Source organism: Brachyhypopomus gauderio, chromosome 8, assembly GCF_052324685.1.
Source record: "Brachyhypopomus gauderio isolate BG-103 chromosome 8, BGAUD_0.2, whole genome shotgun sequence".
Taxonomy (NCBI): domain Eukaryota; kingdom Metazoa; phylum Chordata; class Actinopteri; order Gymnotiformes; family Hypopomidae; genus Brachyhypopomus; species Brachyhypopomus gauderio.
Window position 1 is genome coordinate 11,121,097 of NC_135218.1, and position 72,089 is coordinate 11,193,185.

General features: G+C 41.5%; 2 protein-coding genes and 1 long non-coding RNA gene across 7 annotated transcripts in view; 1 reads left to right on the forward strand and 2 right to left on the reverse strand.

Moving 5' to 3' along the window:
• Nucleotides 1-4,473: 4,473 nt before the first annotated feature.
• On the reverse strand, nucleotides 4,474-54,189 carry rad18 (RAD18 E3 ubiquitin protein ligase). Of its 5 annotated transcripts, none has more exons than XR_013132754.1 (13): nucleotides 54,003-54,189; nucleotides 53,655-53,733; nucleotides 53,331-53,392; nucleotides 53,095-53,165; nucleotides 40,616-40,956; nucleotides 39,225-39,324; nucleotides 35,670-35,851; nucleotides 33,794-33,864; nucleotides 33,602-33,662; nucleotides 25,216-25,338; nucleotides 23,994-24,094; nucleotides 9,673-9,719; nucleotides 4,474-4,715 (listed from the first exon to the last, which is right to left on the reverse strand). XR_013132754.1 is itself a non-coding variant. In XM_077014381.1 (13 exons), the coding sequence occupies exons 1-12, from the start codon at nucleotides 54,051-54,053 to the stop codon at nucleotides 9,695-9,697; spliced, it is 1,287 nt and encodes a 428-aa protein (XP_076870496.1). In that variant the 5' UTR covers nucleotides 54,054-54,188; the 3' UTR covers nucleotides 4,474-4,715; nucleotides 9,673-9,694. The 5 variants fall into 5 exon arrangements, 3 of the variants coding, with proteins under 3 accessions (XP_076870496.1, XP_076870497.1, XP_076870498.1); XM_077014381.1 differs by having other exon boundaries at nucleotides 23,994-24,114; nucleotides 54,003-54,188; XR_013132755.1 differs by lacking the exons at nucleotides 4,474-4,715; nucleotides 9,673-9,719 and adding an exon at nucleotides 17,293-17,633.
• A 3,934-nt stretch (nucleotides 54,190-58,123) lies between these two features.
• Nucleotides 58,124-59,676, forward strand: LOC143521036 (uncharacterized). The gene is made up of 2 exons (XR_013132607.1): nucleotides 58,124-58,236; nucleotides 59,188-59,676. It is a non-coding gene; the product is annotated as an uncharacterized LOC143521036 (long non-coding RNA).
• An 8,722-nt stretch (nucleotides 59,677-68,398) lies between these two features.
• Nucleotides 68,399-72,089, reverse strand: part of srgap3 (SLIT-ROBO Rho GTPase activating protein 3) — a 71,708-nt gene continuing 68,017 nt past the window's right edge. The window contains 1 exon segment of the mRNA XM_077014384.1: nucleotides 68,399-72,089. This exon segment is cut by the window's right edge and continues 731 nt beyond it. The gene's annotated coding sequence lies outside the window, so the exon portion shown is untranslated.

Here is a 72,089-nt window from a genome sequence, read left to right on the forward strand (position 1 = left end):
TTAAGACTGACCCACCACCCAAATCATGTGTAGTCAGAACTGATGAACAGAAGAGAGTGTACCTAATCATCTACTATATAGAAATGGATTTTTGCTAAAACGAATGTCAATAGAACAACGTCTCCACAATAGCAACACCTGAATTAATAATCCCTTGGTATTGTTCTAGTAGACAGATGACCCATAAACAGATGGCCAGATTTCCAAATTCTCGGACAACACACATCCGTCACTCAGATATACACACTGAAGAAAATGCCAGGTAGCAGAGAGCAAAAGCACGTGTTGCCATATAGAGAATAACATTAGCAAAGCAATCAGTTTAGAGCTCTGGCTCTCTCTCTCTCTCTCTCTCTCTCTCTCTCTCACACACACACGTACCTGGGATATGAATGCACTGGGAATGCTCACACACTACACTCTTCCTGTCTTATACACACAGGCACAAAATCTCACAATGGTCACCCTGATCTAGCGACTGACCTTTCCTCAGCATGTCCTGGTAGACAGAACGAGACTCGCATGCATAACAGCAGACCAGAATCAGGCCCATTGCCACAGCTATTACAAATGGATCAAGCTGCTCTCTTATTAAGATGAGGCAACAAAAAGCTATCCTGCAATTATCAACCTCTTTCCTCAAAGCCAAAGGTAGTGAGTTAGAAATGCCCTCCAGGATACACTTATTATTTTCTGATCAAAGCAGCAGAACAAATGTGCAATTCTGAAAGGCAGTGCAATGAGATGTGAGGTTGGTTGCAGCTGCACAGAGTTATACAGATAGGATACACATGAGCATATGAACAGATTTCTACAGTGTGACTAACAGATGTAGTGATCAAGAAATGTTAGTTATTTATTCAAGCTTTTAAATGATGAGTCATTAATTACTGAATGTTGAATTTTTCATTTGCGTCCAATTTCACATACAGCGAAAGCACATGCCTACAAAGAGCATAGGAACATGTTCGTATACAGCACGACTGAGGCAGATGCTGACAAAGGAGAGGATCATCACCAGGAGAGGGGTCATAACCAGGAGAGGGTTCATCACCATGAGAGAATCCTAACCAGGCTGTGTTTGCTTTGGGAACTCTCAGATGTCTTGGTAAGCTGCGCACAAGTGGCATGTTTGTATGTTGGATGGAGATGATGTGTGTACATATTTCACAGGAATCAAGAGGATGAGGGCAAGCATGTGGTGGTTTGTTGTTGAAAGAGGGGACACACACACACTTCTAGTTTTTCAATCTGGTGATTTAGATAAAACGATATGTTGGCCTGAGTCAGTGTGTTGAAATGACATCTAATAGCAGTGACAAGTGACTTATAGTAAACATTATTAACTGAGATTAGATCTGAGCATGGCGTATGTAATCCAGCAGATCATACTTATGAAAGAGACAAAATGCAGCAGATAAACAAAAAGCATAAAAATGCTTTTAATGCCCTTTGTTTCACACTTGAAACACATCTTAAAACTAATGAAAAATTAACAGAATTCTAGTCACATCACCACTGATGTTTATATATTTTGTACATATAGCAGAGATGGACATGGTCAGCGACAATACTCACGTTGACACAATGCTCAATTGGTACTAATGGGCCCAAAGTGTGCCTGGAAAATATCTCAATACCTCCTTGAGGCCCATCTGCCTCAAGGTTCGATGTGTTATGCACTCAGAGATGCTCTTTTGCATGCCTCGGTTGTAACGACTGGTTATTTGAGATACTGTTGCCATTCTATCAGCTTGAACCAGTCTGGCCATTCTCCTCTGATCTTTGGTATCAACAAGGCATTTGTGCCACCAAAACTGCCACTAATTGAATATTTTGTCATTTTCTGACCATTTTCTATAAAACCTAGAAATGGTTGTATGTGAACATCCCAGTAGATGAGCAGTTTGTGAAATACTCGGGTGAGTCTGGCAACAAGAACAATGCCACATTCAAAGTCACTTAAATCACTTTTTCTTCCCCATTCTGATTCAGTTTGAACTGCAGCAGATCGTCTTGGCCATGTCTACATGCGCTGCTGCCATGTGATTGGCTGATTCGACATTTGCGTTAATGAGATGTTGGATAGGTGTGTGTCCATATACAGCAGGTATCACCAAATGGCGGACCGCGGTCCGGATCCGGACCCGAACGCCGTCCGGAGAATTCCAAGAGTGTGAAAAGCTATTTTGAAGAAACTAGAATATATCTATATCTATCTATACACACACACACACACAGAGTAAAGGTAAAGTTGTGGTATTATACGATATTTCGAATACTGCAAACTGTAAAAAGTTTCAGCCCCTTTTACTTGATCTTAAAATCGTGTAGTCTAAAGAAATAGCAACTGCATTATGGTTATAAGTACACCCATTCAAAATGCCTAAAATTACAAGTAACAATTACTTACAAAGGAAGGGATTACAAATAAATCCATAATCCAACCTTTGACACTATGCAGTGAATTAAATGTCTTTTTGGTAAGCCCTTAGTGACAAGGAACTACCGATCTACTGCTGAGTGAATGAGACAGAAGAAAGAGAATACGAAAGCATTTGAAATAATCATACTGAGAAAGTGTTCTTTGTTGCCATGACAAGCTAAGGTGTGTGTGTATCTCTGCCTCTCTCTCTCTCCCTCCCTGAGGGTTCACATGTATGCGCAACTGATTTTTGGGTCTAGTGATAAGCTCCTGCCTCAGTACCTCACGAGCCCTAAGCCCCGAAGCTGCTCAGCTCTGTCCTGCCACAGATGACAAGTGCAGGATGTTTCCAGACAGAGCGAGATGACACGTGCCCCCACCCTGTGGCCTGGTGCATGGAGACTGAAAAACAGCACGAGTTTGAGGAGGAAAGAAAAATGGCGGTAGGAGGGAAGGAGACGGGTGCAAAGGGAAAGGCGAACACAGCCCGTGTGCCTAAAAGGACAGAATCGAACCCTTAAAACCCAGCGAAAGAGGAGCAGTGAGTGAAAAGCAGGCTCCCCGTGTGCGTGAGAGGCGTAGCGGCAGGGAAGAAAGCATCGCTTTGGCACCGAGCTGTACCTTGGCAGCTTTTGACACCTGCATGCGTTCCCCAGGCGATCCGGGCTACAATGGGCCAAGTACCGTGGAAGGGTGCGAGACTTTCTGGCTCGGTGCTGCTGACTAAAGTGCCGTTTGGCTGGTTCGAACGACTGTGGCTGGTTTGACTGGTTTGTGAGTGGCGTGCTCCCATCCCTCCTCCGGGTCCCTCGCACGCAGCCCCGACTGGATTAGCGGCCGTCTGCCATACACTTCCGAACAAACACTGAATCAATCTGAACGTTGTTCGTAGCGGGAAGCACACACGCAAGACGGCAAAGGACAGACACATTCGACAGCTCAGAGACTCGACAAGATGAAGCTACTAAACAAGGAGAGAGCCAAGAGCCACAGGCTGAGCACTGGAGAACTGGATGCAGTTTTCTAGTGTCAGCATGGGTGAAGGTTGAGGGGTGATCAACGTATGAAATAATTCTCTCTTGCTGCTCCACTTTCCTAGAAAAACAGCAATGCACAACACCGAGTGCCAAGACCAAAATGGTATTCCGATTAAATGCATTTGAATGATAACATTGAGAAGTATTTTCAGGCTAACAAGCTCAAATCCGAACAATGCATCAGGTGCATGTGTTATATCGTAAAAGGCTTGGAAAGCCAATGTAATCTTCAAGGTCAAGGCTAGCTCAGTGGTTATCGCACAGCTGGGGAAATGTAAAGTTGGTTTACATTAGAAGAGAAGTCACGTATCCTTTCAAAATTCAAACCTGGTGAATGAATATCCTGCTACTATACTACAACTATATGCTACTATACCATACAGCTGTTGGGCAAATACCACACCAAGAGCGCCACCTTGTTTCTTTGCTCCAGAGTATCACCTTTCGATCTTCCCTATAGGTATGTCCAACCCTCTTTTTTCAAGCAAGGGGAAAGGAACATTTTTATGAATCATATTCTGTATAAACACCAGAACCTGTAAGCAAAAGCATCAAGACCCTCTGAAAGTCCTTAATTCTTTTTTACAGAGCTAATCCTCTAGAGCTAATATAAACCTGCTAATCTTTTACAGAGAAGTAGACCAAGATAGCATCAAGAAGAATGTGTGGACTTATTTCTAAAAGTGAACTCATTTATGACAGAGGGTTGTACATGTCAGGGCTTAATGAGGAATTTAGAAAGTCATGTGATTGAACTTCAAACCTTTTTCAAATATTTAAATCTAAATTCTCAATTTCAACTGTGTACTGGGGTGCAAAAACTGAATTACATTAGAAAGCTGAAATGATCAAGTCAGCTTTGCTTTTTTTTTTACCTAATGAAATTTGTGCATTCAGACAATTGATCAGTTGAAGTAGTCATCATATGGATGTGTGGATCTTGTCATTTTTATTGTTTCAGAAAAGTGAGAGTGTTTTCAATATTTCAGTGATAAAATAATACATAGCAGATATTTTCTACACAGACAATCTTTATTTAAAAATCCACTATTTACAAAACCCATAATGAAGCCAGACAGCATTCTGTGAAGGTATAAAAGTCCTGTTGCTCATTCACGTTTAACTGAGTCCAGGTGTTTCTCCAGTTTTTTCCACTGAGCCCAGATTTGAATGACTGCCTCTTGCTTGCAGGATCAGCGCAGACCTCTCTGAGCAGCCCACAGCACAGCGGCTGCCTCCTGGTCTAGCGGCATCTGCGGAGAGAAATTTAGAAAAATGACACGCCTCACCCAGGAGGAATCCTCAGGTCAATTGAGCGGAAGGCAAGATAAGGAAAGAGAAATGAGCAATACGTGCATGCGGAGAAATATCAAACCTCTGCTCTCAACAATGAGCTCAGTCACATGTGTACCAAAAGCTCATGGCACAATTACCATCAATTTAAAAATGGAATTATTCAGTTGGGTGATTTCATTATCCATGCATGCCCAATTGTATCCATTTCACCATGAAGAGTCTTTCAGCTTTTTCCATTGTTAGTGTGAATGTTTGGTCTCTACACAAGAAAAAAAAAAACCAAACAAAAAAAAAAAAAAACAATATTCACCATAATGATGATGAATGGCTGAGTTTCCATACAGACATCTGAACCAAAGGGACTATGGTGGATTCAAGCCTGCCATATGTGAAGGTCCTCAGAAGGAAGCTCTGTGAGGTTCAAGACTTTTTCTTTTAAACAATCAGTAAAAGTCAGATCTAATTCTACTCCCTTCATGGAGCTTGCTTGTTATATAATGCACATGACATATTACGGTGGAAACACTACATTTCACTCCTGTTAGCCCTTCTGCCCTCTGTCTGGGATTCTCCCTAGCATTTCGGGTAACTTCTCTTGGCTAGATCAGATGGCTTTCAACAGGAAAAAATAAACAAACTTCTAAATCAATTAACAAAGCTAAACTGATGCTGGGCCAATAACCCGCCCACGGGACATCCTACTGGAGGTTTCAAAAGATGACGAGCGGAAGAGCGCTGCTTTTAGGACAGAAGAACAGGAGACACGCACGAGGCGGCGGGTGAGTAGACGGTGTCCCTAGAGGACAGACATTTCATCTTGTGGCGTACACAGCACATGGGAAAGAATGGAGTCTGTAAGAGACCCACAGCACTGGGCCACATTAACACACATTAACACACCACCACACAACTGGTCTTCCTCGCATGCTTAGACGGAGAATTCCTGCAGCACACCGACAGCCAACAACGGCTTAGCAGGGTGAAAACTATATCTGTGGTATGCACTAGTACATGCTGATGACATTTCATATTCCCCCTGCTAATAATGGACACATGATTTGTGAGGATTTGGCCGAGGGTTTCTTTTACGCTGGTGCCATGGCTGCAAGCATGGGCCGCGTGACTAGGGGTTTGGGTCTCTCTTCACTTCTCCATCACTCTTTCCCACCAGTCGACTTTTGGGTTTTGATGCCGTCTGACATTTGTTGACATCTCATTTCATCAGCCCCATCTCACCTGAGATATTTAAGACCCTGTGTACCCTTGAGCAAATCTGACAGCATTTCCTCAGCTGTTTTTAATAAGATAAATGATGCGTCATGCATTAGGAAAAAAAATGAGCACTGAAGAATGCATTAGGAAAAGCACACATTCCCAAACGACAGCATCTCCACCAGACCTCTGTTTTCCAAAGACTTCAATTTCCATCAAAGAGACGTACACATTTGAAACAAGCAGAAAAAAAAAAAAACAATTCATGGCAACAATAAAACCAACATGAATCTTAATTACACCAATCGAAAAATGTTTATTTAACTACTACACATCATTCCCACATCTGTCTGGACCGGCGCACCTCGCCAGCACTCCGCACACAGCTAAGCTGTTCGGAGCTGGATCGTACCGCAGACGGGATGCCAGTCACGCAGTGCGCCAGGCCAGTAGCGTGCGGTCAGGGACCGGGGGAGCGTCTGCACGCGCCGACCCTAGGACCCCCGCAGTGAAGGGGACGTCTCCACACAATCACCTGCCCCACACGTGGACTGATGACGCACGCTTGTCATTACAAGGGCTTTAGTGCAGGGGCAGTAAGAGGGCTCAGCCCATATGTTTTCATTAGACTCAAACACTGGAGACCCGTGGAAGGCACATCCCTCAGGGGCAAAGCAGACAGAGGGACTATTAATCTCAGTCACAGCACAACGCCGGAGGACAATGAGACCATCTGAAAAGCCATTAACAATAACGCTTCTTTGTAGGCCTAGGTGATTCCTGCAGCATTATTTGCAGGGCAATTACAACACTTTAGCAAAATCTGATGATACTGATATTTTCCAGGTAAGTTCCTAATTGATATCTGATCAATTAACCTCATCGTAAACGGAGGCGGTTCGGGGAAGCTGGACGAGAAGACTTGTGGGCCAAGGACCTTTTCCTATAAAAGGGGAACAGTTGAAGACACTACAAATTGAAATGTACATGCAAGACCAGCGTTTACCCTTGGGCATGTGAAGGGCGTTTCGTAAGCCACTGAATAAATGAGTATCTTCCAAAGATATACTTAAATAAATACTTTCAAATTATACATAGATTCGATGAAACCTCATCATGAAGCCACACTTTTAACTACTGTAGTGAATGATTAAATCATCATCTATTAATTTAATAACTGCATGTGTAAAATAGTTGAATGCTTTATATAAAAAAAATAAAATAAAAATAAAAAACCCAAAAAGAGCACAAGAGTGATGTTATCTGATTTCTGATCTCAGGATCTCTCAGATTTCAGGCGTCCACACTTGCGTGCGCATCACAGCGGTCAACGCACACATGGGAACAGGGCACTCCCTCTTGCATGGAAAGACATCTCTCCCATCAAAGGCCCCTCCTCATATGCACAGGAGAACGGTGGGCTGTGTTTACACTGCACCACCAAGGAAAACACAGGTGGCGAAGTGGCGGAGGCAGTGCTGCTGTAGAGAGGGTACGTGCGTGTTGTCGGTCACACCCACGCGAGGGTACGTGCGTGTTGTCGGTCACACCCACGCGAGGGTACGTGTGTGTTGTCGGTCACACCCACGCGAGGGTACGTGTGTGTTGTCGGTCACACCCACGCGAGGGTACGTGCGTGTTGTCGGTCACACCCGCGCGAGGGTACGTGTGTGTTGTCGGTCACACCCCCGTGGACGCACTCTTACGCCCTTTCGTTCTCTCTCCTTTGCCCTAGCAGCTCCAGTGAGGGTGTTAAAGCTGTGGCTGGGGTTTGTGATGCAGGCTGAAAGTTATAGATAAGCCTTCTCCAAGAAACAACAACAACAAAACTCAATCTGGCAAAATAACACATCAGCCCTGCCCGTCAGTCATACGAAGCTCTGAAGTCTTATGGGGTAATTTAACCACAAAAAGATGCACAGTATTCCATCTTTATGGTTCAACAGACAACGATGAAGCCACTATTAGACAGATCCATTCCCCAGAAGAGGACGTGCAATGCAGCTAGGAGCTCGGTCTCCGCAGATTTGCCTCGTATCTTACTGTCAAAGACCCAATCCATGCACCATGAAAATTAAAAGAAAGCAGAGACCTACAGTTATGAGGAAGATGTAAACTTGCCATGCAAGTAATGGTGCAGTAAAGAAAAGCATCAAACATACTATTATTTCCAACACGTGAGAAAGCGGCATAGCTGTTCAGGGGCCGTGTTTCGTGTTCCGCTCCATGTGGCGGCTCTAGAGGTCCCTGACCTGAAGGTTAACAAGCTGCATCATCAATATGGCACATTAATGTTCCATGACCCTGGGAGGATGTAAAACTTGCCATAACCCAGCATGGGGAACAGCTCTGCTCCCATTGGCTGGTTTGGAGACGCATGATACGAAGTCGCATGTTGAACAAGTTGGTTCACAAGGGAAATTGGCTGAATACGACTCTCTGGAGTGAAGCTTGTGGGAAACACACAAAGCCTCACATCTGCTGTGACGAGTATGTAGTAGATTCATATCAAAACAACAAAACCAACCACCAGGAACTGTGAATGAACTCCATCTAATACTTTTGGTGACCAGGCTTCAGAAAGCCTAGGGAACAGCTGCTGTGCCTTTGTTTATATATATAAAGAATTAAGAATATTCCTGAGAGTGAAGTCTACGCAAAAAGGTTTGGCAGAGATCAGGGCCGCAGGAGTACCAGACATTTCATTCATAGATGTTGTGGCTTCGGTCTTATCTGATATGTTGACAAAAGAGCTCTGTTTTCGTTCTGGTTAGCACAGCCCTGCCGTCTCACCTCAGCCCTGCTCTCTGCTGCCCTGCTGCCGCCCAACGCCCCATTTTCATTAGAGCACACTGGACCAGAGGATCCTGGAGATGGGTCTGATGGAAATGCTTAAAAGTGAACCCACCCACATGGTCACCACTTCCAAGTTCTACATCACTGAAAACCAGCTACTCCTTCATAACATATTACTCACCTAACCACACATCTGTGGAGCACTCTCTTTCATACGCCGGTGTCCTACTCTTCCCTCGCAATGAAATTCCTCCAAGACCATTTTCTGATTTGTTGTCAAGGGCATTATTGTACCAGAGAAAAGGAAGTCATGAAATGTGATTGGAGAGAGACTGAGAGAGCATATGATGTGAATATCTACAGACCTTTTTTTTGTTTTTTATAGACATATGTCTAATTTGTACAGAACTCACTCTGAGCAGGAGGAATTGTTCCATCATGGGCATTGAGCGTCTTTCCATCCAGACAGACTGGCCACAGAAAGGTCATATTCCCTCCACATGTCCCAGTAATGCATAAACAGTGTGGTTTAACCACTGGCTAAACTCCACGTACAACTACTCTGCAGGAGGGGTTGTTTACGAGCCAAGAAACTGCTCGATATATCGCAAAGGACGTGACTTATGGAAAACAAACAAACAAAAGAGTGGCAAGTCTGAAGCATGCCTTGAGCGAGGGATCTGTGCAATCGGGAAATAAATGAACAGATTACAAACTGTGAAAGCCGACATAAGTGGGCGTGGTCCCAGCAATGCTGATGACTTCACAAGATCGCTGTTTTGGATTGGCTGTGGTCCTTTTAAATTAATTACATATAAGAGAGGTATTTTAAAAACAACTGTTAGTTTTTTACAATTTCAGCAATATTTTTAGTGTACAAGATTAAATTGAAGAAGGTTCACTTACTCAGGATGCGTCTATGAAGTCCTCAACTGAAAACATCAGAAATTGAGCTACAAAACAAAATAAAGAAAATGTTATTTAGCTTTCTGTGCGGTCTGAAGATTTTCAGCAGTTGAGATGTGTGTGAATGTTATTTGGTCTAGTCAGAACACCTAGAAGGAACAGGGGGAAAAATACAAACAAGGTGAAAAAAAGTGGCATGATGAAAAATAGGCCAAGGCGAACCTTAATCTGTCACTACTTCAAAATAAAACCGACCACGTCTCAGACATCTGTTTGTTGTCAAATGTGTTTACTATGCAGCCTTTCACTTTCCTATTTGTGTCTCAACTGTTTGTCATTTCTTTTAATGGTTCTCTCTGCCAGCAGAAGCGAGGTGTTTGCTAAAGAACCCTGAGTCATTCTCTGAGACAAAGGAAGACTGGGAATCTGCTGTAGCAGACAAAATTAGTCCCTGATAAAGCACAGCTGTGATCGTTTACCTTTAGCGGTCTCATCCATCACAAAGCTCAATGTTCAACAGATAGAGCCTACATCCATCGCTCTCATAAATAACACGTATAACATAAAACCAAATAAAAACGTGTATTGTCACCAAAATGGATATGATGTTAATGCACTTATGAATCAGAGTTGCATGTACACACTTTTAATAACACACCAGCTCTGCATCCAACACTTCCACATTTAAGGTTTATTATTCACGTTGGTTATTATTTTCAACGGATTTTAAGTAAGCAAGGTCTAAATGGGGGCTTTTTACAAATAATTTGACAAGGCATACATAACAGTGTTAAGAATGCCATTATGACTCAGTGTGTGTGTGTGTGTGTGTGTGTGTGTGTGAGAGCATGAGAGAGGGGCAGAGGGAGTGTGTGTGCTAGATGAATTGAGAAGTGCCAGGTCCTCCTTTCAGGAGCCCAAGTCTGCTGCGGAGACGCCCGTAGAATAGCGCTCCACTAATGAACAGCCCACTTAACACTAGAAGCCACCAGTTGGCCATGAACAGAGTAAGGAATCCGTGAGGTGAGAGGCAGCCAGAGTGGTGGTGCAACAGCAAAATGGAAAAGATTTTGGAGAAGAAGAAGAAGAAGAAAAAAAAAAGTCACCCTGCCACAGTCCCCTCAATACGACTCCAAGTAAAGCAGGGGATCAATAAAAAAATACAGGCAAGCACCGTAAAGGAAACACGCATCGCCTCGCACCGGAGGTACCGTAAAGGAAACACGCGTAGCCTCGCATCGGAGGGACCGTAAAGGAAACACGCGTAGCCTCGCATCGGAGGGACCGTAAAGGAAACACGCGTAGCCTCGCATCGGAGGCACCGTTAAGGAAACACGCATAGCCTCGCATCGGAGGCACCGTAAAGGAAACACGCGTAGCCTCGCATCGGAGGCACCGTAAAGGAAACACGCGTAGCCTCGCATCGGAGGCACCGTAAAGGAAACACGCGTAGCCTCGCATCGGAGGCACCGTAAAGGAAACACGCGTAGCCTCGCATCGGAGGCACCGTAAAGGAAACACGCATAGCCTCGCATCGGAGGCACCGTAAAGGAAACACGCATAGCCTCGCATCGGAGGCACCATAAAGGAAACACGCGTAGCCTCACATCGGAGGCACCATAAAGGAAACATGCATAGCCTCGCATAGGAGGCACCATAAAGGAAACACGCGTAGCCTCGCATCAGAGGCACCGTAAAGGAAACACGCATAGCCTCGCATCGGAGGCACCGTAAAGGAAACTCACACTGGAGGCACACAAGAGCACCTCGACATGTTGCATGTTTTATACGATGGAGGAACAAAGGCCAGTAGGACACAAGTCATTCTGTTGATACAAGAACACAGAAAAATGAGGCCATAGACATTCTGTTTATCTCCAGACAGGACAAGATATTCTGCACTTTTCCAGGAGTAATACAAAAGTAATCCAGTCAAAATGCAATGCTGAACTAGTTCCCAGTTCAACAATTACCAAAGCTCAAAGTAATTTACTCCTTCAACAACCTTCTTTCATTTTACATGGAGAACTGTGCCAAGGTCAGATCAAAAGGGTTGTGATACAGGCGGGCATGTGCACATGCACATATGGAAACCCTTGCAGGACACAATAATTTGTGTGTAGCAACAAATCAATATTTGGTTTTTCCCTGAAATGTTACAATGATAGTGTGACATGATTCATCTTAGTAATATCCAATCGGTATATAACAGTAAATATATAATCATTACAGCTAGCAAGTTTAATATCAAGAAGTTTTTGTGTTCTTCATAGCACTACTTTTTCACAATTTCATGTTCTGAATTAAAAATTTAAAAAATATTTTAGGCCAAACCAATCTTTGTAGTGCATTTGGTGGTTATTATGCTTGTAGTAAATGTGAAAAGTTAACATATAGAACAAAACATCTCAATCAAAAATCTGCTGTTATGTGGGGAACTTTCACACACCTAGTCAATAAAGGACAAATAAAGTTGTTTAATTGGCACAGCCAGCATAAGGGTGTGCATGAAAACACCAGGAGAGAAATGGGAGATGGAGTGAAATTCAACAGCACTGTAGGACAAACACAGCTCAGTTTCTCCCTTAAATAGTGAAAGAGAGGTGGATGATGCATTCTGCGGCAGATAAGGCCGCCGTCCATGTTTGGTTCAGGAAGCCAAGAAAAGCCGACTTACCTGGGCCACACGAGTGTCCAGAGGATTTACGGCCCATAAACATTCACCGGGCATAGTCGCAAAAGCGGACCACATTTCAAATACGCAGTGCTGGGGTCAGAGAAAAGCTACACAGGAAAGGTGTTTCAACACCGTTACAACCAGACAAATGCGGTTTGGCTGGTCCATGTTCCAACCAGTTTGAGAGGTGAATAAATAAATGCATACATACATAAAGCTAAGCACCACAATTTCTGACAACAGTGGATCATTATGGCAATTACAAGAATGATCTAAGTATATTACAATGTCTTGAAAAGTATGCAAGCTTATTCCAGACAAGGCATTAAAGGAAGAGCTATATTTTACCAGAATGAGCTACTGAAAACCATCCAATGTGAGGTTTATGTAGCACTCAAGCAGAAATTGCACGTAAATCATGAGACGTGGACCATGGCAACAGTTTGAGATCATTTAAGTGGCAGACGCCATCTATAAACAAGACATAAAGCTGGATAGATCAATTCAGGTCAAAATGATTAATACAGACTTTTTATAACCACCATCATCATGAAGCCTCTTTATAAATGTCAGACGCTTCCAGTGAGCCCTCCGCAGGTGACTGTGACTGAGAAACCAGAGTTTGAGAAAGAAACCTCAAGAGGTACTATGACTCAAAAGAGGGAAAACAATCCTCTGGTCAACACCAGACAACCCAATAACAAAAATGAAATGAAAAATGCAATGGCAACCCAGTCCATGTGCTGTAATGGTAAATGACAACTGAACTGATTTTCTGATGTGTTACAACAGTGAGATTACAAAATAAACAAACAAAAAAACTAGTAGGTTTAGTCTAACAGTAATTGGAGGCCAATAACAAGTTGATCAGCAGATTAATCCAATTAGAAATAGGCTTTAAAAAAAAAAAGCCTTAATATCAGCATAGCAGAACGCTGGCGCTGGCGGGTCTGGCAGAGCCCGTCTCATCTGCTGGGCGTCTGTTCACCTCTTCTCAGGGGCAGTGATACTCTGCCCTCATTAGCTGGTCATTCTCATCTAAGTGCTAGCAAGGTCAGGGCACTGTACACCTTGCACCATTCAGGGAACAGGAGTAATCCTCACCTACACTGCACAGACACTGCTCAAACCAAATTAGAAATGAAAGCTACTTTTCACTTTCTGACACGACACGAATTCATTTTCTACATTCACAGCATTTGGCAGAGTACCTTGTATTATTTATCAGCATGTCAGCACTTGCAGTCTCTGGAAATCAAGCCTATGACCTTGGTGTTAACACAATGCTGTACTGGGTGAACTACACAAGTGTGTGTGTGTGCGCACACACACATTTATCCTCAGAGTTTACGTAGAGGTACGTGAGTCTGCAGCCAAGTAGCAGCATTATCCACACTCCCATATCTGCGCCATTTATTGCACCTGTCATGAACGGCATTGTCTTCTGAGGGTCAGTAAGAGTGCTCAGTCTCTCCAGGTAATGTGACCTAAAACTAAATGGGGGTGGGGTTCTCTCTCTCCATGAACGCCTCTTAGATGCTTCCATACCTCCCCCCACACTGGTACCCTTTAAACTATATTAGTGGTGAAATCAGGAAGGAAAAAAAATAGTTCGTCGTAGACAGGCAATGTGGAGGATTTGTTTGTGAACACGATAATAGTCCGTTAGCCCAGAATCTTGGACACTGGCCTGGCTAGAGTCCTGCAGGGAGTTGTTTGTGCAATCTAGCGCAGGGTTCCCATCAAGTCCCAACAGGTTACATATGAGAGACTCAGGAGGACATCATTTTAGTCGGTCTGATGTTGTTTCTTCCATTGCTACTAAGGTGACATTGCAGCTGAAATGTGAGGATCTCAACCACCTAAACGCCAAACTCCCCACACCAGAGCTTTGGCCAACTAATACCTTCACCTCATCCATATTCGCTCATCCTACACATTTATTTTACATCCACTGGAGTAATAAATCAAATGCAAGTATCACAGTATATCCAAACTCTATACAATAACACAGAAACAGATGATAATGCAGCATGTGTAATGAACCTCATTCAAGGATTCTGACAGATTACTGATTAAGCACCATTCATAACCTCTCTCGCTTTCATTTTCAAGGTTTTTTTTTTTTTTTTTACTTTACACAACACTACATGTTAACTGGGTTAATCTGAATAGAACCCCATTTGCCTATTTTCCTGATCAAAAATTACCTTTTGAACTTATAATATTCTAATATTCCTTTACATGACCAGGAGCAGTAGCTAGTTAGTAGCAGGTGTTGTGCTTCAGCAGCTGTTTGCAAAACATGACTTCACTTGCACACACGAATTGACATTTTGATACTCCATGAAGCTTGATTTGTAATAAATAATCATTGACCAGTCACATTTAATCTATTTCACAATGTCTGTGAAGCAAACACTTTGGCAAATGTATTTCAAACATAAATATGATTCATTTGTTCCAGTAAAGGTATGTTTTCATATGAGATTTGAAAATAATCTAAAAATCTGACCTCATTTTCAGGTTTAGGACCATACTTATTTACACAGTACTCTAGGTCAAATATAACCTCATTAGGATGAGGGCTGAGATTTATGTGACCATTCCGATATGAAATACAGTGAGTCCCCGCTTAACGATGGGTCTGGTTAACGACGGACTGGAGTTACGACCGACTTTTTGTGAATTTTGTGCGGTGTGCGGAGGAGCAGTGGCAGCACAGTGGAGTGTTGTGTACAATAAGTTGAGGCAGCGCAGACTCCACCAAAGCCCATCTCGGCAACGCAATCGCTCTCTCACGCTGTAAGCATGCACTAAAACATTGTTCGTTTTTTTTCTATACTGTATTTACGATCAAAGCATATCTAAATCTAGGGTCACGCTTAACGACGAAAACTGCTTCACGATGGACTCACTGTATATGGGTAAAATGTTATAAGTATGTTTAGAGGCAAATTTACAAAATATGCTTTAACTGTAAAAAGGATCGCAGACCTCAGAGGGTCTACAAGACACAAAATTTTGAATTACAATGACTTCATAAAACAATTATGATTAAATGGGTAAATTCAAGTAAATTGAAGTAAATCCATATCAATTATATCATCTAGACTGAGGAAAAAACATTGTAATTACAAAATATGAGAGCAGCATGGAAAATTTTTTTTTTACATTTTATTTACATTGAATATTGCTCCAAACTAGAAGAACATTATTTTAGGTGCCATCTGATATAAAAAGTAGAGTTGTAGGGTCTCCATTTATGTAATTGCCACTATGTAGGTATTTTTAAGAGTCAAAAATGCAGTTAAGAAATGGATACAGGAGAGTGATGTGGATAATAATTAGATTGATATGTTCGTAAAATACTGTTATTTTTATATCACTATATTGGTATGTTTTTAATTTGTTGAGGAATTAATAAGAACATTGTGGTGTTATGCCATGCTTGCTATATTTCATCTCCTGCCTAATATGGATTTTGGTATTATGCAAGTTACCACTATGGAAATAAATCTTTTTTGTATTATTCCTGACTGTTTTGTTTTTTTATAATAGGCACCACATGGTATGCAGTGTGGATTTCTTTGTGGAAAATATGAAATGGTCAAATAAAAATCAACCAATCAAGCAAACAACCAGTATAATATGCAATGCTGATTCTACCTAACTGTAATGACTGCAGTCCTAATGGTCAAAGCCATGTCCCCGTAAATTTCACATTGTGTCCCTTTGAATCATGTTTGAGTGAAAATCATTATAGGGTCTAATAGGTCAATAAGATTTGCTTGAATCACCTCGTAATACATTCAGTACTTTGAAAAATGGTTGTTTTGCATCTAGTTTAACTAGATGTTGCAAGAAATTAACTATGGTTAGGTATTGGGTGCAGGGTAAGATCCTGGGAGAACAGTAGAGTAAGAAAGAGAGGGATCAGATAGTCACACCGATTAGAGGGTGCAACATGGAAATGACAGCAAAGCTGTACTTGACAGCTGGGGCTTACTGTATATTGGTGAAGTGGGATCTTTAACAGAGTGCCATTGTGAATTCAGCAGGACCTTCAGGGCATCCAGGCCAAGACTGCATGTGCCTGAAACTGCTTTAGTTACAGGTGGACCTAGTACAAGTCCAAACAAAACAGGCACTAGTTGTTCTGATCGATAAATTAGGATTTCATCACCACTGCTATAAGGACATGTACAATAAAGCCATTGCGATGAATAAGAAAAATCCAGGTGCAGGGCACGTGCGACTCCCCCCTCCCTCTCCCTAATTGCCACAATCTTTGAAACGCAAACCTACACCTGTGGTCTGAACTGAAGAGAATTGGGTATATGACTGTGCTAATCTTGACCATTCATTTTGTTACAAAAACATATTAGAAGAAACTCAACTTAAGTTTAACTTTAAGTACCCAGCCATGAAACCAGGTTCTTAACGATCAAACGATGGGCATCGCCACCCAGGCTCTCCCATGTTTTCGTGTATTATCGTGTATTATACCTCATGTGACTTACTGCATGATTTTCAGTTTGACGTCAAAACTTTATTTCATATCAGCATTAAGATGAACAGATCATTCACACTGTCAGTTTTTTTCTGGAAGGTCTCCCCATTTCTGGACAAACAAACAACTCAAGTTCTCTAAAAACATTTTCAGATGTGTGCTAAAGCAATATTCATTATCAGACACCAAGCTAGCAGCCAGCAGCACAGTAAACAATCCCCATGTTGGCTCAGTCAGACCACATGAACAGTGCTCTGGCAACATATGAAAGATCCATAAAACAAACAGTATCCAAATGTCTCATAGAACTATGAATGCAGAAGAAAACCAATCATGTAAAATCGATGTGTTGAAAACCTTCCACTTCCACTATAATGAAGAAAAAGCTAGTGATTGAAAACTGATTCTACTTTAATAAGTTTTTTTTTTTTTATTTAAAGAAATACAATGCAACCATTCAATGTTTTCAGTAGGGCGTATGGATGTGGATCAGAAACCACCATTAACCACCAAATCCAGACATGCATACTAAAAGCTTTATTCAGGTTTCAAAATTGAAACAGTGAAGAAAAAATAAAAAAAGAAGAAGAAGAATCTGTGGTCGTGCATGTTCTAATCATGCAACATTAACTGTCCATTGGGTAGGCTGGTCTAATCGCCAGTGGCCAGACTGCTTGGGTTAGTCATGACTTTACTGCCTATACTGCCTCTGCCTTGTGCTGCCTAAAACGGACTTGGGGGTATTCCACTTCAGAAAGCCACGCTGCTCATCTAGAGGAAAGAGCACACTGTGTTAGCATTTTGCTTATACATTTTAGGAGGCCTACAGAGTTACTAAAGGACTTCTCTCTAGGTTCCATGTCTTTAACTGAGGAACATGATGCCAACACATCAGTGCAGTGGAGTACCTCCTTCCAAAAAGGACCTTCTAGATATTGATATTATACAAAACATTTTAGTGAATTAAATGCTTAATTTGCATGCTGTATAGAGTTCTACAAGCAATTAAACATTATCCAGATAAAGAGTGTATGATTTCTTGGAAGACCCGTGTTCCACACACTTATACAAACACTGCAAACAAGGAACAAGAATAGTGAGGGTTTAAATACATGAGTGAACAGAATTAATCTGTTGCAGAGATATGAATGTCACTAACTACGCTAGAAGGTCTTCCACGGGGGGTTGTGCTCCACTGCACAGTGTGGCTCAGAATGATCTGGAACCAGGGCGTGTACAGAGCTACGCTTGGGTACGTCGCCGTCTGCCAGTTCTGTGTCTTAAGTCCCCTCGCTAACCGCCACACTCCAATTCATTAGCATTTACTCCTAATAGCTCAGAAAATACACCAATCTTTCTCCACTATATGCTAGAACCGCTGCTGTTTTCACTCTTTACAGCAGCGATTTTTGCCCCATTACTAATAATCAATGGAAGTGAATGCAGGATCTTTCTGTAATTTAGCTACCATAATAAAGACCTGAGCTCCTGCCGAAGGCCAAAACCGGTTCCTGCTGACTGCGCATGATTAATGGAGGCCGCATCAACGCCTGGGTTAGAGGCTCATTAAAGAGTGAATGAATATTTGTAGAATACACAAGTGTGACCTGAATAGGAGCGTCATCAAGAACAGAGCTTCCTTTCTCAGACAGTTGAACTAAAGCAACAGCTACAGACCCTGTTCTATCCTGCAACTACCACAGTCAATATGGTCATTAACTGGTTGGCATGGCACAATTGATGAACAAATAGCGAAAACAGCATGTAAGGCATCATAAATCATTGGATGTGATTGGTTATTTTAAACCCCATTTTCTCATGTGATTATTGAACAGGAAATACACTACAGTACTTTGGCCTTGACCTCTCACCCAGCTCCCCTCATTTTAAAGTTCTTTTCATTTGATGTGCTCTCCTCCCCTCAGCCACGGCAGCAGTGCAGGGCCCATGTGTTCGCCGCCACATCCTTAGTGCTGCAATGTTGGGTCTATTGTTTCTGCTGGTATACGCACCTATTGTGTTGTCCATCATTTTATTGTTGACTTGTTTGTTGTGTACAGACAAAACTGTGCTGAATACAAACACGACCAGCATTGTTGTGTGGCAATGAAGAATACTGAAATTAATTGAATAACCCCAGGACAACACAGATATACAGGTGCTGGTATACTTGTATATTATTCATTACACAGATATATTTCAAGTGTTTATTTCTTTTGATTCAATTATTATAATTGACAACTAATGAAAACCCTAAATTCAGCATCTCAGACAATTTAAATATTGTGAAAAGGTTAAATAAAGACACCTGGTGCCCTTCTCTAAACAACTAAATTAACTCAAAACACCTGCAAAGGCCTTTAAATGGTCTCTCAGTTAAGCTCTGGAGGCTACACAATCATGGGGAAGAAGGTTGACTTGACAGTTGTTCCAAAGACGACCATTGAAAAGTGTACAAGCAATAGTGATAACAGTACCCTGGAGAGGATTGTGAAACAAAACCCATTCGGAAATGTGGGGGAGATTCACAAAGACTGGACTGCAGCTTGAAATAGATCAAGTCAGTGTGTAATGAATGAGCATAATATAAAAGTTTAAGTTTTTGAATGGAATTACTGAAGTTAACTTTTTCATGGTATTCTAATTTTATGACCAGCACCTATACATTGGTCCCGTCCTCTCATGGCCAACTCAACACCACATTCATCACTTCCATTGATTTGATAATCCAAGCTCAAATCAATGATGAGCTAAAAATAGAGTATGCCTTTTACAGTTTGTCATACATAAGTATAACTGAATTAAAGCACACTAGCTAGTAATTTAGCAAGGGAAAGAGTCAAGCAAATGTTTTCAGGTTCACCTCAGCCCAACTGGCGATGTCCATAAACACAACCCTATGTTAAATAAAAGTATCAGGAGGGTGAAATGAGAGCAAAAGTGGCCGTTAACTGGTTCTCCACAGAAGTGGTAAGAACCATCAGTATTCAGCACAGTCAGGTAAGCTATCTAAGAACATTAGAAGAGTAGGGCAGTATTAGAGCTCCTGCTTCCAGAGAATTGAGATGTCATTCCAAACCTCACTAGACCTTAGTGCACCTCTGTGGAACACCCGTCCGTTCAGAGGTCGTGTGCCTCAGAATTGTTAAGTGAAAACTGGCAGAGTAAAATAAATATTTAGCACCATTAATGTAAAAGTGGAAGCAAATAAGTAAAACAAAAGTAAGAACACCAGCTTTGTGAGCTCCTGGGGGTACATTTTTCTTCAGAAAATTTGGATTTTTTGAGACAAATCCAAGACCTTCGATCCTACATCAATTATTCAAAAACATCAACCAGAGGAACAATGATAAAATATTTACTTCCAGTTAAAATGAACGCAACACATTGACATTTGCTTAATTTAAGCACTTAGTCCTAATAATTATGCATAGTATAAATAGAACATTTGCACAGTGGAGTATACTGGGCAGCAAGTCAAGCTGTCCCAAAACTGCACCCTGTTTAATCAGTGAGAAAAACTATTCTCAAGAGAAATTCCAATTTCCTAACCTTTTCTGCCAATTTGCAATTGAAATCACCTTGACCAATTACAGATCAAAATTTTTCCAACATTCCGTAAACTATGAGAAACAGGATATGCAATCTCACACAGCCAGTTTTACAGTTTTTAAACATGGAAAATTAGTTAACCACATAACAAGTGCTTATATATATATATATATATATATATATATATATATATATATATATATATATATATATATATATATATATATATATATATATATATATATATATATATATCTCCGTTTTCAGATTACTGAAACATTTATAAAAATTTGTCAATAACATTTCCAAATGCTTTTTGGAATGTCAAAACATGTGTATTATACTAATATATAAATAACTGAACATTTATTATTCATCCAAGAACAAGACATTTCCATACAGGATCCCAGTTCCTGTTGTGTCATGGTCTGTAAGCATTACTATTGGAACACACACAATGGTTTCTATCAGATTATTCATTAAATTATACTACAAATAGGGCAAAAGACCACATGAAAACAGAATAAAATAAAACATCTGATGAATAATGTAACAGCCTGTTGTAGGACATGCTCAGTGGGGTTGCAGGGTTTGCACCACCGCCACGCAGGTCTGAGCTGAATCAGGTATGATCATTCAGCGCCAGCCCTGTGTTTTCAAGGGGGCAAAGTTCACAGCCGTACATAGCAACCTCTTATAACCTTGGATCAGTGTATAAAAGAGTGACACTTGGTCAAAAAGCAAATCGTTAAAAATGACTGATTCTCACCAGAACAAAAGACTAAAGCTCGGGGAATCAGCTGAGGGGCGGTTCAGGGTGGCCCCTATGGCTTTAACAGTGAAACAGCGGGAGACTGGGCACTTGCCTTGCACCTGTAATAATGATGTGTCAGTCACATTAATAAACCTAAAATGCCGTAATGGAGCTAAAAGGAGGACAAGTAAAGCCTGGGAATGCGTGTGTCACACGGAGGAGTGCACCACTACTTAAAGATATGAGAGAGACGGAATTACATATAGAGGGGCTTGTGTGAGGAAGCACCACTGCCAGGTTTCACGGCAAACGAAAAGTCCACCTCAATAATCCACTTTATTGCTTCTGTACAAGAGCGCAGTCTGGCCATCGAACAAAACGCACTGCCACTGAATTGTGAGCAAACACAGCAGACTCTTTCAAGCACGTAGAAGTCTTGACTTTCTGTGCCTCGGTTTCTGACTAGCGTCGGTCACGTCCCGAGCCTCGTTACCATGTCGGCGTGTGCTTCCGACAATAACAAATAGCAAAGCAAAGAACTGCGTGTGGCTATAAACACTGATATATTTAAGGCTGTTAACAAGCAATGGATGCTGAACGGCAGTGTTACGTGTGCAGGCCTTTAGGCAGTGAGGTTAGCCAGTCTTCAGGGAGCAGGAACACACAGAGGAGTGTTTAACTACGTCTTCATGGCTAACTATACGACAGAGGATGAGCATGGCGTCAAAAGTTTGTTAATGATGTGTTAAAAATAGCAGCCTGGCACCTCAGCAAAGAACAAAACTGCAAGCACTAAAGAGGGAGGGAGAAAGGGAGTTGCATCTGAAAATGAGAGACGGCAGGCCGGTCCGCACTTGTTCCGGGGGAAGACCCTTATCAGTGTGACAAGTGGCAGAGCACAGAGGGCTAGGAATGCAATTAATCAGATCGCTAACACACCTGGAGAAGTTTGCACCCATGTGAATCAAACGCTGTGAATATTAAATACAGCCCGGGAGATGTGGATGTAATACCCTGCACAACAAAGACAAGTAGCAACAGTGGAAAGGCACGACATGAGGGCCACAGGGTCGTCCTCCGGGTTGGCTTAAGGCTTTCAAACGACCGCCGTATAGCCTGTGCTGCATCTCCTACAGAGAAAGGCTCACGGTGCCGTGTTCACTCTAGCACTAGAACTACCAAGCCGCCTGCTTTCGACAGTACCCCACTAGAACTACCAAGCCGCCTGCTTTCGACAGTGTCCCAACTAGACTCTTGGTCTCTTGGCAGGTGTGATAAGCCCTTCTTACCTCCAGTGTTATGTAAATGAGGTGTGTGTCAGCTGTGGGTGGTTGCTGTTGACACACCTTTCAATACACACCTTCGGCTGCCTCATGAGACTGCAACCTCTCTTGCAAGATGTTTGCTCATCTACAGGACCATATGTTTGAGATTTGATTTGTGGAAGGTTGAAATAATGTGAAATTGACACAAACATAATATTTGAATTATAGTGGCACATTGATTATTCAAAATGGCTCTGATTTTTTAACCTTATTTTAAGTAGTTAAAACTGTCAATAGGTATAGGTAAAGATATTTTTTTTTTACTGCTGCTACATTGGACATCTATATTCACCCAAACACATATACACCCATACACACATACACCCCCAAACCTTATTTTCAGTAGTTTTTAGCACTTTGAGTTGCATGAATGTATGAAAGGTGCTATAGAAATAAAGATTATTATTATTATTATTATTTATTATAAAAAGGGAAGGGCAGAAAAAAACACAGCTCAAATGACCACTGCAATGGTTCACCAACTGCTGCTACATTGGACATCCATATTCATCCAAACACAAAGACAGTCTCCCTCATTCTCCCCAAGGGGAGAACAGAGTTTTTTCTTCTCTATCTGAGTCAGTGAACACATCCAGCAGAACAATGAACTGATGGTTCACACCATCACCCCCCCCCCCCACCCACTCCCCGTCTACCTATAATGGCTGCATGTGCATAACAAAGGGTGGCCTAATGGGATGCAAATGTCCCCAGAACTGCCCCCTGGTGGAGGCCAGGTAGAAAAGTTTGGAATTAAAATGGTGGTAGTCCTAGTGCTAGACACACTTTGTTACACATTGGGAGAGATGGTCATCGAATTAATGGTCATCGAATTAGAAAAGCCACATAATGTAGAGAATGTGTGTGGTACGAGAGACAGCTGCATTTATCTGGGGTAGTGAATTCTAACTGAAAACCAATATGTGAAAAGCCCTCTTATACTTGTATGTGTCCACATAAAGGTGAAACTCCACCTAGACTAGTAATAGTCGCAGTATCTAAGATCTGTGCAATTATTAGTATGTGCAAACATGCCAAGTTGTTTATCTTCCTCGAGGCCAGCTGAGACTGTGTTAAGAACTCTCTGAGGATCTTCGTGTTTGCTGTAATGAGATTAGAGACTGTGATGAAGGACTGCTAATGCTGATGCATTTCACCTACAAGCTCCCCCGATACTAAAGAATTAAGAAGAGAAAATATTTCAAGCTGAAAAGTGAATACTCAACTCAGCGTTTACATGCTGCGTTTCGAAACATCATGAACACCTTACAAATAATTCCACTTTTAATCACCAGAAAAATAACTTGAGACAAAAGATGTGATTTTTATTTCCCTAGTATTTCTCAAAGTCTTTTACTGTGGATTTACATCTCAAGTCAAGTCACTTAACTTAATATTAGTCTCATGTCCCTCTTCCCTTAGTGCAGAATGACAGCACAGTGTCCTAGTGATATAAGCAACCCAAGGGCTAATAATTCAGATATGAAAATGGTGCAGTACCTGCTGATGGACACTTCACTGAGAGTGGGGCTTGTTGACCTTGACCCGGTCTCTGGAACTGATGACATCTCATCACTGGCTAGTGCTTTCTGTGGAGAGCCCTGGACAACAGTAGCATCAGCTGCAACAAGCACATGAAAGTAAATTTTTTAATAATAATAAAATAAAAGAATAACCTCCATCAATTTTCCATAATATAACCTTAATTAGATTTCCACCATATAATTCCATATTTGAGAGTGCCAAGGGAGCTATTCTTAATGACAAAGAAAAGATTCCAATTAAATCGTAATTACATTTTGACACGAAAGAACCGGTTTTCAAAATGCACTCATAAAAAAAAAAAATAAAAAAAAAAAAATAAAAAAAAAACCCCTTTCATGTAAAATTACCACGGCCATTTCTAAAATGTAAAAAAAAAATAAAATCCCCCAACTACAATGATCCTAAATCCTGTCTGTAAAGTGCCTATATTTGATCTCTATAACATCATGAGAATAATCAGCATGCTAATTGATGAGAGCACGGAGATAAGAGGCACTTACATTAAATAAATAAATTAAGTCACACAAACTGGCACATTTGAATATTTCAAGCAGAAAAGTTTTGGGTTTATGTCCTGATCTGCGTAAAGTGCGGCATTAGAGCTTCAGGAAGAGTGATTCCCTGCACACTCGGCTGCGTCTCTTAATTACCCAGCGCACCTGCAACTCTCTCAGCTCATCCACACCCACTTCATAATGTTACTCACCACCATTTACACATATCTGGGTGCAGGAGAAAGAATCCCCCCACCATATAATGAAAGCAAATTCATCAGGGATTTTTGTAGAAAGTTTGTACATAACGTACAGTCAATCACAGGAGTTTACTATGATTTTGTTACAGTCTACTGGTTAAAACTTGTAACTTCTCATTTCACATAAACTGCATCCAAATAAATGAAAAATCCTTTTTTCTTTTTAAATCTTATGTGTCAAGGTCAATGATGAAGTCAAAGCACACTTCAGGTGATCTAATGGAGTGATCGCTTTGTACCACCATGTCTAGACTGAGTAGGAAGTACCCTTAAAGCCCAGGTAGACATCAAACAGCAGTGCCAAGAAGACACAAAGGTAGGCATTATGTGCCACAGACCTTATTTCTGCACTGGAAATTGCTTATTGACTCTGTTTCAACCCACACCAAACAAGAACCTTTCCAGTCCACCTAGTTCAGTTACCTCGGGAACACGACACGTCCACCGATTTCTCCTGTTCCTGCGTAATCTGTGTCTTCCCAGTCTGTGCCAATCGACCTTTGACCTGAGCGATGAGGCGGGAAAATTCACTGCTGTGCTGCTTCCCTAAAAGATAAAGAAAGGTGTTCAGGGCTGCACGCATGTATAAGCCAAGCAATTACACGTGAAGCATGACCTGAATAGCTAGGCATCCTGATATTTATTAAGGACTGAGCAACAAGAATCAATGTTGTGGAGTCTCTGACCCAGGGGACTCCATACTGGTCCCGCTACTCATGGTCCACATCAGAACTGGTACAGACTGCTCATTATTTTCGATTCGTGTCTCATTATGGCAGAGGTCAGTACCCATCACCATGCCCAATTTTATCATGCCTTACATGTGTTACTTAAATGATTGAGCCATGGCTTTTTGGAGCTAGTAACTAATTTGTATACGTTTTTTGTCTCTCGTTGTGGTTTATTAACATGGACTCCGTCCACACCTCCTGCCTCTGGCTCCACTGTGCTATAGAGCCTCGCTGGTCATGACTGAGGCGAGTATGTTTGACCTGCAAGCAGAATGTCTATAAGAACAACACAAAGCCGCATACATTAATGCAGCGAGACCCTAGGGGGCGCTGTGCAGTGCAGTACTCAGATCCTGCCTGTCCTACCATCTTTGACTTACCTGGGTTACATTTAAATCAAGTCAAGGAAATAAATATCAAGCATGTATGATAAATATTACAACAAAGTACAATTAATTCAAGGTGGAAATCACAAACATCATCAGAAGCAGATGATGGTATGATTGTAATCTAGAACATAACGCAAGTCAAGCATTCTTTGTAATTAAGTTGACAATGCAGTCAGTGTTATGCACTTAGCAACAATAAGGTTGAGCTCTGGCTCAAGTATAAATAAACAAACTCCTCATGTATATGAAAAAAATAAGTATTGTGATCAAAGAATACAGATAACTTCCTCACATGTAGGGCTGGGTATCGATTCAAATTCCAAGAATCGATCCGATTCCGAAGATTAAGAATCGATTTATTTCGATTTAATCCGATTTAATCGATTCGATCCGATTCGATCCAATTCGGGGTTTAGTGTTATTAAAAATGTATTTATTTGAGCTGTTTCCTGACTATGTACAGAAGCAACATGTTAAAACTAGTATTATATCAATATTAATCAGCAAATAGTTACTGCTAGTTGGTAGTTACTCATGGCTGGAAGACTGGTGAAAAGGGTAATCATAAATCTACCTTCAAGAAAGGTAATCCAGGACAATAAACAGAGGACATCTTTGAGGTGTCTATATCTGCAACAGTGGACTCCTACTGGGACACTAACCAGTGCATTATTATTATGATTGAAATAATTAAGAAGTCACCCAAAAGCTGTTGCTACCGAATGCATTTTTATTTTAAAAGTGCTCACACTTAATAAACGGAAAGTATAAAATGTAAACGTGTATTTTTCTTTAAAGTAAGAATATAATAACAGAACTGTCACGTTACGGTCCCCGACCCCTCCCTGTTGGGCGTGTGTTAACGTTGTCTGCGTCTACTCGTCTGCGTATCTCCGCGGGTGCGTCTTGTGATAATCCTCACCTGTGGCTCGTCTCGTCATCACGTGGGGTTTGTGTGGTTTGTCCATTTAATGTGCGTTCGCGCAGCGTCCTGTGCTCGTCGTTGTTTGAGTCACACATGTTCTATGTAAACGTGTTTTATGTGCGCTGTCTGCGCTTCGGTAATTGTAATAAACGTAACGATTTGGAAAGTGCAAAGGATTCTGTCTCGTCCATCGCCTTGCGCCCAACGTTACAAGAGCATTTTAAACTCTTTTAAACTGTAAAAACACTGGGTAAACTGTCAGTGACATGGACTAAATGTAAATCGTCACTGACACTGGATAAACTGTCCTTCTGTTTTTAGATTGCCGATTTGACTATCGTCGTTACCGTCACATACCGTCGCCATGTTGTTTTACAGTTAGTTAGACCGAGCACGCCTGCGTGAATTCAGTGACGAGGCGGGGGTAAAAGTTCACAAAAAAAAAAATCGATCTTTGGACGTACGAATCGATAATCAGATCATCATATGCGAATCGATTCTGAATCGGAAAATCGATTTTTTCAACACAGGCCTACTCACATGTGTGCTTACTATACTTTGCAAAAAGAAAACTTTTTTACTCCCAGACATATGAATACTACAAACCTTGGCACACAGAGAGACAACCTAAACCCCACTTCATTATACAATTATCTCATCTGACTGATTACTTTAAATTACTAATGACTGAAGGAGCCAAAGAAAACCAATGGTTTGAGATGGAAGATCACTCCAAAGTCCTGCCAGGAATAACAGGAATGCTACTCTGACGCTAAAGGAGTGCTAGTGATGCTGAAGCAGTAGACACAGGCTTCCAACAGGACACTCCAACACACACACCAAGTCCACGGTTAGAAACGAGGGTTCTCCGATATAACCCAGTGTTACAGTGGTACCAGATGAACTTTAGTCCATAACTGAGCTCCATAGGCAGATTCCCAATAAAATACTGGATTAAATGCATTTAAGCATCAGTATATGAATCTGTATGTCAGTATATGAATGACATTTAACATGTACAAGTATTAGAACTGATATATAAGAATAATTCTTTTCTATACTCAGCAATTATTGGCACTGCATCCCGGGGGGGTATCGATGTTGAAGCAAATTTAATCATCTATGAAGTTATTAACAATCAAGATAAAGGTTAATGGATTAACAGAGACTGCCGTAAGCATGCAACTCTAAGCATAATTTCTAGAGAACACCCTTTTCAATAGATGCATTATCACATGACTGTTCTTTTACTAGATACATGGGTATGTCTTGCTCTTCATTACCAATTAGGACATTTCCCACAGGTCTGGCTCATAAAAAAAATCCCATGGCCAGCTCAGAAACCTGCCTGTCGTAGGTTCACAAATATTCCCGCCGTGACATCCTCCAGCTGCACATCTCCCACATTAAAGGGTGAAACAGGTGGAGGTGGTGTGTCAGGGGCCAACACCAAGGCCTCCGCCCCAGGCTCTGCAGGGATGCAAGTAGGGAGGGGGGAGTTCCAGCATGCATCATGCTGCTCACCCCCCACCCCACCCCACTCCTCACTAGAGGCAGACTAGAGATGGACAGATTTTCTTGGCTGATTCCAATTTTTTTTAAAGATATGATCGACCAATTCCAATTTAATGTCCTTCTAAGACTTGTAGAAGATAGCATAGAAAAACATTTTTATTCATATTTTCTTTTAACTGAATCTTCCTTCATCCCAACATCAGAATGTGCACTAGGTTACAGGACAAACTCTTTTCTTTTCACAAACCTCCGATTAAGATAAAAAGCCATATTTTTATTTTTCCAAGTGAAAAGTGGACTGAGATAATTGATCAAATTTCTAAAGCCTGTATCATCGACTACAGAAAATGGTTTGTCATTCAGTACTATGAATTCAATGACTTTACTTATGGCTTTCATCTTTTCAGAGTTAAAGAAAGGCTGGTGCCTGGTTCAGCACTTCCCCTAGCTTCAGCCTCTTTGCCGTTGATAGCGTAGTCAAATTCCACATATTCAGAGGGATGTTGTTGATTCAAATGTCTTAGTAAATTCGTTACGAAACAGCGAACTTGTGGTTTTCACCACTCACTGTGAAGAAAGTCCATGCTGAAGACATGGCTGTGACCGACAGAGAAATCAGACTATTTGGTTTACTAAATTTACTATGCACAAAAACACTACTGAAAGTGGACACTTCAACATCCATTAGCATCAGCCTCAAACAAACACTAGTAAGTAAACTCCAGATAAGCGTGGACCGAATTCTGTACTAATGTTTGTTAAATCACAATGATGTTCATGTGTGGTTGTGTTTGTACCGCCCTCGTGCACAAGAGTAAACGTGACCGGCACGGAATTGGTTATATGAGACTAAAAAAAATCAATGCAGAGCAAAGAAAAATATTAACTACTTTCTGTTTTGGAAAACAAAACATAACATTTAAAGTTTCTGCATTTAAAGTTTCCACTGCCTACATTACAGGAAGCCTTGAGACAACACATAATATCCCCATAATGTAGAAAACAAAAAGCTCACATTTGGAACGGTGCACTGAAAATCCCTGAGACATCTAAACAGTGATCCTTCCATGCTGACAGTCGTGTGGAATCTCCAGGTTCCTGAGCATGAGCAGACAGTATTCTTATGCAACACACACAAGATGAAAACGTAAACCTGCGTGCAAGCAAACCTAAGTGGGTTTTCATTTTTGCCTGTTTCTCTTTCCTCTTCCAGGCATGTCAAACACGTCCAGTTCCTCTGATGGTGGGTCAGGGATAATATAATTTTTGGCCAAAAATTCAATTTCAAACAGCCACAAGTGATTAAATCCATATCTAGCCCATGGCTAAAGAGAGTGGAGATCAACTACTCTGGGGGGGGGGGGGGGGGGGGGGGGGGCGCTCTTGAAATGTGACTCGTTTAATTTACTCTGCACCATGTAATTTCAAAGCGAGTTCAGTTGCGCTGATGTAAAGCAGAGAAACCAGTACTGCAGCAGTGCAGCTAAGCTAACCGACAGGACGGGGATAGTGCAGGGATGAGCTGGGAGCAGCAGCTACTGCAGTGGGCCTGCCTTTTGGCGTCGCTCTCGTTCACTTCCTGCCTGCGTCATTTCTCCTTCCATTCATCAGCCCGGTGACTCGTCAAACCCGTCACCCATTAATCAGACGGTTATCTCAGCGTGGCGGTTATTTATAGAGGCCCCTCTGAGATGTACATCAATATTTCAACATCCCCTTTCAAACGCAAATGTCTCGCTGAGCTACTTCCATAGGGGCTTTCATCTTTTCCCTGTCAGGTTGATTATGTGAGGTAAACATCAACCAGGCCTTTCCTCCTGTGAACAGCACACGTTCACGAGGGTGAGCCGCTCCCCCCTCACAAGACCAGACAGAGACGATATGGCCTGAAGGCTTGGATACAAGCTGGGGTGTTCACACACAGCCCAGTAGCTTGGGATGGGGTCATTTTGGGGAACGCTTTACAACACACACGCACGTATGCACGCGCACACACACACAACTGCCCACAAACATACATACAACTATTACTCGATGTGTTCACAAGTCTTATAGCCTTTTAAAATAAACATTTCTCTAATAACATACTGATTTTATGGGTGGTATAATAAACGTTAGAATGTAATGCAGCATGCATAATATGACACACTCAACCACAGTACATGCACTTTAAGGCACTTTTAACCAATAGCATGGCTGTTCTCAACTATTCAAAATCAGACTTTGGACTGCGTGTCCATTTTGCTGTTCATGACAAATACTATGAGCACAAAAACGACAATAACGCATGAAGGAAACTCGAATGATTATATTAATTAGCATCTGTTGGAAACGACACCAGAAAACACGAGAAACCCTTTTTACTCCTGCACATTTATGTCTACAGTGGTGGCATCCAAGTCTTGTGAAAAGTCACGACTGTCTGATGGTGCATCAGCTATGCGCGTGTGTGTGCCTTCTTCGTTTGTAAGAGTAACTGCACTGCACAGTGTTGCTTAGGAAGAAGAGAACACCGAACGAGGTGGGACTGATGACCCGCAGTCCTTACAGAGCTCAACAAACGTTGATTTATCTCCTTAAAGAATCTGACAGACTCTCACACACACATCCTGGCAACATTCTAATGCGTTTCCAAGCTTTTCATCTGGGAGGCTTTCTGGAAAAGCACTCAATAGACCCACTCAAAAACCACAGAGGCTTCTCACCGAGACCATCATGAGACAGGCCTGGAAAATGAGAACACAAAAACCTCTCTGCACAGCATCTCTGCTTAATACCAGCAATGAAACTTCAGCATCACGAATCCAGATCGCATATTCAAGGCCGTCAGATTTACAATTAGAAAATGTAACCTAATAAAACAGATATAAATAAAAAAAGTGTGGATGACACTCTTGAATGCCAGGAAAAAAATAATAAAAAGGTAATGAACTACAAACACTTTCTCTATTCAGACATATTAACCAAGTACGTAGTAAATGCCATCTCTTCACATCATCATGCTACTGGGGTACCAGCAGTGTTGAATGATTAGGATCTGCAGTTTGATGTGTCAGTACGTATATAAAGCAGTCAAATCACACGCAGCCATTTAACCCAACACTTTGGTGTCTATTAAGCCTGGCTTGAGCGTGTCAGGCGTATAAGGCTAATCTCAGAACACCACTCCCAAGAGCGCCTCTCCTCTCTCAATCATTACCGGGTCCCTCGGGCGGCTACAACCTGAGAATACTATTAAAGCTGCATTCAGGGGAAGAAGGCCACGTAAGTGCAAAAATCCTCTAAGCTAAGCTACTAAACATTCAGAAAGTATGGAGGCAGAAATAGCACTATGCATATAGAGAAGGGACTTCTGAAAGTGCGTTTCCAAACGCAGTTCCTGCCCTTTCGGGCTTCAAGACCTTCTCGTGACCTTCAGGGTTTTTAATTTTCAGACTTTATTTTCATGCCTTTCGTGAAGGTCATTAACACCACCACGTTGGAGAGAGTGCATTAACGCACATGATATCTGCAGGCTCTGATACTTTTCTTCACCTACACAACATTCACTTTATGGATTTATATATTATACAGGAACCATGATAAAAGGTGGCACTAGTTTTTTTTTTTTCAGCTTTTTAACTTCAAATGGAGGGTGAAAGAAGTCCTCTTCAAAACTTTACCTATGTGGAAACTTACAAGACTGTACTCCTAGCAGAAGGACAGCTGGAGCTGACAAGGTCAGATCAACAACTAGGGAATATGAATTTGCTTGGCTCACTTTCATTTTATTAAAAGTTGAAGCTTTCAAAAATGATATCAAACATATGATATCAAACATAAGAGAGTTAGAGTCAAATTCCCTTCTGACTCTTTTTGGAAAAAGCAAGGCCACTGTGTCAGGTCGTCGAGTGAGCACTGTCCACATTGGGGATTCTTTAATCCCTCAGCTTAGCTGCTTGATCTGTCTTGAGACACGCCATAACTCTCCCTCTGTTTGCCTGTGGCTTCAAACACCGCCGTCACGTGACCAGTGGAGCGTAATGTGATAGGTTGGATGTTGAATTATGTTAATGTTGCAGACTTTAATCGATTGCTCATCATTTGTGTGCCGGATATTTACTCTGAATATCTTTGAACTTGTATTTTTGCATGCAAAATATTGCACATGTATTTTGTGAGCCAAATTTGGTCAATCGAATTCGAGCAACTTGAAAAAACATCTTTTGAATTTTTTAACGCTTGAATTTTTTTTCATTGTATTTTATTAACCATGAATAATAAAAGTGAAAACGTGTTCTTGAAAATTCAAGCATTAAATTCAAAAGCAACAACATTCAGATGCATAATTTCAGTGCAAATAAAATTCAGTGCTTCATATTCAAATTCAAAATCTGATGAGACAGATTTTCTTCCATAAACAACACCTGAATTTCTTCACAATGTGATTGTTCTGGTTTATTAATGCATCTACAATGGCACAAGTTGTATGTTTGTGTCTTGATTACAGAGACAAACTGGAGTGGGCAGTCTTCCCAAAAAAATATATTACAATCTTTTGAACACCCAATCACAATCCATGATCTTGAACTGCAATCTTTCTTCCATTTAGAAACATACTGTTTAGAATCACCAGATTCGAAACGGTCTATGGACATATCCATTTGCACCATTTAAACACAATATTGCATTAAGATCAAAATGATAAGTATCAAATGATACAACAGTAAATATAAAATGCTTTATCTTCAAACTATATATTAAATATTAAGGTTGCAGTAAGCGGTCAATAAATCACAACAGATTTTTCTAAATGTGTAGTAGCAATGCATACTGAGCAAAGGCTAAAACGTAAACAGAACCTTCGCCCTGCTTTGTTTGTGCAGTCCTCCGTCATCATTTAGTATTAGAAAAATAAATGCATGGTATGTCGCAACATAGTATCATAATTCCCCACCCTGTACACAGCTGTAAACTGCACTGTATTCTTAGCAAGACAAAACGTACACAACCTCTTTCCATTTTATTACTGGCCGTCAAAGTTTTTTGTGGAGTTTCAAAACATTAGCAAAACAGACAATGTCACAATCTCTACGATTTGCCTGCAAAGTAGATCATGTGTGTCTTCAAGATCGGACAAGCTATGAAGTCACCGGAACACCCCTCCCTAGACACAAAGCCATCTTTCAGAAACATATGTAAAGCCAGTTCTTTCACTGAACTTATGAGATTCTGAATTCAAGGGAACCGAGTTTATTGGCCAAACTTACGATAGTCCGAGTGTAACTGTTCAATTTCCTCAGCTGTTTTATTCTTTGTGATGACTATTGCCTGTAATAAAAAAAAAAGAAGATTGAAGATTAGACCAAATCTCTGAAGAGTTTAAGAAAACTACTATGATTAAAGAAGATTCCCAGTCAGGAATTTGAACAAGCAAGTACTGATATCAAAAAGAAACATACAGGTTTGCTTTGACTTTGCAGCTGACCCCTGATCTTCTCGTTGTGTTCAACCTCTGTAGCAATGTCCTCACCTGTGGGCAGGAGAAACATAGATCACATGTACTACTGAGAGGAGTCCATACAGGTGTAGACAGATCTCCATCTCCAAACACGACCAATCAATGTACACCATCTGTCTATGTTTTTCAGCTGTGCAGGCCATGTGAAACAGTTTTCTATGTGTACCTCCCTTGTCACAGTACACAGCGTACTAGAGTACTACAGAAAGATGCACCCTAGAGGACCGAGATGCACCCTAGAGGACCGAGATGCACCCTAGAGGACAGAGATGCACTAGAGCTGCTGCCTCAAGGCTTCTCCATCATGAATGAACATAAACAAAGATGGGTAACAGACCTCTGATTGTTGTCAAAAAGCAGAGATGATGTCCTCAGGATCAATAAGCTTCGGTCATGCTAAATGATAACAGCCTCACTCAAATTCAGCTCAGATAAAGCAAAGTGCCACTCAACATCATGACTGGCCAGTTTACTGGACGAGGTTGGAGGCAGGCCAAACCCTGCCAGCCAATGAACACACAGTCACCTATACTGTCTGGGAACATGGACGCTGTGCCCGAGCGCGACTGGGACCTGGACCATAGTGGCAGTGATCAGCACACAAAAAGGCATCAGGTACCAGTGCCAGTCAGCAGGTGACATGATGCGGCAGCTGAGGAGAATAATAGGCTGGACACAGACACTGGTGCACATGACTTAGACAAAGAAAGTGACAGAGGTTTGAATTAAATGAAATAATGGAAATGTCTTAAAACATTATAGCTGACATTACACTGGCACTGAAACGGTTCAAATTCAGCCAAATAAAGTAGGGGATTTTTGAAAATAGAAAAATATTTTATGACACGTGAAGCTTATCCGTTTGTATATTTCGGAAATGCCAGACCTGTTTCTTTGCAATGTTATTTTCTTTTTGGGGTAATTACATTCGATTGTTTATTTTCAAGCAAAAATCATACTCTATGATTCTTCATAAAGCAAAGAGACAAGCACCTCTGACAAATTCATACAGGATTTATCTGTCAATCAGAAAACCTTGAAGATCAAGGATATTAGTGAATGCTCACTATAGTCAAAATTACATTTTAAAGCTTCTGAATCTTCAACTACAAACCTTGACAGGTAGTATATATAAAAATATATTGTATAAAAAATAAAAGCTAAAACTAAACCCCTCAACAAAAAATATATATTTTCAGTAATAGCAGATTACTGAAAAAAAAAAAAAAAAAAAAACACAAAAGGTTAAACAGCACAACGGTGGAGTTTAGTAGCAAAGCGGGGGATTTGGTGGGTTGTCCTGGGGGTTCTTCAGTGAGAGAGTCACTCTAGCCTCTGACATTAGCCACACACACCTTCCTGCACCTACACCCTGTGAACAGCGGGAAACAACACCCTCACGGCCTCCCGGTTGTCATGGCGCAGCTTGCGTAAGACACACGTGGCATGGGAGCGAGGGAGCGGTTTGAGTTCCTCCTCTCGGTCCACGCGCACGTCAGACTAAACTGCTTTCCATTTCGGAGGAAGTGTAAAGAGCAGATGGTTCAAGGAGAAAACACATTCCCTGATTATTCTTAATTGCCTCCAGAGACTAAATACTCCAGGCCTATTGTATGTCTCGTTTTCTCAATGTGCATAAGGGCCAGAAAACTGAGAGCGAGAGAGAGAGAGCGAGAGAATGTTTGAACCTGGACGGCAGGTTCATAGTGAATATGTTGAAAAGACAAGAAAGAAGTCAAAAGCACAAGGAAAAGTTCAGAGTTCAGTTCTCTCCTGCTACTTTCCTCCGCCGCCCAGGTGACTGGAGCAGCTCTTACTTGTTCTGGGGTTGAGGGCGTCGCACTGGGCGTTGTAGATGTGCACAAACTCCTGGTGACGGCTGATGAGCTTGTCTCTGGAGCCCTGCGTGGACAGGTGGCACTCTCTGAGCCTTTTCTTCAGCTCTGGCATCTTCATGAGGTTGTACACCGGCTTAGTCATCGGCCTACGCTTCCTCGAGCTGCTTCCACACACACACACACACACACACACACACACACACACACCGACCTCTGAGTACCAAGCACTAAGTACCAGTGCCATTAATAAATATGACATTATCCTAAATGATCTGCAACAAGTATTGCTGAGCCACAAGCTAATAAGTCTCGGACCAAACCCCGCTGACACTGATCAGAGGTGATGATGGTCCGTCATTCTCTTGCCACTGCAGACAGCACTAAAAACAGCAGCCAACTCGGCTTGTTTAGTCCTACGTAGTGCACCGTTAACCTCACAGCCAATCCGGCTTGTTTATTCCTACGTAGGGAACCTTTAACTTCACAAGCAGCAGGGTCATTCAACAGAATTGTAGAAATTAAGAAATAAAACCGCAGAGTAGCTGGGTTTTCCAGCTCTCCTTTGTTGAAGGTTCAAAACCACACTGTAGGGAATGAAAAAAACATCTAATAGATAAGTGCAACATAAGTATTATGGACAAGATGCAACATGGCTTTAAAATTCCATTACCTCATTCATCAGAGCCCACTTAGCCACAGTGCCCAAATTAGCCAACATTAAAAGGTGAACCCATGCGTCATGTTTACAGTTCACAGGGAAAGGGTGCAGAAGACAAGCAGAACACTCATTCATCAGCCTTACCTCAAGGTAACCTGCAAACCGAATCAGCCTGCCTGCCAATCAGTCTGCACAAAATGGATGCCCTTCAAAACAGCTCCCCAAGGGAATTTAGCCAAGGGTGAGAAAAGCTGGGTTTGATATGAAGGCATTTGTGTAAAACAAAGTCAGGCTGGGAATCATGAGTGGAGACATTTTTTTTTTTTCCTGAGGGCAAATCCTATGTTTAGTGTGTGCTGAGAAGATAAGTCAATGGTTTAAGCAGGTGTTGGTGTGGAATAAAGTGTTGGGGGAGGGGGATAGGCCCTGAGCCACAACAGAGCGCTGGCCATCGATGACATTCAAATACTTGAAATTAATTTGATTTTGAATAAAACAAGCGCATTTTGTTGAAGAAATCAAAAGGGGAAAAATATTTATTTGCAGTGTTTCATTTCCTATTATAAGGTGTTCACAGGATGGCCAGTTGTGTGTTCTCTTCGCATGCCCCTCACACACACTGTGGGTCCTGCTCAACGTACACACCCGCTGGGTCCCTTGCACTGAACACAAGACACCCTATTAAAGACATTCACACACATTCTTGCAGAATTCTCCCCACAGATGCGTGAACGGTCACATTGAACCTTACTGTTACTTGGTGCCTTTCTATACTGCCTAGCTCTTCATGCAAGTGAGCAATGGATGTTAACTTTGCCATGCCTGCTTGTCACATTATCAACATATACAGTGAAGCAACAGGAAACCTAGGCCAGGATTTCAGATCGTGTACAGGCTGTCAATCACATTACTTCAAGATCACCATCGGCACTTCAGTACTGCAAAAGGCAGAGATGGGGTGCCTAGCTTGGTAGACATAAGAAGACAGCAACTGCTAAGACATAATACAGTTTCTCTTACACAGTGAGGGGAAGGATTACACTACATTCATATTCCCATCAAAACAGGGAAGAATGTTGCTACATGCCTGTCACATATGGACAGTCTAGTTTTAGCTAAATATTTCCTGAAATGAAGAGAAAAAAAAAAACATTTGTGAGATCACTGCCAAAGTCTCCTCTCTCTCCTTGGCAACATGTAAAGCATACATGTTTTCTTATTTTCTTTTAAACCAAACCTAATTAAAAGTCATCTTTTTTTTTAATGGGAGCAGCACAACCTCCCTGGCCGCTTCAGAGCACATGTGTTCAAAAACTCAAAATCCCAAGTAAATCCTTGATGAAAAAAAAGAATTTGCTAAAATTCTCTCCCCCATGCGAGTACACAGTAAGTTTTTGCAATGTGCATTACGTACGCATTATGGGAACATGTTTTGAATAAGATTAACGTTCCGTTTTATTTCTGAAGCCCCTTGAACTTGGCCCAGTGCATCATGCCAATCTGTAAACTTCCCCAAAAGATTTCTGGACAGCAGGTTCAAAGCTGCACTCTGGACAGGCACTGCAGTAGAGAAGAACTTTCTTTTTCGCTCCTTTGAAAATGGGTCACTTTTGTGCTGGTCCAAATTGTGACAACAGTATGACTACTGGCTCTTTCACTTTACACCTCCAAAGAGAAACGCTCTGGTTGGTAGCCACAGAGTACGAAGTAAACACACCTGTGAAGAGTCATTGTTTGGCAGGTCACCCAAGGCGCACTTTTTGCTCCTGGCATGAATGTAGACAAGAGAATGGGTTCATAGAACTCAATAAAAACTGACAGGAAGCACAGGTTGCAGCATTTTTAGGAGAACATCAAAAGATGTCTGGCTATTACTGCAGGTTTCCTGTTTTCCAAAGCAGATTTACCAGGGATTTTTAAGGTGTAAATGATTGTCCCATAGGAGGGCGTTTAAGCCTGCTGAGGGGCTGTAGAGGGAGTTCAGTTTCTCAGTACCAAAATGATTAGCACTAAACCATCAGCAAGTTTAAGCTATACACAAATTTAAAAAATGACTTTAAATAAGGTATGGGTTGAAAACAGTGAACCTATAATTTACAAACACGTCCCTTTGTGTGTACTTTTCCAAAAAGAAGCAATACATAAATAAATAAATAAATAAATAAACCGTAATATATTTGACTGTGCTGAACATCTTTTGAAAGGGCTTGTGAATTCTTCCCAAGCTGTGACAACCATGTTTCCGACTGCACAGTAGACAGGTTGGGAACATCACTGCACAAAGGCTCTCAGTTCAGCAGGAGCCCTTTACTTTACACTAGATCACAATCACACAGTTCCAGCGAAGGAACATTTGGCCTGACTGTGGTGACAATGCAGCTGCATTTCTACACAAGTGCTTCAACTTGAGTGGGAGAACCTGTCTGGCGTTGTAGAAGGTTGGTCAAAGGCAGGTACCACGTGCCCTTTAAACGGCTCTGAAGTGGCAGCAGTACGTGACTTTTACGCTTCATTAGAGCCGAGAGCCAGAACAAGGCATTAAGAGTGAGCCAGTGGCTGGAGGTCCTTCCCTTGAACGTGCAGCAATTAGACAGCTAATAAAAAACACCTTCAGGTGTGTACGATTTTTTTGTCTCCGATATATTGCAATATGAGTACGAGAAACCTGCTGATTACAAAGATCGACTTTTCAGTTGGAAATCCATCCATTGATAAAATGGACGGTCAGGTTTATGCAGGGGTCTGTTGTCTGGCTGGTCCATAGAAGCAAAAGTTGTTGCATGAAAAAAAATTTGCCACATATCTCGGTAATGATGCTGAAACAATAAATCGTGAAAAAAAAAGCTGGCCTACTAGACTTTGAGTAATCTCCAAACCTTCTGAGGCCTTCCTTCTTCTCGTCGCTGGTCAGACAGACGTCCAGGTGTTTATTAATGTGCTGAGGAGAAATGCCCAGTCCACAGACGGGACACTCCACTGCAATACAAGACAGAAGCAGGAGACAACAGTCTGGTCAACTCCACTGACAAAGAGAGCTTCTACAGACACAGTTCTGTCATGAAAACCAAGCTGATAGCTGTTTATCTTTAGCAATTAATTAAAATTAAAGGTAATTAAATAAATATAAACATATTTAAAAGTAACCGAATATGTAGGATTAGCAGCTAAATCTAATATTGTGCTGAAAAACAAGGGACATCTGAACAATTTTTCACACCACAATCCCCATGAGGTGGAAAGCAAATACTAAAAATGCAGACAGAGTGACTACAGCAGTCGTTCCATTTCATTCAAGGTTGAAGCGTTTTCTCTAGCCAGTTCAACATCTTTTTAAGACTCGGTATCATGGCAGACACAGAACTACTGCAGAACTACACCTCAAGGACCAACTGATCTACAACATGGCAGCCGCGTGATTAAAAGTCAAAAACAAAATGCGTATATTCATCTGACGCAAAGAAGCAGTGTGCCGGCACCTTAACTACAGTCAGAACAGACAGTGGCAGGTAAGTGCTAGGGTTCAAGGCTCAGGGGAGACGAGGTTTTATCACAACCCCATAACCACCAATGGGGAACACCCACTCAAATGTGCAGGTCACCTCAGCAGGACTCTGCTGCCATAACGCATAAACACGGGGTCAAATACGAGTCAATTTAGAACAGAGCGGAAACAAAGGAGCATAGTTCCACATGACCACTGAGTGAGCCCTGAAGAGGTGCATAACAGAGAGGCATCATTCAGGCTGTGTGCTCACAGGTGCACTTCACACACTCCAGCTCCTTCCTACAGTGGAGTCCATTTCCTACGAGGACCCGGGCAGGGTGATTTAGAGTGGACCGAAACCGCATGCATAATGAGCTGAGGGAGCAGTTAGTGTAATAAGCAGCTAGCTTCCAGCCCACCTCAGTACCATCACTATTGTTTTACTAGGGACCCATTTCACAACTTGCACTGAATGTACCAAAATGTTTTTACAAGTGCTAAACAAAATCATAAACCACAAGAGGTCAAGACAAGGAAAATATGACTTTAGATTAAACTATGCATAGATGAGGGACTACATTTATTTTTGCATTCATGTTTGCTCTGACTAGAGTTCCTCTGATGTCTTACATATACAACTGGTGTAGTCTTTTCACCATAAAACCGGTTCAATTAAGATGCAAGAACAAACCAGTGGCTTTTCAGGCCACAGAAAAGTGCCATAACAGCCTGGAACATGTTTCGTTAGCACTCCGAACAGGCGGACACAGAGGAGGGCATCACCTTTGACCACAGGCTGAGCCATCTGCGATGTGGAGGGGGAAACACACACATCCATCTTCTCCTCTTTCAGGCCCGTTGCGTCATCCTCTGGACCCTCCTTTTGGGGCTCATTGGGGTCAGTGACACACACGTCCATAGGCTCCTGTTTGACAGGGCAGAGGGGGCCGGAGGCCACCTGCGACCCCACTGAGACAGCAGGAGAGCGCTTTTGGAAAAAGCGAGTCAGGGGGGTGCCCTCCTTCCTGGGCCCCTGCTGCCTTGCTGCCTTGCCACGGATCTCCACGGAGGGCGTCTTGGGGGATATCGGGGGGGAGTCGAAAAGGGCCCGGGACAGCTGCTGCCTTCAGAGACACAAGCAGTGGAAGAAATAGAGCAAGACATTAAAGTTAACAAGACAAGAAGCCTTAACACCATAACACACACACACACACACACACACACACACACACACAGGAAGAGAGAAACTAAAGTCACATATGCAGCCAAAACCAAACACGGTGCTATCTTGTGGAAGGAGACGAGGGCTCTGGATGTGTGACACTACAGAGCGACAATCCACTAGCTAACTGCCCCATAGAGTAAATGTTTGGGCTTGAACTACACACATCTCTCACTTTTACTGCTGTGTGCGCACATAGGGGTGGAGGGAGGGAGGGAGGGGGAGAGAGAGAGAGAGAGAGAGAGAGAGAGAGAGAGAGAGAGACATGAGAGGCAAAGAAAATAAGTGCGCCAGTTGGCTATAACGTTGTAAATGTGGAAAGCCAACAAACAGCCCAGCTACTTGCAAGACTGTTATGGTGCTATAAAGTGGAGTCAATGAGGTGTTCGATGAGCAGCTTTCCACACCAAGACCTCTTTATTGGTATTTTGTCTGCATTAGATTAGAGGACATGCTCACTCTCTCCTCTTGACAAAACGTGCACACGCAAGTGCGTGCACACACACACACACACGCACACACTCACAAAAAGGTGGCGGGGGAGACATAGCCATCATCATGCAAATGTGTAGCCAGGACTCCTGAACTGCACAGCCTGCACTTCACGATTTAGACAGACAACTGCTTTGAAAGAGCACGCTAGCCACCTGACGTCACCATTCAGTTCTGAATATGGCCATTTAAAAAAGCATCTGGCTGAACACTGTCTGGGTGTCTTTTAGCACATGACACATAATTAACATGTACATTCAACTTATGGCATTTGTCAGTCACTCTAATACAACACAATGTTGTCTACTCAGAAAGCACCCATAGATAGCATAAACAGATTAGAGTTAAAAAGATACGCTTGAAACCTAAACCAAATTGGTAGACATTCGATAATTTAAAAAAAGCTTATTTGGGTGCAAAAATAAGTGTATGATTATGTGATACAGCAGCAGCTCCTGACACACTGAAGCTCCTGGACCTCAAAATATGGAGATCAACATCGCATCAAACATCCAAAAGTGATTCTGAGGGAAACACTTGAAAAGCCATTTTTTCTGAGTGACGGCACTTTGGTCTGTGCAGATGTGACTACCCAGAAAAATACAGCAAAAGCCATTAACGTATTAATGCATTAATCCACTGCATAAGAATGTGGATTTGTTTGAATTAATTATTGAAGTAATTAAAACGCTGAAACAACCTAATACATTAAACAACTGCAGAATAATCGAACAGCACACTGAATCTACTAAATTTGGTTTAGCAATAGATTTAAACTATTTTGCACTTACAAGTCAGTAAGCCAATAACAATTCAGGTACTCTAATCTAAAGCATTGCTGTAATCTGTCAGGTTTATGTATATGGAAGTTGGACAACTGAAGAGGATGTACTTCAGACTACCAACAGAGAAGGTTCCTGCTGTCAGCCCTGCCTTCAACATAAGGACTAAACGAGAGAATTTAACAAGAGAAAGATCAGAGTGGTAAATCAGAATGGCTTTCATGGTCCAAATCTAATGGCACTTTTACACTGCAGTGAATGGAAATACTGGTTTAGCCTCCTGCTGGCCATTTTGGAGGATGTCACTAAAAATACAAGTTAATCTGTCCATAGAAAGAACATCAGAAAAACAACTTAAACCAGCCAAGTACCCAGTCTCACACACGTCATATGCGCCAACTATTAGACACCATCTTCCATGTTTCATTTTTTTGATGTCTCTGTATTCACCCTGCTGTGTGATGAAAAATACAGAAAAACTTGACAACAATATTAATCTTTGCTTCCAACTTGTCAATGATTTCAGCTTGTGGTTTGACGTGATATGATGGAATGCACCACACAATGCTGATTGGATGCTGTCCAGCAACACTTTGCTTCTCATTTGCATAAAGTTGAGAAAAGCTCAACTTTTCAACATTCGCTTCGTTTGGTTGAGAACGCGCTGGCGTTCCCGTAATTCTCGGTGCACAACTGCTGACTCTCTCTACAGAAATGAATGATAAAGTGGGATGAAAAAAAAAAAAAAAGAAGTGTCTGGCTTCACTGCAATGTAAATGTACCTTTAGGCATTGACAAAATACTGCAGGTATATTTTTTTGGCCTCGATTGGTCCCTCAGCAAAATACCCCAAGACTGCAAACAAACTAATCCTCATCTTTATTCATTACACATCATTAGATTTATATAATATATTACACACTGTGTGTGAGAACATACTGATTACCATCCCCTGCTTCCCTACGTCTTGTAGACTTCTATCTCTATCCCTTCTCTATCTGTTTTCTGTATGACATTTGTAGCCATTTTTTATTTAAAGCAGTGCTGTACATGAGTGTTAATGGATAGTTAAATACAACTCATATTAGAATGCAAACATGTGCTTCCCTTTCGCATTAACAATTTAGCAATAAACTGGCAACACACTAGACTTCCAATCCAGTTGCAGTGACCTCAGTCTAATACATTATTACTTAATATCATGGTAATATAAGACCGGTGCAAAATGGATGGTTCCTATTGTCCTGAGCATTTCACCCACTTGGACTCCATTCATTTCCATGCATAAACAAACAGGCTGACCACAAACATGGAGGATAAGCAGCACCATACGCTGAAACGTCCAAACAACAATGGAGCAATTCAATCGTGCATGCAGATGATCTAAGTGAACTCAGCAAATGTGACTGCATTTTATGCAAATAAAGCAGAACTAATTCCACACCGCCCCCTCACCCATCAGAACCCCCCACTTCTCTTAGAACTTCTTAAGAGTACAAGCAAACAATATGTTTGTTGTCATTTTTAAAGAACTAGCTGTTTTATGTTTCAGTTTTGGCACACAGGAGGAAGACAACAAGCCAACCATCTTAATCGATCACAAAACAGCTCCTGCCCAAACTCGATTCTTTCAGAAAATCAACACAACTGCAAATATTGCCATTGATCAACAAACTAAGTTTCGAACACAAACAACGAGACTGTCGCAGCCGGTGAGACAGCAAGGGGCAAGATGCTTCCTGCATCCAGATGGTTCGGTGAGTGTATTGATCACACAATGGAGGAAGGCCAGGGAGAGACCTGAGCAGACGGGTCATACCCTGTGGCAGGGCGCTAAAGAAGTCAATACTCAGGCTAGGTGCCTAATTGCATTCCCTCCAACCCCCAGGTGCCTACAACAGTGTAATCAGGTGAGCTCACTGAAACAAGCAAATCCAAATAACCAGCAGTGTTGCACGATATACCGATATACTGTACTTTTAACTTTTCTGAAAAAGTACCATGGAACTATAGTTTTAAAAGCAGTACAACAAGCATTTTGGGGAGGAAAGAAAGGAGAATTTTTATCACGCCAATGGCTATATGGCTAATAATGTCTCTTTAAGCACAATGCTGACAAGAGTGACATTGCTATTGGTGCCCGAGTTTGTAATATGAGCCACTTGGAGATGGCAGCGGTTTCAGCAGCAATGTGAACTCACTGACAAAGTGGCCACAAAAGTGGAATATGGAAAGATTTTGGTTTGAAAGGACCAGAGTTAAAAACTGTATTTACCTGGGCTCTTCTGAAAGAAGAGAGTTCGGTACATAGAACTGACATACAGTGAACAATGGTATGTCAGTTAGTCAACTCATTCAAATGGAAACAGGGTCATTAAAGAAAAGACCAATTCCAAAAATGCTAGACTGTTACGTAACAGTCTTGACTAATTTACAGTCATAGTCCTGTGGTAGGGAACTAGTCTTGTGACCGGAAGGTCGTGGGTACGTTTCCCAGGCCTGAGGCCATGACTGAGGTGCCCTTGAGCAAGTCACCCAACCCCAACTGCTCCACAGGCGCCAGGCTAGGTCTGCCCACCGCTCTGGGCACGTGTGCACCACAGCCCCCTAGTAATCACTAGTGAGTGTGTGTGTGTGTGTGTGTGTGTGTGTTCTAACTGTACAGATGGGACAAATTTAAATTGTCAATTCATGTTCTACCCCAAGAAATACGAACATGTATTTGTACAGCTGAAACTTCAACAGTTCTGCAGGTGTAGAGACAATCTCACACTGAAAATGACCCCCAGGACATGACCCCCAACACCGTGGTACTGGAACGGGCCAGCATGGGCAGCGTTCACTCCATGCTGTGCAAAAGACGCCTTCAGTGGCTCGGCCATGTCAGACGGATGGATGCTGGTCGCATTCCTAAAGACCTCCTCTACGGCGAGCTGTCAGTAGGCTCCAGGAGGGCAGGGCGCCCAAAACTGCGCTACAAGGACGTCTGTAAGAAAGATCTTAAAAAGTACGACATCGACATACAGTCGTGGGAGAGCCTAGCGGAAGACCGCCATGCTTGGCACCTTGCTGTCAGGCAGGGAGCAAAAGACCTAGAGGCAGCATGGTTATCAGTCGCCACAGACAAACGAGTTTTAATTCAGTCTTATTTAAGTTTAATCAGTCTTAATGGTCCAATGAACTTAATTTAAAAACCAGGACATTTCCTCACTTAAAAAAAACCCGGGAGAGGATGTGAAATACGGACATGTCCCAGCAAATACGGACGTTTTGTCACTCTATCGTACTAGGAATACATTTAGCAGCTAAGTTATCATTACTGACCTGCGCGTTAAGTGTTTTGCATTGAGGTTGTAACGAAGGGTGGAAGTGCTCCTGTGATAAGCGAACTCCTTCCTGCATAAAGTGCAAATAACACTATTTGTGTTTGTACTTCCATTTGGAAGTTTCTTATATTTAAATTTCCCATCCACCAGCGTAGCCTCTTCAATCATCTCCATCATGCTCATCTTATTGTGCATCCATATAATCTGTATGTTTGGAACTCGTGCACTGAGAAACATTCCACAGAGCAAAAGTGTCTCAGGCGTTAAATGCGTTAATTTTTTTTGTTCGTTAATTTTCCTGTAATTAATTAATCGAAATTAACGTGTTAAAGTCCCACCACTAATATAGATATATAAATAGTTATATAAATCCAATATTTAAGATGTAAATGTCAATCCCCGTCATATCAACAAGACAACTCGGAAGCTAACTAGGTACAGGCACTAGGTATCAGCTGCTCAGAGGTAACCTTTTCATACCCTAGTTTTTTCCTAACAATTTTATGCCCACCACAGTACTAGTATTTGGCAAGACATCTAGTCAATACGTTAAAATTAGTCTTAATTTTAGAACTTAAGTACATTCCAATGCAAGCTCAAACATATATGGTTGTATGTCTAAATGCACAATGCTTTTAATGTACTTTATGGTGGTGAGATTAAATGCTTAGGTAATGCTTAGTATAGGTAATGTCACATACTAGCTAACCTAGCAAGATCCTAGATATTTGAGTGGAAAAAGGACGAGAACCTTTAGGATTAGCTAATCCTACAGGATGAATTTTCAGTCAGGTTTGGCCAATCAATGGGATGACAACAGGGGTGTGAATGGGCATACCATATGGAGAACACTGAACAATAAATGGTGTACATGGCACGGTTGCAAGGGTGAAGGCCGCTGCTCTCCAGAAAGAGCACTATTACAATAGCCTTCTGGCTTGTCCATGTAATCTGTAGCAAACTACAGACAGGGAAGATGGATTTTTTGAAGGTGGATGGGACCAAAATAGATTTTGTTTTAAATGAGAAGTGGTTTTTTAAGGAAAACACTGCATTCCAGCATAAAAACCTCATCTGTGCTTTGCTGCATTTGGGCCAGGATGGCTTGCCCTCATTGATGGAACAATGAACTACAATTAATGCCAGCAAATTCTAAAGGAAAAATGTCATGCTACCTGTCCATGAGCTGACTCAAGAGAATGTGGGTCACGCAGCCAACAACCCTAAGCACATAAGTCACTATCAAAGAATGGTTAAGAGACTGGAATTACCAAGTGAAAGTCTTGGACTTAATCCAATAGAAACGTTGTAGAAGGTGGTCATGGTGCTTGCCAGCCATGGAGCAGTGGAGTTTCTGCTGAACAACAGTCAATAGTGGTGATTTTTAACCCATATGGAAAAGAAAATCAAAACCTTCTCCACAAGAACATGTTTTTAGCACATTATGATATCCAAAAGAGCATCAATAAAGCCAAAGACTTTGGACAGATGAGGCAAGAAACCTGCAGCACAAGATCTGACTAGTGCAAGAGGATCTGCAGGTCGTTGTTTCTTGCGGACCTACCTCACCAAGCAGAAAGACTCAGGAAACAAAATTTTTTTATGGTAGGCAAGTTGTTACAAGTTGCATTAATCAAAATGTATACATCTTTCATTGTGGATTTGAGCTATTTGCATACCAAGTGCATCCTTTTTTGAAGAATATTCTTTAAAGCTGTGAGTGTTAGAAAATGTAATATTGTGATAATTATTGAGATCAATAGAGAAGAACGTATTGTGATTACATTTTTGGCCATATCACTCAGCTCTACTGTATAGCACCTTTAAAAATGGACAAAGAACAAGCCTCCTAAACACAGAAGCACCACACAAGTACTGCTTTAATATGTCAACCCTGGCCAAGCACTGATAATTCAGAGACAAACAGGTGAGGGTTGACTAGTTCAGTCACCTGTTATATCTATGTAAGAAATATGGTGAGATCAAAAAGCATCTCAATTTTAGTAATATAGGTACTCTATTTATTCATGAATATAATGTACATTTGTGCATAGCCTACATATTTAGTAGAAGAAAGTATCATTCATAGACCTATTTGGATGACATTAAATTTGTATGGGGTGCTGGGGAAATTTGTTCTTTTACAAGTGCTCCTCTGCAATTTCTTTCCAGATACACCATATGTGCCTTTTCCTCCCTCCTTCCCTGGGAAAATCACAGGCTGAATTACTTAGTTTCACCTAACTTAGCACCTGACTTTAGAACTTGTCTAATTATCTAAACAGATGTGGCTTTGCTCTTGGTGAAAAAAAAAATAAAAATCACACCACCACAGGCTCTTAATAAAGCACAAACATCTGTTTTTCATGATTCCATATTTTTTTCCTCAGAATTGAGTGATTTCATATTTTTTCCCCTGTGCATGCTCAATAAAAGTTCCCTGTTCCCATTTTTAAGAAAGGGGACTGGAGGTTGTGCTCCAACTTTCAGGGCATCACACTCCTCAGCCTCACCGGTAAGGTCTATGCAGGGGTACTGGAGAATTGAGTCTGGTCGATAGACGAATCTGTTACAAGAGGAACAATGTGGGATCCATCCTGGTCTTGGAACACTGGACCAGGTTTTCACCCTTGCGAGGGTCCTAGAGGGTGCATGGGAGTTCGCTCAACAAGTCCACGTGTGTTTTGTAGATTTGGAGAAGGCATTTGACCGTGTCCCTTGAGGATTCTCTGGGGGTTGCTCCAGGAGTATAGGGTACCGGGCCTGCTGCTACGGGCTATCCAATCCCTGTACGGAGCAAGAGCTTGGTTCGCATGGCCGGCAGCAAGTCAGACTGCCCTTTGTCACTGATTCTGTTCAAAACTTTTATGGGTGTTTGGTTTGGGGGCCTCAGGATTCCGCGTCTCCTTTTTGCGGATGATGTGGTCCTGTTGGCATCATGAATGAATGAATGAATGAATGAATGAATGAATGTTCGATTTATATAGTGCCTTTCCAAATTCCCAAGGCGCTTTACAATTTAACACAGGTACGAGTCACAGACAACCAATCACACATACACCGGCGAGAAGCGGCAGCCAATTGCGCACAGCGTACTCTCTACCGGAAGCCACAGCCCCCTGGAGGACTGAATGAGGTGCAGGAAGGGGAGAGAGGACAGACCCTAGTGGCAGAGCCCCATCCAACACTGGGCATACAAGCAAACACACCCTCACTCACTCAGACACTACTTTTTATTGAACATAGAGACACAGACACACACTCAGGGAGAATTTGTCAGGGAATCAGGGAGGGCCAATTTACCTAACCTCCATGTTTTTGGACTGTGGGAGGAAACCGGAAATCCCGGAGGAAACCCACGCAAATGCAGGGAGAACATGGAAACTCCACTCAGATAGGGACTTGAACCCAAGACCCCCGCGCTGAGAGGCAAACGTGCTAACCACCAAGCCACCGTGGTCATCAGGCTAAGACCTACAGATCTCGCTGGATCAGTTTGCAGCCAAATGAGAGACGGTCAGGAGTCCTTGCCTCAAGTAGAGGAGTTCAAGTATCTCGGGTTCTTGTTCACGAGCGAGGGAAGGATGGAACGAGAGATTGACAGGCGTATCAGTGCTGCGGCTGCAGTGTTGCAGACACTACCAGACCGTTGTGGTGAAGAGAGAGCTGAGCCAAAAGGCAAAGCTCTCAATTTACTGGCAATCTACACTCCAACTCTTACCCATGGTCACGAGCTCTGGGTAGCTGACAGCAAGAATGAGATCACGAGTACAAGCGGCTGAAATGAGTTTTCCCCGCAGGGTGTCCGGGCTCTCACTTAGAGATAAGGTACGGAGCAAGATCATCCGTGGGAGGCTCGGTGTATAGAGCCACATAGAGAGGAACCAGTAGTGGTGGTTCAGGCATGTCCAACTGGGAGAAGACCAAGGGTGGAGACGTATGACAATTTTCAGTTTTATTGAGGAAGCCGATGTGCTCTCAGCTTAGAGGTGCTTGCTGCTTGGAAGCAGAGTTGAGTTGTAACATTAATTTTGTGTTTGATTAATTATTTTGTGTGTGTGTGTTTGTTATTCAGGCCAGTCTCCTGAAACCAGCTGCTTTTCTGATGGTGTCTCAGCAGGACCTCCTGCATCTTCGCTGTGGCTTTACCAAGACGTTCATACCCAAGCTCTACCAATGTGTGTGTGTGCAAATGTGCCATATTTTGTCAATTGTGATTTTTACACCCCAATCGAAATTTGTCCTCCGCTTTTAACCCATCTGTGCAGTCAGAACACACAAACACACACTAGTGATTACTAGGGGGCTGTGGAACACACGTGCCCAGAGCGGTGGGCAGCCCTAGCCCGGTGCCCGGGGAGCAGTTGGGGTTAGGTGCCTTGCTCAAGGGCACCTCAGTCATGGCCTCAGGTCTGGGAATCGAACCCACGATCTTCCGGTCACAAGACCAGTTCCCTAACCGCCAGGCCATGACTGCCCACAATGGCTGCCAGAGCCATCATATAGATTGGGTGGATAACTTGGATACCATGAAATAGGTTCCCAGAGGACCTGATGCAGTCACTGGAGAAACTAAAAATGCCTAGACCAAGAATGAGAAGGGAAATGATCCGGATTGTGGTACATGAGATGATACAAAGGGGTTCTTGCATAAGTAAACAAAACTACTGAAGCTGCCAAAGATGGTTACAAACAACCCTGAATCTCTACAATACAGAAGAGAGAGAGACGTGGTATGGGCCAGGGTATCACTATAGTCAAGCAACTGCAAAATAGTGTAGACAATGCAAAGTGATCCAAGACCCCTAAAATAAGAAAACGAAAGCATTGTGTAACAAGGTTAAGAAAAATGCTTATTGTTTTTGTTGTTAAAATTCCACCAAATCCTGATTTTTGTATAAATACTTGTTTTGTGTTCCATGTATTTCATATGTGTACTGGGAAACCTTTTATTTTAAAGAGTTGGTGAATTGTGTACTGTTCCTTTAAGTGACGCAGCTTTGCTTGGCGCCACCGCGTATTTACCTCACTCTGAGAATAGTTATCTGAGAGGAGGTACGTAGCTCTGATGGTCGTGCTTAAAACACATATTTTTCTGTGTAAACAACATAAAATGGGCAGTAAACAGTGTTAAATGTTAGAATCAGGGTTGTGAACGTGTAAATGTGCAGTAGCTTGAAAGCGAACTTTATAACATGTCTTCCATGTCGAGTTATCACTGACACATGTGCTCTGTGGCCGTATGCCCCCCATGTGCATTTCTGCTAACAGGAGGCTGATAACCTGCGTGTATGAGAGCAGTGTGTATGTTCGCTTCAGAGCTTGTCTGTCTGTTTATACAGGTATGTAGCTGCCTCATTTATATCTGTTCACCGTTTAAGACCTGCATTTATTAAGTTACAGTGTTCTTGATAACTGTATTAAGTATATTGTATATGAGCTGGTTTTAAGTCAGAGCGGGTTTTTGTCACCATGACATTCAAATTTCTTTTTATTTAATATTCATGTGTAGAATGCCACACTCTGAGAATAGTTATCTGAGAGGAGGAGGCTGATAACCTGCGTGTATGAGAGCAGTGTGTATGTTCGCTTCAGAGCTTGTCTGTCTGTTTATACAGATACCACCAGCCATATTAAAGAACCCGAACCAGCAGAGGCCCTGCTCCGAGTCTTTCCTTATGCATCACAGATTCCCCAGAACACAACGCAGAGTATTTATGGGTTAACGGGAGTGCGGACGGACAGTCCTGACCACAGTAAAGTGTAGATGCACACCTGTTACAATTGCACTGATGAGTCTGACACAGATTAAGTCATTCTAGAACAGAGAAGAGCAATCCAGGACCATTGGTGCATTAAATGGGATCTAGAAATCTTGCCCCTTGGAGAGACTCGAGAGTCAGAAAGAGAAGAAAGAAAAACTGAAGATGTCTTAGCAAACCGATGTAAAATCACAGGAGGTCATACTTCTAATGAGGGCAACTTTCTACACACGGCATAAAGAAGTCAGCCAGGGGAAAAATATAATAATCCTCATGGAAGAGTGGCCATGTCTGTTCAATGAACTTGGCATGGCTATCCACTTTAATGAACTTTCTGGAATTGAGCTTAGAGATACTTTCAAACGAAACATGGACCTGAAGGCGAAATGGCTCCGGGACTACATGAATACTGTGTGTGAACAGTTTCTACAGGCTGTAATGAAATTTAAAGCGATAAGGGGAGAGCTGAGTGGTTGCTCTGACGACATCAAAGAGATGCTGTCCTACTTTAATGAGAAGAAAGATGTGATGTTCTGCTATGTGGAGGACACATGCTTAGCAGGGGAAGTACAGACGGAGCAAGTTCATTTGACTCCCACCACTGTTGTATGTGATAAGTTAACGTGGCCTTAAAAAAAACTGTACATTTGTGTCCACTAAACCTGCACATACACGGTCATCTGCATTGATAAGCAATTTAACTGAACTTGAAAATTTCAATATATATTAGCTGATTGTTTTGTGAAATATTTCAGAAACATCGTTTTTTGTTTGTTTGTTGCTTTTTGAAAAAGATGAACCTGCAATGCTTTAGGACATACAGTTCATACAGAGCATGGATGGAAACATTGTTTAAGACATCCCCCTCCTTCATTTCTGCCCTCTGCATGATGTTTGGGAGCTATTAATGCTTCAATATCCATTACCCATTAGAGTTGACATCAACCCTGGAGTTTCTGCAGAGGTGTCATTTTTTATTAACATTTTCTGCCAATCTGATCTGAAACAACTTTGCTTTGACTGCAGTGACTTATGGTTTAATGGATGATTTACAATTGTATTATTGTCTCTAAAATATCCAGAGAAGGGCACTAAAGTAGAAAAGCCAAACACCTTTTGAATATTTTTTAAAACAAAGCATTTGCTCTGCACTTTGGTCTCCCATCCACACAAACAATCTGCATTGTTTTCTTAACTAAGAGTGTGTGGGTGATTGAGACATAGCAGCATCGCAACAAAAAGAAAGACACCAAAAATAAATAAATAAATAAATAAACAAACAGAAGTGCCAGTCCACCAAGAAGGCCTTTGGCAAGTAAATGCCAAATAATAAAATGCAATAAGTTAACACAAGTAAATGTGCTCTTGAGCGTTTCCATTTCTGTTCCAAATATATATGATATGATCGAATATTTCCTGATATTGCAATTTCTACAGGATTAAAATGTTTATTTCTACCAGTGTTTTATAGTAGCAAAACGTGCCAGAGTGTCCAGTGATGTGGAGGATACAGTCCATAGAAATTATTGACATGGTGGACTCGGACAAGACTAAAATGATGGAGGAACACAGCTCCTCCCCATGTGAAAGTAATCCTGTCCAAATAGGGCTTCTGTCTGTAAGATTGGTGGTGTGCCTTCCTATTATAAACATCACAGTTAAAAGCATTAGGAGTTACCTTGCACTTTGGAAGCTCTGAACAAGATCATCCAGTATCCTGTTATTCCTCAGATCTTGTTCTGTCATATGCTGAAATGAAAGTCAGAACTTCGATAAATCTGTGCTCAATAAATGTATTATTCCAGAAGGCATGATTCTGCCTATAGGACTCTCGGACAGTATTATAAGGATCATAAGTTGCTGTACGAACTTAAGGACATTTGCTTTAGCTAGATAAGTTGAACACATACTCACCGTGTTACAAACAGGGCACAATAACTTGTAGGAAAGAAATTTCCGTATACACAGTGAACAAACTGTGGACAAACCGAAAGAAACGTTTCATTTCTTAATCATAACCATATCACTTGATCTGTCAAAAAGAAATATTATCCAGATTCTTCGAAGGGAAACATCAATGTCTACATAACCGTTATAACCTATGAGTTATGCTACGTTTGAATAAGTTAACTCAATTATTTGAATAAGTTAGTTAGCTAACTTATTTCCCCCCTTTTCAAACCATGTCATAGTCTGGCTAATAGTTAGTTATGTTAGACAAGAGCTGGTTATACGTACAGTTATGAGAACACGGGGTCATCATGGAGATGTTCAAGAAGTCAAAGCAAATGGGACATCGGAGCAAGTTGTCTACAGTCTGTGAACAGATTGATTAAAAGCGTCAGACTCCAGGATCAATGCTAGCTATGCCAGTTAGTTTGCTGTTCCACCAAGAAGGCAGCTGACATTGACAATGTCATATTGAACGAGTTGAAACTGTCAGTACTCTCACAATACTGTATCAGGATGAGAAGCAAGATCAAGTGTTCAATGATCTTCATCCTAACAAACGAAGCATCGAGACCCTAGCCAGCTAGCTACACTCCTACTCCATTTGATCTAACGAGACGTTTCGTGTGAACTTACTTTGAGGCAAGACAGGTTCGGTGGTAAATCCGCCTCACTTGAATGAGACATTATTAATCACCAAACAATAATTCGTGCAAATAAACAATGTTTAAACTGCTGGGAGAGAACACCGAACCGTCTTTCACCAGCAGCAAGCTAATAGCCCGCGCACATTTTTACACTCTACAACAACGTCACTTCCTGTCACCGAGCTTGGGGCCTGTTGTTTTGCTTATGGATACTTGCTGACTTCTAATTAATGATTAAATTGAAATTGTTATTTCAATTATTAATTAAATACATTAAATTGAATTCTTATTTCATTAAACAATTGGAAGCTAGTAAGTCCTTGTTATCAAGCACAGTCATTTCCCCAGGCAGCACACATATTGCCATACCCATATTAATATGCAAGACAGGTATGGAGCTTTTTAGCAACCATTATTACAAAAATGGTTATGACATCAAAGTGTTCAGAGAAATTTATTTTTCACATGGTCTTTGAAGAGAACAAAGGAAAGCCTACAGAGATCTAATCTGTCAAACATGAATGAGGACAGATCAAAAGATCATGCACCATAAAAGAGTTGTCAAGGCATTCAAGTACAACTGCAGATTATAGGTACGTTTTAAAATGGACAAAGTGGATTAAACCAGGATTAAACATGATTATGGATTTATTTATGTTCTTAACATGTAGCAGATTTATCATTTGCAGCTTTCTTTGTATTCTCTGGTGTTTGACCATTAAGTGGTCCTTTTATTTAGCTTTTTTATAAGGTGAATGTATTGGCACCATTATTGGTCTGACTGGTATGTTATGAATGAGAAGGGATCTTCAATAGGGAAACCACCATCACCAAATTTGTATTTAATAGGTACAATATTAATAAACATATTCAGCCTCCGTCAGCATCAGCTTTGATGTGGTTTGTTTGGCACTTGAAAAATGTTGTCACTGTTTGTCAGGAGCCTTTAAATGTCCTGTGAGCTTTTACAGCATCAGTGAATAGTGTAATACCACGTAGCTGTATAAATATGCATATTTGTCTCATTCCCCTCATTGCAATCAGGATCAAAAGTTTGTAGTTGCTGCTTAAACCTACATTGAAATGGTTAAGAAAATTGCACTTCATGAACATCTGCTTGTGAATCAACAGTGATGTGCTGAATATTTTGTACTCTACATTAATGACATCTAGAAGATGCCCTTTTCTAGAGCAACTGACAAAAGTGTATAAGGTTATAAGTGTAACTTCAATCATTTATAGTTGTATAATTCAGGATGCTACAAGAAAAGATATTTCAATAACAGCATGATTATTGGACAATTAAAAAATGCACAAAAAATTTGTCCTCTGTCTGCATTTGAAGACAACTTTAAACTCTACTGTTGGACATCCAGTGAGAGTTCAGTCCAGTGTCTGGGAGACAGGAGTGAAAGTCTTATTGCTTGTCTTCCTTGAGACATGAAGGATGGCATTTCAACCTGAGCGGTATTTGAAGTTTGAAGTGCTTGAAGCATGGATCAGCCTTTGATCATTATCATTGTGTAGGGAGAGGCTGGTCCATTTCTTTGCTCTGTTGGTGAACATCAGGGTTTTAAAGCTGATGTGAGCAGCTACTGTAGGTCAGAGAAAGGAAAGCAGCATTTGCAGAGGAGAGCGAGATTTATTAAGGGCAAATCCCTAAGAATTGTTGTTTAAAGTGTCCAAGATCGTTTTACCAGGGTGGTCAGAGGCAGAAACATGGTAAACGAAGGCAAACACAAAAACATGACAAACTAGAACCAGCTAGAACACAAACAACAATAAATCTGACTTGAACAAAACAGCTAACAATACAGACTTGGCTATGGTAACAGACAGAGGCAAAGGAAACATGGGACTGTGTACAATAACCAGCAAGGAACAAAGAAAAACACACGATGTATACGCACAAGATGAATGAGGGCATCTTTACATTAGGAACCAGTGGGGATTGGTGCAAAGGCAGAGTACACCATGGACAGGTTGCCAGTCCACCACATGGCCTACACTCACACACACTCACACCTACTGCTAATTTAGAGTGACCAATCAACCTAACACACATGTCTTTGGACTGTGGGAAGAAACCAGAATGTCCATGGAAAACCCATGCAAGCAGAGGGTGAGCATGGAATCTCAACACAGAACAGACTGGAGTCAAACCCAGATCCCCTGGTGCTAAACACCATGCCATAGAAGGGCTAATATCACGGCTAAAAATTGATGCCGATCACAGATGTGCTATTGAGCTCCACAATCAGCAGAAGAGAACAGGTATGTTCTTGATAGAATAAGGTGTGTTTGTGTTTGGATTCATTGAGTAAGCAGGTTTGTGTGTACCGTAGTTGGAGACTGCCCAGAATTTATTGTGCCCCACCAAGCTTTCACTGGGTGTAACTAATAACCAGAGATTTGGCACTTAAAGTTTTAACATTTATTTTAATTCTATAGTTGGTTATGTAGGTCTCTAAATTTTTACCTAATAATGCTCTGTTTACATTGTTTTTAATTTTGGAACTCCCCCCCCCCCCCCATTAATTACTCTTTATTGGTGTACATGTAAGTATTCAAAATACTTTGAATTGGCCCTGTGTTTAAATATACTTGCCTTGCCTATACCCGGGCAATGAGAAGAGACTGTGCCAAATGTTTTTGTGCCAAGTGTTGTTTTATGCAAAGAAACTAGTGAACAGATATGAGACAAAGCTATGTCAGAAATGACTGCTGATTATCTCCAGTGAAGTGTTCATTATTACAGCTCTTCACCACCAAACAAAGCAAGATGCATTTTAATGTGGACCTATTGTATTATTCAGAGTGTGTGCTGAATTCTATCTCTGTTCAAACACGTTAATATTAATACTACTACTAATAACTTAATATTATTTTACTGTCACCTTGGTAGCTACCAAAACAAAATTGTCTATTCAATGAAGAATTCCTTCAGACATCTACAAACAATTAAGGTGAGGATAAATTCAAAAGGAGAAAGAAAGCTTATGTGTGTGTGTGTGTGTGTGTGTGTGTGTGTTTGCATCTGTCTTCCTCAGATTTTTTTAGCAATAACTAAGAAGACAATGATAGCAGACAGCGGGAAAGACAAAGAAAGTAGTTATCATATGCTCTTAGAATAATAAGAATCTGTCAGGGTAGCCAGTCATTTGTTTATTGTTATTAAACTCTAGTTAAAATCAAGACATTTTTTGAAAGACAACCAAAGGAAGATTTGCCCAAGGCCAAACCTAATCTTATTACTTCAAGACATGTAGACAAGAAGACATTTCATCTTCACTTAATGTCTGTCAAATGCATTACTCCCCTGGTGGCAAAGACAGGTGAGGTTCTAGTACCAAGCCAACATTTAAAATCCTTTTATATTTGTATTTGAGTTTTTATCTCGTTACCATGTGATTATTTTCAAATTTCCTAAGAAAGAAAGGAAAAGAAACAGTTAAGACTTTTCACTACTGTTTACTGGTTTACTGTGATCATTTAATGCTTACTAATCACATGTTGCACATGAATGAATGAACTTTTTTTTTTTTCAAAAAATTATATGGTTTTCTTTTGAGGAAAATATGTTATTTTAATTAAGGCACTAAGAATGAGAGGTTAAATGAGAATTTAAACCATTGTTGAAATCTATCAACATGTATTTCTCGATCTGCAGCTCAGTTAACAGACGAACGCTACAACATGAAAATCAGCAGACTAATCACTTGAACTTCTGATATGGATGCAACAAAAGCTCAGGTCTGCGCTTTGTAATTGCTGCTTGCTTCCAGCAAAACTACTGAACCAGCATATTCAGTATTCCAGTAGTCAAACACACTGTGATTAATGGGTAATATATGGACAAGGCATGCACTGCATGCATCTGAGGAAAGAAAGTATGCACTCACATTAAAATAGGCAATTTATCACAGTCTGCTATCAGTGTGTAACTTTGGACCTGAATACCCATTTAAGACTATTTTTGATTCACAATCAGTAGCCCTCTCACGACTGAGGACATAATTGCTCAAATTATTTTAGCTGCTTAATTACTGTAGTAAATATTGAATGTTAAAACAAAGGACGCTTGCATGTTTAGTACATGTTTCTCCCCAGATCTGTATCACTACAGACCAACATCACCAGCACTATGCCTGATTGGGAACATTGCAACTTCTGGGAGAGCACACTGTGGGAGAGATTGACAGCGCCCCTAGTGGCATCTACAGGTATTGTATACTGTCAAATGAACAATTACATTTTAGTGGTTTAGTGGTACTTATTTCTTATTTTTCATCTTCCCGTAGTCCCAGACTTGGGTCAGTAGTTTTGGGTCGATTGCAGACCTCGAATTCCAGCACTTACCTAATTTCAGGCCTAAAGTCAACATATTTAAGTTCATGGTTCAAGTTCAGTCCTGGATTTATAAATGTGAATTCATTTAACTACAGGATTCATCGGCTTTATGGATAGGGTCTGTATTCATGGCCAGAAATGGAGCGGGGTTGTTCTCCTCTGTGCATGACTGTATGAAGGAATTCACAAGTTCATTTTCTCTTTTCTGTCAGTATTGTGGAAATGCTGCTCTCAGTCTAACAGGGGAACACACAAAGCAGCCTCATTATATGTGTGTATGAACATATAATATATAGCTCAAAGCAGAGTAACCAATCTAACCATGCTTCATTGGACTGCCCATTTATTTATATATATATATATATATATATATATATATATATATATATATATATATATATATATATATATATATATATATATATATATATATATATATATATAGCTTTTGTGGGAAAGACTGACAGCGAGGCGCACATCATTGAACCCCAGGGTTGCTCTCCCCAGCTGACGCACAAAGGCACAGAGCTGCCTGTGAAAATAAAAATGTGTATAAAAATCTTATTTTCCCTAGTTAGTAGAGCTAGATCCTTAAGTCCTAGAGGTCCTGGAGGCTGGAGACAGAATAATTCTGAATGGATTCTTGTGCAAGAACCAATTCTTGAGAGGAATGTCACAGCAAGGTTAAATTAGGTAGAAACATTTGTGATTTTCTGAGTATTTTATAGTAGGCTGAGGTACCACAGTTTGGTTCGCTTAGTAATAATGTTTCTACACCAGCTTAAATGGTATGTGACCTATTTGAAGTTATGTTCTGTTTTTAGGTTCCTTCAGCCATGCAGAGGAAGGTGGCTGATGTGTTCTGATGTGTAGACATGTCTAAAGTCTGATGTCTAAAGTCTGTCTACATAGACCTGTTCAAAACTACACCGTCACAGCTGTATACATCTTAATGACCTCAGGGTTCTCTCTGTCCATCTCTTGTACGTAATTAGCTATTTACTTCTGTCAGGCTCAAATGATACACAATCACTCTCCTGGATTACTGTGCAACAATATTGAACTTTACGACATTTTGACCACAAATCATTCCAGTGTTGCTGTACTCCTTACAGCAGGTAGAGCTGATATCACAAGTGATCAAATACCACCAGTGACAGTCCTCAAAGTGTTAATTCTGACCTTTACATCGTCCTTGTAGACAGAACATAACATGCAGATATAGATAATGTATGTTCTATACAAAGGTATTAAATATATCATTTTGTTATCTGAATGAAATTGAATACTTGCATATATATTCAATAGGCCCACTGAAATTTTTCAAATGGAATCAGCTTTAGTCTGCAGAATTGTAGATGGTACTTTAAATAATTCAATGAAACATACTAGCCTCAACAGTGTTTCTGATTAAGCCTCATTAGCTAGGTGAGCTAGTGTCATTTCTCAGAAATATCTATATTGTCCTTTATAACAGGAAGAATATATGACTAATGCAAGATGGCACAGGACAGGGCAGGTCTGTGTCTTTGAATGATATTATAGTTCTTCGGATGATTAAAATAGCACAACCTCCATTTTTATCACACTATTTCAGACTGCTGTAGAATGAATATAGAGGTCAATCTCCCTCGCTCACCCCCACACATCCACACCTAAACTCTCTGGGGACTCGTAAATGTCACAGCCAATCGGTTCTTGTTGGTTTCGTCTCGTTAGCCAGCCTGATTAATACCAGGAGGTAGAGCCGATATTCCATCAGAACTTTATCTTTCTTCCTCTGGCACAATGAAAGTCCCTGTGAATGAGTTCTCAACAGGAAGCCTTTCATTACTTATTCCATTTGTTCCAATCATATTTTCAAAATTAAGTTTAATTTGTTTTCCTAATATTTATGCAGAGCACTTCATCACGGAGAGCATTCTAGGGGTTGTAATATTGCATTGTTTCTTGCATTATATAATCATGGGGAAAACAACGTGACTTTATTAGCTTGCTCCCACGTGTGGACTTGGAGGCTTGTACTTCTAGCTTATCTGCTAATTCTTATAGTGCTAATGATGTTTTCCCTGGCTGTTTGAGTGGCAGTGACACGTTTCTAGATAGCAATCACATATTTTACCTGTTAAACAATGTCCTGAGCTCTAGTGATGAAAAGAATGGGAGTCCAAGGCAGATATGAACCCAAAAAGCTGTAAGTAAAATAACACCCAACAAACCTCATTTAATGGCCCTATTGTGCGTCCAGAGGCTCTGGTTTTGATCAGGACTAAGGACACGTTTCCTCTTGCTAGCTTAGTTGTGATCTGGTTACACCACAAGCCAGATCTCCCCTCCACAGCCATGATGTCATTCCTCACTGCTGTCCTCCTACCTGGAGGATGCGGGGAGCTTCGTTTACTCTCTGCTTTGTAGGTCCCTGTGCATTTAAAAAAAAGCACTTTCTATTACAATTGTAATACTTCTCAGACCACAGGCACACGACTTGTGTTCTGGTTGCCTCAGCCTTCATCCACAGACACACCACCCAGCCTCTGTTGTATGTGTGAGGAACATGGAGATAAAACATCCCACTGTCAAGCTGTCAGACCTGGAGGAAGCAAAGCAGCGATGGCAGAATTATGCATGCGTGTGTTGTGTGTTGTGTGTGTATGCGTGTGTTGTGTGTGTGTATGTGTATGTGTTTGTGTGCTTGCCTTCACCTGCTGGGTTTTTCTGATCCATAACAGCGTTACTGTACAGCCTGGATCCCTTTACCTCATGTTTACGTTGGCGTAATGATTAAATTAAATTAGTGCTTCTTAACATGATCCGATCCATGTGCTTTGAGAAGCTATATGCATTTGTCTCCCTCTGAAACCAAAACAGCATACACACCTGCGCACACAAAGCGACCTGAGCTCTTTCCTTTTCCATAATCAGGAATACTTGAATTTGACACGTATGTATTTTCACCATCTTTTCTCATTTACTGAAGAGAGACTGGCTAATGCAAATGGACTAGTATTAGTCGAACGTTTCCTTTCCCTTGTGTTTATGCATCACAGTGCGGGGTGTTTAAGCCAGAGCTGTTTGAATGTACCAGGACTGACTTTTTTTCTGTCTGCTTGATCTTTGAATTTAAAACAAAGCCGAAATGAAACATCTCACATATTGAACACTTCCCTTAGCCCTGTGTTCACATCTCTGTATTCTTCAAGAATCATTTAGTGTAAGGGACATTAAAGGAGGTTTGGAAGATTGGAAGTTATTTCCCGCATTGAAAATAACAGTAATGCTGCACCTTTCCCTTCTTCACGCCTTTGGGGCATTGTAAATGCCTCATCAACTATCACATGTCCTCATCCAAAGACCCACCACTAAACCCAGCGGAAAGTCTGTTAAAAGATCAGGGAAGGAAAAGCGAAGGTGTTCTGAGGGACAAAACCAGAGGTTACCCCCCCCCCTTTTGGATTTTCATTGTTTAGACCTCAACAATTTTCTGTGGTTAAAAACTAAATGAGACCCACTGTTCTTGTCATCCTGGAGTCCTAAGTGCCCTTCCTGGAGAGATATGGAGATGAAGGAATGCAAATGAATCACTTTGATTCACGTTGATTTGCTATTTCTCTATGCAGGTTTAGGCCTGAAACCAGTGTAAATGTGCAGTGGCTTTGTGCATGGAAGATCATCTGCTAACCAGCCCTCTAAAGAAAATGTAGAGAAGGAGAAAACAAACCACTGGTGCAGTTAATGCAGTGTGAGTTGCTCCTAATTCCTTCTGTCAAATTAATAGTGCTGTTGAAAATTGACTTCAACATCCCCTTACTCATTGGCACACCACATATCTACAGAGAGATGACACAAATGGGTCAGCTTTACTTTTTGACACTGTGTAATGTTGAGTAGGTGACCTAGATGAGTCATACAATTACCCAATAGCATTAGTAAGCGGTTCAGGAATTCACTCTTCGAGGCTATTTAACAAAGATAATTGCTTGCTTTCACTGTCCAGTGTCTTCTGTTTCTGTTCCCTTTTTCCATTAAAGGTCTTAAAAGGAATGTGCATGTCATATGTCACAACAGTAGTCGGAAACCATTTAATTTAAACATTCCACCTGCATTTAGTTTTATTACATATATTATTACAGAACAAGGTTTGGACTATTGCCAGCCAGGAGGATTTCACTCAAGCAAGACATGCAAATGTAAACGAGGGGTTCCAATCTAAGCCATTTGCTTCATATATTTGAGAGTATCCTCTCTCTGGCTCCCCCTGCTGGGTGGAGGACAGTTGTTATTATACTTTGCTTTGCTACTTAAGCATCAGTCCCATGGGCTCTATGACATGACAGATGGCCAGGGTTGACTTCCGCATTGGCACTGTGTTCACCTTGGCCTGTCCGACAGGATGCTATTTCTGTTTCAGTTGATCGGTCTCCCGTTGACATCAAATCACTTAGCTTTTTAGGGGACTTTAACCCTTCCCCCTCAGAAATAAACTACATTCCCATATCAATACGTGACCTTCACTTTCACCCCCCCCCCCCCCCCCCCCCAACTCTCATCCCACCATGAGATGTCAAATGGCCCAGTGGTTCAATCCACCATTCTTCCCTCACACGACTGATAAGGAATGGATTGTATTTTCTGAGCCTCGGTGCTGCTGCCCAGTTCCTGAGTCCGATTCCTCTGTTACTGCTGAACATCTCCTTCCTGATCTGCTATCTGCTCTGGGCTGTTGAAGAGCTGGTTACCTTGGGATTAAAGGTGCCCAGCAGGTTTTTGGAGCATGTCCCTGCACCCTAAGTCAGCCATCATTTTCACCACCAGGCCTGATGCTCTCTCCAAGGTTGGATTACCAAACTAAGAGACTAACTCTCCTCAACGTCTCTCAGCACCAGAGACGGTGTGCCTTCCGCCAAAACAAACATGTTCAAACACCCCTCCAAGCACCTGCATGCTTCAGTCCTGCCTCTGCAGCACGGGCTCCTTTAGACAAGTTCTCACCATGCTTTGTCAAAACTCTCCTTTATTCTTTTATTTTTCTGACTTCACTGTGTGTGTGTGTGTGTGTGTGTGTGTGTGTGTGTGTGTGTGTGTGTGTGTGTGTGTGAGACAGAGAGACAGAGAGAGAGAGAGAGAGAGACAGAGAGAGATCTGGCTCTTTCAGTGCCTGCTGTAATTAGCAGCCTGTATTGATCTGTTGAGTAGCCGCTGTACACAGTGCACCGAGCCATCTGCCAAACTCCTCTAATTCAGACTGATTACACCAACACCAGTCCCTCAAAGCAGGAGCACACAGAGGAGCCGTCACCATGGCAGCGCCGTTATGATGTCACCACAACTTTCTGCAGGTCATGACGAGGGTAAAGTATATTAGCTTTTGCAGATAAGCTTGTTCTGAGTATTACTTTATGAAATTCTTTTAAACTGAACTAACAAAAATGAGAACATGACTGGTAACAATCGTGATATGTGCTTTTAATCTGAAGATTTGATTTTACGCAGAGCAGAATATGAAGGGATCTGGTTAATTTACGACCCATTGCGCACTGCATTCAAGACTGACTTCACAAAATGACTACATTGCTACATTGCATCCTCTATCAATAGCATGGCATTATGAGCAGTTTTGATTGCCTTATAGACAACAAAGAAGTATATTCAATAGTTTGAAACAACATTACAAAGAAGTGCTGTGCTGTTGTATTGGGGCCACTATCCTTCATCACGTATAAACAACGATTGTTTTCAGTAAACATTCATTCTCAGAAGGAGTCCTGCTGTCAGGGCAGAGAAAACCTGATCCACTTTTAAAGACATCTGAAATCTGTATCTCCACGGGCTTCCATCAACTAAGAGCAGCCACACTAAAGACCTTCTCTGATCCACAGAGGGGCTGCTACAGAGAATCGTCTTGTCTTGTCTTCTCGTTAACAAGGTCGAGCAGGAGGCCACGACGGTCAACCGATCTGAACGGATAGCAAGTGGAGTTCTGGGACGGGGAGGACCAAACACAAGAGTATGAGGCATTGCGGGAAAAGAAAAAGACACTCTTGTTGAATTTCCTCTTTCCTTATTTCATGCTCTGAACTTAGGACTTGTGTGTGGTGTTATAAAATGCGTAAATGGTCATAACCTGCAAGCTTTCATAGTGCAAACAGAGAGACGTTAGAAAAACCTTGCCTGTAAATGCTAAGTAGACAAAGGTTTAGCAAAAATCCAACAAACCAAAAAGCTATAATTTTATTGCCATTACTGCCAAATGACTTCCTCTGATCTGTGGATCTCACTTTGACCATAATTTTCACTGTCATCATGCTCTCTTCTGAAAGCACACTCAGACTGTTAACATGCTGTTCCTGACACACTGCCAGTGAGATCTTAGAATGTGTTCTGCCTCCTTTCCTAACATAAGAGAGGGCCCCCGTCAGCAGTCAGCATTTATCAGTTAGTGCAGTCACCGGTCTGAACTATTGCTGGAATGTAATCAAAAATGTTACGTGCATGCACAGAAAGTGGTGACGCTATAGTTACTTTTCATCTCAAGACTTTAAAGTTAGAACAGATGTTAGCATTTCATTTGGAATCATCACAGTATTTGAAAATTCCTGGTACACTGTTGAAAACTGAAATTCTGTTTAGTCTGGTTTTATTTTTGTCCACAAAACTGGATTCTCAATTTAGACAACAATGCCTTTGAATCCGCCCCACAGGCTCCAGTCAAAACTCAGATCTTTACAAGTGTGCCAGAGAGGCTCTGAGCCATCCCAGCAGCTGGAGAACAACATTTCAGGAGATCTTCATATACGGGCCTCTGTAATGGCACTCAGTTATAGACCATTAACTCGTTCACACTCTACTGGTTCTGACACAGCTGAGAGTGAAGCAGTGAAATCTGATTAGGTCCAGGGTCAGTGCTTCTGATTATGCCATCTGGGAGTATTGATAGGCAGATCAAATAAAATAAGCATTTTTAGACCTCAGGGTTTGATCATCTCATCAATACTTCAGTAGTCCTGCACTCTTGAGAAATTAGAAGTCCTAGTGAATCCTAAGAAATTGTACAGATTCATTTTGCTCAAGGGCTCTTCTTTGGCAAAGTAACTGCAGGGCAGAAAATGTGCCCCAATAAATAACAAGATTAGACAAGGTAGGTAAAAAAAATGAGTTAAAGATGAAAATTATGATAATGTAGTCTGTTCTGCCACAAACAACTAAAATTACACATAATGAAGTAGAACACCCTTGTTTCGTCATTGTCATGGGGAAGTACCACTTTGGGCCATCAGAGGTTTGGGCTGTGGGCAGGACTCCCCCTGCCCGCCTCGGCAGGCGCATGGCTCTGCTCTGATTCCGGGCTTGAACATGGTGGCACACGTGACGTTGCTTTTCTTAGATCCACTTCTGTTGGTTGATAATCAAAGATCGTTAAGGGGGAAAAAAGGTCAATAATAAGTCTGAGATGCATTTCTGAGATCTTTAGGAGTTGATGTGGATATGAGACATGAATTAAAGTTACAGCTCAATTATGTAAATAATTATTTCTTCCTAGATCTGCAAAAATAGTCCACAAAGGCACAAGGGCGGTTACAAAATTGGGATCCATCCATTGTGCTCAAGTAAGCTGCCTCTAGTCAGATGCACGGTTGTGTACCCTCGGCCACAAGCTGGAACTCCCCTCCATCCTTGAAGAATCCATACACCACAAGCACAAGGTTTGGACTCTCACTTGCCATGTGTTTAGTTTCATCTAGACCACTGCATGGTATTGTTGCCTGAACAGAACATATATTAAAATTAGTGTTAGTGTTACATGATATACTACTACTTATATAGAGTAGCAGCTGGGGAACTTCATTTCAGGAGATCTTCATTATACAAGCCTCTGTAATGGCACTCAGTTATAGACCATTAACTCGTTCACACTCTACTGGTTCTGACACAGCTGAGAGTGAAGCAGTGAAATCGGATTAGGTCCAGGGTCAGTGCTTCTGATTATGGCATCTGTGAGTATTGATAGGCAGATCAAATAAAATAAGCATTTTTAGACATCAGGATTTTATTCTCTCATCAATACTTCAGTAGTCCTGCACTCCTGAGAAATTAGAAGTCCTAATGAATCCAAGTAAATCCTATATAGAGTATTTTGTCACACAAATAAACAGCTTAGGTGTTTCAGAGTCAGAGGAAAGTGCAAGTATAAGAGTGAATTAATGTTCTATTAGCTCCTCTGACATAATTAACCATTCAAAATGCACACCTTTAATGTGACATGCTTATTGTACATAATCTATTATATATTTTGAAAGATTGCTGTTTTCTAGAACTGCAACGAGTCTATAAATTAACTTAAAATGTATACATTAACCTGAACATATTTAGCATGTTTAAACTAACAGTTTATAAAACACACGGTGCATTATGTCCCACTGAATGATGTATAAAACCTGCTCACACGCACCTTTGGTATTTGAAACAGTGAAAAAGACACCCTTGATGCCTTGTGTGTTCTCCTAGCTGGCATTCTGTTGCCAAGTTGTTACAAACACAACCTTTCATCTAAACGTCTTATTGGCTCCAGATCAACTCATGCAAACCCTTTCTCCAGGCTGGAGGAACTTCAGACCCACTACATAAGGACCACCACATGCCTGACTGAGCCAAGGACCATGCTGCATGTCTGTTGAGCTTTTCAGTCTGTGTAATCTGCTTTCAGAGGGTCTGTCTGTCTCCTCCAGGGACGAGTCCCAGCTGCTGTCCTGCGGGGCGTCTGGACGTCACAGGTCGGCGGTTTCTCCGCTCTGCTCTAAACTTCAGAACAGCAATTTTCTCTGATGCCACAAAGTCACGGAGTGAGCAGCCGGGCAGGCGGGGGTTAGTCTTCAGCCTGGCAGGCACACACAAGCCCCTCCCACGCAGCAATGGACTGCACACAGAGCGCAGGGTCCCCGCCTCCTTTACTTGATTGGACTAGACAAGTGTAAATGGTGTGTTACGGTAAACAGAGGTTAACGTAACGTGTTATGGGGTCCACAATGCTAAAACATTCTAAGCTAACATTTATGACATTGAGTGTTTACATTAGGATCCATTGTCTTTGTGCCACCAGTGAAGCAGTGAAATATATTTTTTATGAATTAGAAACTACATGAAAATGTAACAATCAGAAATGACTAAAAAATATACATATTTGTAGCGTATCATGGGTTTAATATGTGGCAAGCAATGGTGTTTATCACCAAATCTCAGAATGCCAAACAAGGACAAAATACGGCATGCAGGGAACATTTTGTCCTCCAGAACAGTAATGACTCTCCTTGTGTGGCTGGCAGTGAGGCAGAACAACGCTCCTCCTGTTTACACCTTGTTTATTAGGAGTTCCTCAGGTGTGACAAATGGGCTTTTGTTTATCTGCACTACTCAATACACCAGGTGACTGTAATCTGATGAATTACGGCAAATGAATATCTGATTGGTGCAAATCACAGAAAATCGTGGCACTCTGAGAAAATCTAAGGGCTTTCTCCAAAGCACTGGCCTTACTGGGAGGCTAATGAGGGGAGAATGATTGCTCACTGACTGGTACTGTTTGTACCACCTCTGGTGTCAAAATACCCCAGACCAAAAACACTTTCTTCTACTTCATTATCTCTGTGCATTGAACCAACCTCTTAACAATATCACCTTGTCAGGCTGTCACACTACCGCCATCAAGTGGAAGATGGCAGTACTGCAGGTTCATGCTCTGATGCACCTGGAGAATCACACGTCCAGAGAGTAAGCATCAGACAAGTCAGACAAGTGGGATTCCAATGAAGAATCTTTTTGCATATATTGTGCAAGAAAAAAATTACTACATCACTTGCAGAATAACTTAAAAGGGATTTTCAGTAACTGCACACGCAACTTCTAGACACTGTTAATTCAGGTATTTCTTCAGATGGTACGAAAACCATTACATATACTGGGTTACGCTGTCTGTCATACAAGTTATTAACAGTTAAGAACAAAGCAAGAGTGAAGGAAGGAGTGCACAGTACCCATGTCCAATAAGGTCAAAAAGGTCATTTGTTTTTATTTTGGATTTGAGAATTCTTCACATCCAAACAGTGGCATGGTGTACAATTAACCTACATCACAGGGAGGATCCAACCATTCAAACACTCTTGAACAAACAGCACCACGATAACACCGTGTTAAGAGGAGGGCAAAAAACAGCATGTCAATATTCACAACCCACTAATACAGACGGACGGCAAGTTTGCTTTTATGAATGTTGAGTCTAGAGAAGGAGAAAGTCTATGTTACCTTAGCATACGTACAGTTTAGCATACATTCAATACACACCCATAATAATTAACAGCATACTTCCCCCAAACAAAACAAAACAAAAAATTCCAGAATATTCAGTTCATACAGGCTGTAAAGGACAGGGGGGGCACCTTAGTGCCTCAGTAACCGTGCAAGTACCGTAGAAGATCTGACTAGGCCTGTAGAGCTGGAGAGACAAGCACAGTCTGAGCTACATTAACAGGGACGAGAAGGAAGTGAAGAAATGACTCTGTGGCAAGATCCAGAGGGCGCCCTTCCCAAGCCCGCCTCCGTCACCAAACTCCAGCACCAAAGGGCCCAGTTCCCCCACACACTCACGGCTGTGCCGCATCACCTGCAGGGGTCGTTACTGAGACGGGTGAATGTACTACGGGCAAAAGATCCCCGACTCCAGAGCCTCTGATTGTTAGTTGATCAGTCACAACACTGGTCATTCCAAACTGTTGATCAAAGTCTGCAAATAATGTACCGCACAGTTGTTCAAAACATCCCAGATGACTAAAAAAAGAAAGACGAGGTTGTCATGATACATCAACACCAGATGTCCACCGGTTCTTCATTATAATCTAAGAAAGTCCTGCTTGTGCTCATGTTTGGAGACATTGACAAAGTCAGTCTTACAAACTATAAGCAAACTGGAATGTAAGTTTGTAAAAATTCGAAAGACCTTGAACATAAAAATCCCTCAGCATCCCAAGTCAGTAATGTTGTCAGTATGTCAGTGTAACGGGGAGTGTGTACATGAGAATTGTTAGCTTTGAGATGTTGCACTCTGCCAAATTGGCCCTACGCCAAAGCCACTAAAAGGAGGTTAATGCTGATTTTAATAATCTTAATATACAGATACAGACTACATTATTCAGCAGCAGACTTTCAATGCCCTTTGTAGAACTCTAACAGAACATACGAATACCAGCATTTACCAGCAGGGGGCAGGGGAGAGCAGGGCCGTGCCTGTTCTCACCACCAGGGGGCAGTGTATTAACAGTTGCAGGGCACAGAAGCCAAAGCATCGGGGCTTTCAAGACAAAGGGAACGATCACAGGTCAGGATGGAACTGCACACACTTAAGAGACCTCATCAAAATCATAATCTGAAAGAGCAACAGTATGTGTAAGATATGATCGTCAGTGCTACTTTCCTCAATAAAAGGCCTAGAACAAAGCAAACACGACCGTGCTGCTCCGAACAGTTCTGTCTGGACAAGCGGCATATCGGCATTTACAGGCTTATAGTTTGTGACGTCGCTAATCCCGCGGTCGAGGCAGGCGGGCGCGAGCCCACCGAATGACAAAGCGCGCGCAGTAGGAGGAGCAGCACGCCCTTCTCAGTCAACAGTTGCTACGCGGTGCACGATGAAGATATGCATGGCACGCGCTGGAGAGGGACGGGCACGCGCACTTGAACCAAAGACCTAAGGCGGATTTCTGTGCCAGTGATGCATAAAGACAAGAGCTCGACTCTCTCAGCGACCCTCACGCTCACCTGAAGTGTGCACTAACCAATACGTTATTCTTCAGCGGACTTACATTTTTTTTTGCAACTATACAAACCATTTACATAGTGTAGATATGAGCCGAACAGGCAAGAGGCGGCGACCCAAGGAGGCAGTTCTGCACGCGTGTTTGGAGTCGGTAGGGAGGGGGGGGGGGGGGGAGATCAAAGACGAGAGGAGATCTGGGTCAGCCGGGCAATCTTCACGCCTGAGCGGCTTTTCCCATTGCAAGTGTGGTGGGGAGGAGGGGGCTAACTGGAAACCAGCTAAGGGCGAACTGGAAGTGATATGACAGATTGGGGGCAGCACAGAGCCTCCCAGTAGGAGCTGGATTACTGTCACGTGTCAAGTTGTCAATCTGAAATTAGCAATGGTTTCTCAATGCCCCCCGAACGCATACATGTAGGACATACAGTTAAATTACGGAGCTGAATTAATTAGCTAATGTTTACTAACTGCATATGGAGGTTATAAAGCATGTTAGAGCCCTTTCATTTTTGCAGGCAGCAATGAATATTAATATTCCTCAATAATACCATTAATTAGGGCACCTGAATGATGATGTGACTGACATGTTTGCACGTCCACATGCACCTAGGAACAATGCTGTGCTCTGTAGCACGACACTGTGGCCATATGAGACTGGAGATTTCTAGAAGCAGAATTCGGAGATCAGAATTGTGAAAGTGCTGACTGACCGTTCAGGGCTAGCCATGGATATGACACATTTCGCTTGTGCGTTTAGTTGCATGTCAGTTCAAGTACTTTGCAAATAAAGCAACAGTCTGATACAAGACTAATACCAGTTTTCCTTCTATGAACAATTCACTGGGCTAGAATACCACCTACAACAGCACGGAAAATATCTTTACTACACAGTATAGCTATATTTAACTTTGGTGGAATCATTTAATATTAAGACTTAAGGATATGTGTGAAACTACACGTACTTTTGTAGAACTTCCTTTTCTACACCATTATTCAAGACAAATGTCAACTATGAGCTCATAAATGTTTAGTTTACATGTGACAAATGAGATACTTAAACATGGTTATGATCCATCTGCAGTGAGAGGAATAACTGGGTGGGTACGGATGTATTTCATATTTATGAGTTATAAAAAAGAATTTCTGATGAAGATGAAATGAAGGGTGTAGTCTGCAGTAGCATAAATGGCTCAGTGAACAGAGGACCCATGTTAATGAACAACTGCCTGCTGGTTTGTGATCTTGAGTTTTGATAAATGCCATTCTTGCCTGTTCTGTCCACACATGTACATTTTAACATTAAAAAAGATAAAGAAACTAATTAAAAATTATATACAAATTAACCTACATCTTTACCACAGGTTTCTTACAATTAGTTGGTAATGTATACTTATGTTTCAATGTCTGCATCTCATATATGTTTACAACTTGGCTATGTTGTTACTTAACTGAGCATCCCTTATACTACAAATCAAAAGGCATTACAAGTTCAAGTATAGTATATCTCTATTTACAACAGCTCATAGGTGGCCCTGTGGGCAGTCTTTGAGTGGCGGGGTCTGGGGAGGGGGCTCTTTTAGAACTTCTCTGACAGAACTTCTCTAACTTAAGAACAAGTCTTCTGGTCAACCAGTGCAGAGAAACAAAATGTCAAACTTAGTCTTACTCATCTTGCAGTAAGATCGTGCCAAAAGCAAAAGATTGGCCAGAGGATGACAAAAATAACAAAAGTAATAAAGAATAAAGAAGCTCTGAGGTGTTAATATATACTATATGCATACTACACGCATATATATGTATATATATGTGTGTGCGCACACACGTGTGTGAGTGTGTGTGTATATATATACACATACATACATACATACATACACACACACACACACAAACATATGACGCACACCCATACACACACACATATGTAAA

Bases quoted from the DNA above. Each gene is read 5' to 3' on its own strand.
- rad18 (XM_077014381.1), bottom strand. From the start codon at position 54,053: ATGTCTCATTCAAGTGAGGCGGATTTACCACCGAACCTGTCTTGCCTC. The intron at 40,957-53,094 runs GTAACTCCTAAT...GTGTCTCTGAAG, and splicing joins CAGAGCTTCCAAAGTGCAAG to GCAGCAGCTGTCCCGGGCCC. The intron at 24,115-25,215 runs GTAACTGAACTA...TGCTTGTTGCAG, and splicing joins GGACGTGTCGTGTTCCCGAG to CTGATGCTACTGTTGTCCAG.